Raw genomic sequence first — 67,066 nt, 5'->3', positions numbered from 1 at the left:
ACATGTGTTCTCATTTCTCTGGCGTGTATGGCCAGGAGTGGAATTTCTGGGTCATATGGTAACTCTCAGTTTAGCATTTTGAGAAACTGTGTCCAACTGTCTTCCAAAGCGGATGTACCTTTTTGCATTTCCTCCAGCAACATGTGATGGTTAGTTTCCCCATATTCTCACCAACACTTGCTATTAGCTGACTTTCTTTTTTAAAATTTTTTACTTGGGAGAGAGAGAGAGAGAGAGAGAGAGAGAGAGCGAGCGAGAGCATGTGTGAGCGGGGGAGAGGAGCAGAGGGAGAGAGAGAGAATCCCAAGCAGGCTCCATGGTCCCACGGCCATGAAATCATGACCTGAGCTGGAACCAAGAGTTGGATGCTTAACCAACCGAGCAATCCAGGCGCCCCATTATCTGACTTTTTGATTCCAGCCATCCTAGTGGGTATGAAGTGGTTTCTCTCTGTGGTTTTGATTTGCATGTCCCAAAAGACCAATGACGCTGAACATTTTTTCATTTGCTTATCGATCATTTGTGTATCTTCTTTGAAGAAGTGTCTATTCAAGTTCTTTACCCATTTTTAATCTGGTTGGTTTTTTTTGTTTTGTTTTTTGTTTTTTTGTTTTTTTGGTTGTTGAGGACTTTGGCTTTTATTTTGAGAGAGATGCGGAGCCGCTGGAAAGTTCTAAGCACAGAAGTGGCAGTATCACTTGTGCTGCTGTGTAGAGAAAAAGTACACAGTTTCACAGGCAAAACAGACACTAGTTAAGATACTGAGATAATCCAGGTGTGAGATAATAGTGACTGGCCCTGGCATAGTAACAGGAAGTCATGACACAGGGCCGGTTCCAGACACATTTTGAAGGGAGGGCCAACAAGATTTGCTAATGGGTCCGATGTGCCCAGTAAGGCAATGCCTCTCACGCAGGAGACGTGGGGTTACCCTTTACTGAGAAGGTGGATTAGTATCCTGTGGCTGCCACAAACTGGGTGACTTAAAATAACAGAAATGTATTGTCTTGTAGATTAGAAGCCAGCACTCCCTCTGAAACCTGCGGGGCGGGATCCTCCCCGGCCTCTTCCGGCTTCCAGTGACTGTGAGTCTTGGCGTTCCTTGGGCTTACAGCTCCATCTATCCAGTTTCTGCCTCTGTCTACATGGCCTTCTCATGGCCTGGTTCCAAACTTCCCTCTTCCCATTTTGACACCAGTCATTGGATAAGGACCCACCCCAGTGACCTCACCCTCCCTTGATCATCTGGAAAGAGCCCATTGCCACAAGGCCCAATTCACAGCTACTGGGGTTAGGATGTCACCGTATCTTTTGGGTGACCCAATTCAACCCATGAGAGATGGGGGAGGCAACGGAGGAGAAGTTTGGGGACGAAGGCCAGGAGCTGAGTATCAGGCGTCTTGAGTTTGAGACGCCTATTAGACGTTGTAGGGGGATACTGAGGGGAAGCTAGATACAGGAGCCATCAAAGCATTAGTTTCAAGAAGTTAAAAATATGACTCCACAGCTCTAAAGTGAGAATGCGTCAAAGATTTATTTAAATCATTAATGAGGAACCCAGCGCGATGATAAGGCTAGTTTCAAATACTGAAGACGGAAGGAAGTATTGATAGAGGCTGAAGACAAGCTTGCTTGAGTAAACCTGCTGATTTAGATTAAAAACCGGTTAATACTCTGTAGGGCCGTAAAACTGCAACCTCTTCTAGTTGTAATCATTTTCACCAGACAAATAATTTCTATCACTTACTACTGAGCAAAATTTACTTGCGTTGTTCTCAGACAAGGATCATTTTACCTAGCTGTGTGTTTTCTACAAGGTAAAGTCTACCCTCAATGAGTTGTAAAAAAAAAAAAAAAAATCATCATCGATAGTAAATAGTAAGTTAAACAGGTGCACATTCTAGAGAATAAAAACAAATTTCCCTTGGCAGTTCTGCCACACGACATTCAGCCTCCCACCAAGGGACCCACCACCGTCCTTCTTACCCATTCTTAAGTTTTGGAAAAGTTTTATTAGTCCCTACTTGTGATGATAAATTCTCTACGAGGGTTATTCTTGACCACACAAAGCTGGTCTTCCTGTGTATGGCCTTGATTCACCTACACAGGTGCTGTAAGATGTGGTAATTAACGTGTATGAGCCTCCTTTTTGGGCTGGCACATCTAAGTCATATGGTGCTACCCAAAGATCAAGGCCAGAAAATCAACTTCTGTTTGGAGATGTCATCATTAGGAATGTGAGGTTGAGCCTCTATTATGCCTGAGATTTTTCTCTCATTTGCCCTTCTATTCCTAGGTTAGGAAATGGAACCAAACTAATCTCCCTCTGATTTGCCTGCAATACCTGTGCAAATAGGGAAGTTCGTACCTTTTCAAAGACCACGGTGTCTGTCATAGCTCCCATTTTCCTTACCACTTGTACGACTAAGACATGGTACACCATAGGACAGGCACCTGAGCAGTGCGGGGCAGAGGATTCTGTGGGCATTGGCCCAACACAGATGCTACAACCTTGTGCCTAAGGTGGGTGGGTCATACTGAATGTATTCTCCAATGAGACACCCGCATAAAGCCTTGGTGGCAGTTTGTTTAACTATATCTTGGTAAAAAGGAGTGATTTCTATTGAAACGATGCAAATAACTAAATTTTATTAAAAGAGTCAGTAGGAACTATTTTTCCTGAGTTCTGAAGTGAGACGTTCTGAGTATGTTGTGTTTGTTTACGGAAGCACAATCTACTAGAGAGATAGATCAAGCACAGAGAAAAAGGGTATTATCTGACTTCTGCCAGAAAACAGAACATGACAAAATAACACCAATGCCCTCTCCTTGCTTTTGTGGGGCTCAGGCTTTCAGCTGTAGATCTTTCGGAGGTGCATCTAACAGAGGCGGGGTGGGGGGTGGTGGTTGGTGTGTCTTGGGCCAACTTTCCGGCTGGTACAGCCTCGACACACAGTGGAGACAGCTATGAAGTGAATGCATAGGTTTTTCATTGTTGAAAGAGTTCGATAGAGAGGATGGAATGAAATCTGTTGGATTGGAAGTGGAGCTACCAGTGTGAACGCTAAGGTTTGTTAATAGGTATCAAAAAAGATACGGGGTTTGTGGGTACATACTTACCCACATATTTCCTAGCTCACTCTGTTAATTGTAAATGGAATCACACTCTATATTATAGTCCTGAGTTACTCCCACTCGGCATCGTGTCTGAGATTCAGCCACATGGCTCCAAGTGGTACAGTTCATTCATTGAAGCCATCGTGTGCTATTCCATTATATGGACGTACATCACTTTGTCTTATTGTCCAGGGACATTTAAGGTATTTTCCCTCCCAGTATTTTTGCTACTAAAAACAATACTGTTTTGAACTTTGATGCACATCTCCCTATGAACAAGTGCAGGTTTCTTTGGCATACTTTCAGGCACGGAAGTACCTAGGAATATAGCAGCTTAACCCTCGAGCTGGGAATTGGTGTGCACATGTGCACATGTATTCCTTCCTCTTAAAATAGGACTTTGACACTTCTATCCACAGGAAGCAGAGGTGTCTCATCTCTTGAATCCGGACAGGCTTGGCCAGAAGTGATGCTATGTGACTTCTGGGGCTATCACTCTAGTAGAGTGATAACAGGTCCTTACTAGTTCTCTTAGAATTCTTGCTCTTGGAACTTGGCCACCATCCGGCTCAGCCCATAGCCTGAACCAGCCTACTGGCCATGCGTGCACCATCTTGGACATGGGCCCTCCAGTCCCCAGTAGGGATACCCTAGTACCCTAGGAGATCTGTGTGTAAAGGGAACGACTATTGTTTTGAGCTATGAAGTTTTGCAGGTGCTTTATTATGCAGCAATAGATAACTGATACACATGTCCAACTTTACTGGGTAATGCTTTATTTTTCACTAAGGTAATGGTACCACCTGACATTCCAGCCAGCAGGGTATGCATATTTCAGTTGATCTACCTTCCTGCCGTCACTGGGTTTAGTTTAACATTTGTGCTCATTTGGTGGTTTTAGTTTGCATTTTTGAAATTACTGGTGAGGTTATTGGCCCTTCCACGTTCTTCTCTGCAAGGACCCTGATTATGGGTTTTCCCCGTCATTCGATTGGCTTGTCTTTTTCTTTAAAAAAAAAAAAATTAATTTTTTTAAATTTTATTTCAAGTAGGCTCCTCACCCAACGGGGGGCTTGAACTCACAACCCTGAGATCAAGAGTCATACACTCCACTGACTGGGCTAGCCAGGCACCCCTGGCTTGTTTTTCTCTAATGGATTTGAAAGTATTCTTCATATATTCTGGACACTGAATAATTTGCAAGGTATATACGTTGCAAATATCTTCTAGTTTTTGTTTTTGTCCATTCTCTTACGGTCTTTTGAGGAACAAGAGTTGTATGATACATACTTTCTATCCTTTTATTTTCGATCTGTGTGACTTTCTCAGATATATTTTTCTGTAAATAGTATTTAACGATATATGCCATTTCGAGAGTCTCTATCTTTTAATACATGAATTTAATGTAGTCATGCTTGTGATTACATGAATGCTTGAATTTCTTCTTGTCATCTCATATTATCTTCCTTTCTAATCATGCATTTATCTTCTCTTTTCTGATTTCTGTTGATACTGTCAGTCTTCATTTCAATTCCCCACCAACTCTGAAGTCTTCTAACAATACAAGAACTTTAGCGTGCTTTTTCCTTCCTGCTCTGACCTCCCCTTGCCATATGTCATGTTGGGCTCATCTGGGATTTTCTCTCCAGCTGTTATACGATTTTCTTTCAACCATTCCAACTGGTTTCTTTGCTGGCATCCATGTCTTACTCTTGGATACGCTTTTTGTTTTGCTAGAATCTATCTTCCAGCATTTTTTTTTTAAATTTTTTTTTCAACGTTTATTTATTTTTGGGACAGAGAGAGACAGAGCATGAACGGGGGAGGGGCAGAGAGAGAGGGAGACACAGAATCGGAAACAGGCTCCAGGCTCCGAGCCATCAGCCCAGAGCCCGACGCGGAGCTCGAACTCACGGACCGCGAGATCGTGACCTGGCTGAAGTCGGACGCTTAACCGACTGCGCCACCCAGGCGCCCCCAGCATTTTTTTTTTTTAATAGACTTTGTGTATGGTGAACTTGGATGTTTAGACTGTGAAGACACCTTTATTTTGCGGTCTCACAAATGAGTTTCACTACTAGGAGTTCTAGGTTCAATTCTCTTACAATTTTGACAGTTGTGCTCCCTTGCCAGTTGACAATCAGATTCAGTCTGATTAAAGAAGATCCTTCTTCTCTGCAGGTTTTTGAGCTACTCTCTTTACCCTTTGAACTCCAGAATATCACTCTGACATGCCTCTGTGGGTGTTTTTTCTCCACGTGTCCTGGGCATTACTTGTCATTTGAGAAGTTTCCTGTGACCATTCTCCGTGTCCTGTTCTGTGAGGTTCTCGTCGTCTTCTTCGTGAGCCTCTTACTTTTGCTCCGTGTTGTAAGATACTCCAGCCTGTCCGTTTGCATCTGGGTCACCCCAGGTTGAGGACAGGGGATGCAGGCCCAGCTCGCTTGTCCTCCACTACTGGATGCCCCGGTGAGTTTGGATTGCGGTAAGCAGACATCTGTAGAGCCGAGGAGGTGTTCGTGGTGCCTGGGCGCACATGTGGTTGCGGCCCCCCTGGCAGGCCAGCCCCTTCTCCACCCAAGGGTGTGTCTGGAGGGGGCACCGGCTTCAAGGGGGGAACCTTGGCTGCAACCCTAAGCGACTCTCCAAGCCGTGGCCTCTCAACCTACAGGCTGGGTGCAGTGAAGCTCGAGCAGCAGTCAGCAAGAGGACACGTGGGTGGTCCAGCCCGCCCACCCTTGGTAAGGCCTCTGATGGACCCTGCCCTGTCTGCCCATGTGAGGAGAAGACCGTATCAGCTCACAAGGACCCAGCCTCTGCCCTGGGGGGGGGGGGTGTCCCTCTCTTCCTGGAGGGCCTCCCCTGCAGCCACAAGCTGGGGGGCCCCTGCCAGGTCCTTTCCCCCAGCGCCCCAGCCCTCCTTCATGGTCACTGTGCTGACCGCCTAGGCTTCTCCCTGGACACCTCAGGCTCACCTCTGCCCAGACAGTGCCCCTCAGTCACCTCCACCTCAAAAATCCTCTCCCTCCCAGCCCAGGGTCCCCGCGCCCCTCTGTCCGCTCACCCCTCAGGCCCCAGCCCAGGGTCCCTTAGGCCCCCATCCAGGGTCCCCGCGCCCCTCAGGCCCCAGTTCAGAGTCCCCTCAGGCTGCAGCCCAGGGTCCCCGTGCCCCTCCGTCCGGTTGCCCCTCAGGCCCCAGCCGAGGGTCCCCGTGCCCCTCGGTCCGGTCACCAGCCCAGGGTCTCCTCAGGCCCCCAGCCCAGGGTCCCCGCACCCCTCAGGCCCCAGCTCAGGGTCCCCTCAGGCCCCAGCCCAGGGTCCCCATGCCCCTCTGTCCAGTCACCCCTCAGGCCCCAGCCCAGGGTCCCCGTGCCCCTCAGGCCCCAGCCTAGGGTCCCCATGCCCCTCTGTCCGGTCACCCCTCAGGCCCCAGCCCAGGGTCCTCTCAGGCCCCAGCCCAGGGTCCCCGCGCCCCTCTGTCTGGTCACCCCTCAGGCCCCAGTTCAGGGTCCCCTCAGGCCCCAGCCGAAGGTCCCCGCGCCCCTCTGTCCGCTCACTCCTCAGGCCCCAGCCCAGGGTCCCCTCAGGCCCCAGCCGAGGGTCCCCGTGCCCCTCGGTCTGGTCACCCCTCAGGCCCCAGCCCAGGGTCCCCGCGCCCCTCAGGCCCCAGCCTAGGGTCCCCTCAGGCCCCAGCCGAGGGTCCCCGTGCCCCTCCGTCCAGTCACCCCTCAGACCCCAGCCCAGAGTCCCCTCAGGCCCCAGCCCAGGGTCCCCGCGCCCCTCCGTCTGGTCGCCCCTCAGGCCCCAGCCCAGGGTCCCCATGCCCCTCTGTCCGCTCACCCCTCAGGCCCCAGGCCAGGGTCCCCGCGCCCCTCAGGCCCCAGCTCAGGGTCCTCTCAGGGCCCAGCCCAGGGTCCCCGCGCCCCTCCGGCCCCAGCCCAGGGTCCCCATGCCCCTCTGTCCGGTCACCCCTCAGGCCCCAGCCCAGGGTCCCTTAGGCCCCCATCCAGGGTCCCCGCGCCCCTCAGGCCCCAGTTCAGGGTGCCCTCAGGCCCCAGCCCAGGGTCCCCATGCCCCTCTGTCCGGTCACCCCTCAGGCCCCAGCTCAGGGTCCTCTCAGGCCGCAGCCCAGGGTCCCCGTGCCCCTCCGTCCGGTCGCCCCTCAGGGCCCAGCCCAGGGTCCCCGCGCCCCTCCGTCCGGTCGCCCCTCAGGCCCCAGCCCAGGGTCCCCATGCCCCTCTGTCCGGTCACCCCTCAGGCCCCAGCCCAGGGTCCCCATGCCCCTCTGTCCGGTCACCCCTCAGGCCCCAGCTCAGGGTCCTCTCAGGCCCCAGCCCAGGGTCCCCGCGCCCCTCCGTCCGCTCACTCCTCAGGCCCCAGCCCAGGGTCCCCTCAGGCCCCAGCCCAGGGTCCCCGCGCCCCTCCGTCCGCTCACTCCTCAGGCCCCAGCCCAGGGTCCCCTCAGGCCCCAGCCCAGGGTCCCCGTGCCCCTCCGTCCGGTCGCCCCTCAGGGCCCAGCCCAGGGTCCCCGCGCCCCTCAGGCCCCAGTTCAGGGTCCCCTCAGGCCCCAGCCCAGGGTCCCCGCGCCCCTCCGTCCGCTCATTCCTCAGGCCCCAGCCCAGGGTCCCCTCAGGCCCCCAGCCCAGGGTCCCCGCGCCCCCTCCGCCCGGCCGCCCCTCCCTCCCCGGCCGGCGCCCCTCAGCCCGCCCCTCCCCCGGCGGCGCGCGTCATGGCGGCGGCGGGCGGGGCGCGTCTCGCACGCAGCGCGCCGGGCGGAGCGCTCGCCGCATTGTTTGCTTCGCTGGGGAGCGAGCGAGCGAGCCGGCCCGGGCGTCCGACCCTCCCCGCGCCCGCGCCCCGCGCCCCGCCGCCGCCGCCGCCGCCGCCGCCGCCACCTCCGCCGTCGCCGCCGGCCGAGCCCCCCCTCCCCGCGCCGGGCCTCCCCGCCGGGCCCCGCACCGCCCGCCGCCGCCGCCGCCCGCCCGCGAGACCCCGAGAGCCCGCGAGCCCGCGGCCGCCGAGCCGAGCCGGGCCGGGCGCCGCCGACAGGAGCCCGCGCCCAGAGCGGCGGCGGGCCGGGCCTGCGCGGCCGTTGGCGGAGGAGCCGCGGGCGCCATTAGCGCCGCCTTGGCCGCGCCGGCCCCCCGCGCCCGCCGCCGGGCTCCCGCGGCCGCGGCCCCGAAGGTGAGTGGGCGGGGGCCGGGGCCGCCGCCGCCGCCTCGCCCGCCGGCCTCTCGGGTGCCTGTGCCGACGCCATGTTTGGCGGCCGCGGCGGGCGGCGCATTGTCCGCGGGCGGGCGGGCGGGCGGGTGGGCGGCCTGAGGGCGGCCTGGAGGCCGGGCCGGGCGGGGTGGGGGGGAGGAGGGAGCCGAGGTGGCGAGGAGGCCGGGGCGGGGAGATCGGGGAGGCCGGGGTGTCGGGGACGCTGGGCGGGGAGGCCCGAGAGTCCGGGTGTTGAGGTCGGGCTGCTGAGGAGGCCGGGGTGCCGGGGAGGCCGGGCGGTTGGGGCCGGGGTGCCGGGGCCCCGGCGTCCGGGAGGCCGCCCTGTGCCGGCCGCCGCGATGGCGGGCGGCAGATCGGGACCCGGCGGCCGGCCCCGCGTGTGGGCCGTGGGTCGGGCGCGGCGGCCCCTCTGCCCCAGAGTCGGCGTTTTAACGCGGCCGGGAGTCATTGTGCCCGAGCGGGTCGCATTATGTAACAGATACAGTCGGTTTGTTTTGCCAAGACAGGAAACTCCCTGTAACAGGGCCGGACTTTAAACGTTTCCCAGCAGAGACGCCGGGGAAGCCGCGCGGGTCTGGCCGTTGGGAGGTGGGGGGCCCCGGACCCGGCTGCAGGGACAGTCCGTCGTCCCATCGTCCCGCTGACTGTGGGGAACTGAGCCCTGCTCGGCTCCCTTGGACCCTCGTAGGAGAAGTGAGCTCACCGAGGTGTGATTCGGAGAAGACACAGCCCCTGTTAGGGCACACTTGAGTTTTGACACAACTGCGTCCGCCCAGGAAACTGCCACGCCCATCCCGAGCGTTTTCGTCACCCCGAAGTTTCACCCCTGCCTGGGTGGGCTTGGGGAATTAGGGTGGTATATGCCCTTACCTGCTCCGCCAGGCGCTGCCCCGAGCGCCTCGTGGGAAGTCGGGCAGTGTTCACACCAGCGGGAGCCGGCTATGATCCTGTTCCTGCTTTAGCGGGAGCAGGGCCGGGACAGTTGAAGTGACTTGTTCCCAGCCAGGCAGGAAATGAACTGATTTGAAGACGTTTGCTGCTCCTTAGCGTGCAGGCCTCCTCTCTGGTGGCCCACGCGGTTTTTCTGGGTGTATTTCACTGAATTACGGCTGGAAAGGCTTCTTCTCCTCGCTGACCACCTCCTGGTGGGACTGCTTGTCCCTCTGCAGAAGCGCCAAGTGCGCTTGGAGCCACATGGCAGTGACAGAGGGTGTCGGGAAGCCAGGAGCCGTGAGCAGTCGGTCACTCTGTGCCACTGCCTGCCCTCCTTCCCCGTCACGGTTCCATCTTCAGACGCTGGAGCTGCCGTGACCGTTGTTAGGTGAAGTTCGTGTGCAGAGTGGTTGAGGGGCCCATCAGGAGAGCGTGGGTTGTGGAGGCTGGTTACACTTAGAGCTACCTGGTACTTTGGCGGCGAGGAGAAAATTACGAGTTTGCTTTTAATCCGGTGAGTAGCCGGTTGTCACTTGGACCCCATGACCCCATCTCAGTAATGACGTGCAAAGTCGTCCGTCCCCGGGGGCATTAGGGTCCCCTCCGTGTAGGCTGTGGTGCTGACACCCCGGGGGCTGCACCCAGCCCCCTTCCGAGGGCACTGCTGGTGCAGGACTGGCTGGTCGGTGACTTTGTGGCCCATTTCTGGGGGGCCCGGGGTTGAGTGGGCGCCTGGAGACCCCTGCCATGCAGGTGAGTTGGGTTTTGGCTGGCTAGAGTGTTTTCCGGGCTTGTCCTTGCAGGGAATTCTTGTTACATTTCAACGTAAAACGTGGGTTTGTATTTGACAAAGATCAGAAGGGTCTGTCTTAAAAAGCGCATTTAGGGTTTGCTGGGATTGCCTTTTGGGGCTTACCAAGCGCTCCTTGAGGACTTTTCCGGAAGATCAGCTAGGCTGCCTTGAGGCAGTCAGGTCCTGGGGGCGCCCCCTTGCCTGCTTTCCCAGTCTTGGCGTGTGTAGCAGTGGGCCTGGGGCTCCACTGTGGAATGTTCATTTGTAAGCCAGTCGCTTAAAGTCCTTTTGCTTCCTGTCAGTACAGCGTAGTAGTTTGGAGGGAGGAGTCCTCGGTCCTCGGTCCTCGGTCCTCGGCATCATTTCCCAAGGTGACAGTTGGCTTGGCGGGTGGTGGTCCAGACCCCGGAGTCTTCACATGAGGGAGACTGAAAATAGACTCGGTTACTGAGTCGGAGGGTGGAGCTCTGAGAAGAGCAAGTTCTCCTAGAGCTCCGTGGCCAAGGTTTCAGGCACCTGAGCCCCTGCTGGCCACCCCGGGGTGGGGGTTCCCCGGGCAGCGTGTGGTTCTCAGGGGCGGCCCTCAGTGTGGCACGAGGGCAGAGATGCCCCCTGTGGTATATGGCACGTCTCGTCTGGGTGTGCCGGAGGACGAGGAGGGCACGGCCCGGTGCCACGGCCCGGTGCCACCGTCGGGGCGGCAGCTGAGGAGTGGCCTTGTGGGGGCGGGGCAGGCTGGCTGGGCTGCGGGGGTTTCTGTGGTGGTCACTCTGGAAGCTGGGCGGGGGCCTCCCCGGGTGAGGACGGCCCCCCAGACCAGTACGGGGCTCCTCTCTCTGGTCCCGGTGTGCTCGAGTCGCCCTGTATCTCCACGTGGGTGTGGAGGGCGCGTCGTGGAGAGGACGGACGGCTGTGCTCTGTGCTCTCACCGCCTAGGCTCCCGGCACCCAGCAGGGGTGTTGCACTGGGCTGCAGGGGAAGACCCTGCGAAGGGGAGTGTTGGTCAGGGGTGAAGGAGCCGCCGAGCACGCTTGCCTTGCTGTCCTGACTTTGGCGCCTGCCGGGGTCCAGCCCTGTGTGTGGGCTTCTCTGGGCTCAGGGCTGGGGCTCCCTGCTCGTGAGGGATGTCGCAGTCATCGTGGTGACCTGTCAGCTGGGTCCAGGAAGGTGCTCGGCGAGCTGTGGGAATCACAGGGCGGCCCAGAGGCTCTTGTCCCTCTCAGAGGCCCCTCCTCACTCCTTGTCCTCTCCTCTGGTCCGGGAGGGACCTGGTGGGGAAGGTTGTTGGACACGATCGCGAGTCCCGGGGACGAGTGATCTGGGACTCCGCAGAGAGGTGTTAGCTGGGAGTTTCGTTTTGATTTAGCTTGGGTTGGTCCGTTAGCTGTGCCCCCGGCGCGTCTGGTGGTTTTCTCGTCCTGTGTCTTCTGCACGGAGCTAACTTGGCCTTTCCCTCTGTTTTAGGGAGTCAGTACCAAATGAGGAGGAAAGGACGATGTCATCGCGGCGCTGCAGCGAGACACCCTTCCTCCCCGTGCAGTACTAAGCACTCCCCCACGCGAGAGACCCTGACCTACGCGCAGGCCCAGAGGATGGTTGAGATAGAGATCGAGGGGCGCCTCCATCGGATCAGTATTTTTGATCCCCTGGAGATCATACTGGAAGATGACCTCACGGCTCAAGAGATGAGCGAATGCAACAGCAATAAAGAAAATAGCGAGAGGCCGCCGGTGTGCTTAAGAACTAAGCGCCACAAAAACAACCGAGTCAAAAAGAAAAACGAAGCCCTCCCCAGTGCCCACGGCACGCTGGCTTCGGCCAGCGCGCTTCCGGAGCCCAAGGTGCGGATCGTGGAGTACAGCCCGCCGTCCGCCCCCAGGAGGCCCCCGGTGTACTACAAGTTCATCGAGAAGTCGGCCGAGGAGCTGGACAACGAGGTGGAGTACGACATGGACGAGGAGGATTACGCCTGGCTGGAGATCGTCAACGAGAAGCGCAAGGGCGACTGCGTGTCGGCCGTGTCGCAGAGCGTGTTCGAGTTCTTGATGGACCGCTTCGAGAAGGAGTCCTACTGCGAGAACCAGAAGCAGGGGGAGCAGCAGTCCCTGATCGACGAGGACGCCGTGTGCTGCATCTGCATGGACGGCGAGTGCCAGAACAGCAACGTGATCCTCTTCTGCGACATGTGCAACCTGGCCGTGCACCAGGAGTGCTACGGGGTGCCCTACATCCCCGAGGGCCAGTGGCTCTGCCGACACTGCCTGCAGTCCCGGGCCCGGCCCGCCGACTGCGTGCTCTGCCCGAACAAGGGAGGTGCCTTCAAAAAGACGGACGACGACCGCTGGGGCCACGTGGTGTGCGCCCTGTGGATCCCGGAGGTCGGCTTCGCCAACACGGTGTTCATCGAGCCCATCGACGGCGTGAGGAACATCCCCCCGGCCCGGTGGAAACTGACGTGCTACCTCTGCAAGCAGAAGGGCGTGGGCGCCTGCATCCAGTGCCACAAGGCAAACTGCTACACGGCCTTCCACGTGACGTGCGCCCAGAGGGCCGGCCTCTACATGAAGATGGAGCCCGTGAAAGAACTCGCGGGCGGCGCCACGACCTTCTCTGTCAGGAAGACCGCTTACTGTGACGCCCACACGCCCCCGGGCTGTACGCGGAGGCCCCTGAACATTTACGGGGAGGTGGAAATGAAAAACGGTGTCTGTCGAAAAGAGAGCTCCGTCAAAACGGTCAGGTCCACGTCCAAGGTCAGGAAGAAAGCAAAAAAGGCGAAGAAGACGCTGAGTGAGCCCTGTGCGGTCCTGCCGCCCGTGTGCGCCCCGTATATCCCCCCTCAGAGGTAAGTGCGTGCCAGCGTGGGATAGAGGAGGAGCCCGGAGGGGGGGCCGGGGCGCGGCGCGGCTGTGTCAGAGGATCTCGCGCCTTCTGCTTACGTGGCTCTCCGCTGGTCCCTGCCACGCGGAGCTCGGGGGGCCCAGGGCCACGCTGACTGCAGTAATTAGGGTCGGGGGGCCCCGAGGACTGCGGGTGCGGTCCCCACCTTTGACGCGATAAGATGCCGGTCCTCGCTCCGCTTCCCCACTGAGTTTGAGAACCTTGCGGCGCTTTATTTGGCTTTGTTATTATTATTATATATTTTTTAACCTTTGTTTTTATTTTTGAGAGGGACACAGAGCACGAGCAGGGGAGGGGCAGACAGAGAGGGAGACACAGAATCCAAAGCAGGCTCCGGGCTCTGAGCCATCAGCGCAGAGCCCGACGTGGGGCTCGAACTCAGGAACCGCGAGATCGTGACCTGAGCCGAAGTTGGACGCTTCACCGACCGAGCCACCCAGGCACCCTTTATCATTATTTTTTTAATGTTTACTTATTTTGAGAGAGAGAGACCGAGGGAATGAGAGAGAATGAGAATCCTAAGCAGACCCCACACTGTCTGAGCAGAGCCTGACACGGGGCTCGGTCTCACCGCCCATGAGTTCGTGACCTGAGCCGAAACGAAGACTCAGGATGCTCAGCCAGCGGAGCCACCCAAAGCCGCCTAGAACCTTGTAGCGTTTAAAATGAATCCGTCGTAAAGTGAAGGAGGGTAAGACAGACAGGCGCGGAGATCGGAGTGGGGCTGACGGGAGCTTCACGGAGGGAGGCGCTGGTCTCCTTCCTGTTGTGACAGCCTTTCTGGGTTTCCTGACCGTCTCCTTCGCGGTGTGGATGTTGCCCGGTCCGTGTAGGGCTCTCCAACAGAGCAGTCTGCAGTGGTTGAGGATCGCAGCGGTGGGGGGGGGGGGGGGGGGGGGGGTCTGCGGTAGTTGGGGGTTCGTGGTAGTGGGGTCAGGCCCTTGGCCTTGCTCTTACACGTGTCACAGAGGCCAGTCCCCACCCAGCTGTGCCCACTTTTGTCCCTGCCCTTGTTTCCTCCTTGCTCCTCCTGCTGCCGACTCGCTCTTACTTCGTTCGGAATGTGAGGTAAGTGGTTTGGTCTTATGCCAGAGCCTGAGGGTGGGACAGCAGACCCCTCGCTCAGACACTCCTTGAGCTTTGAGGCTGCAGCACGCTTGATAATAGGGCACGAGGGCTTTAAAACCCTTCGGTGAAGGAAGCGAAGCGTTGAGGTGATGAGGTCCGCCCCTGAGAGCAGCTCGTGGGGTACCTGTTGTTGCTGGACTGCGAATCGTTGGTGAGTCGCGTGGGAATCGAACCTGCGCATCTCACAAATTGAGCGTATGACAGACTCGCGGGTGTTTCAGTTGTTGAGAAGTAGAACGTTCGGCATATCGAAGGATAGCTTTTTGTGTCGTGCTTCTGTGTATCTGCGGTGGGAACACCAGCACGTTGCGATTGGACATCGTAATGTGGTTTTAACGGGTCCTGAGTTTCGTCGAGCTCACCGGTTCGGTTGTAAGGTGCAGTGGGACCTTACGTTGGAGTGCCGTTCGATCCCAAGACTCTGGGCACTTACTTTGTATTAAGAGTTAGAGGTGCGTTTTTTTTTTTCCCCCCCAAGTGAAGTTTTATAGAGCAGCACATACTTCTCGTAGAATCCGTAGATTCAGACAGAAGTGACCAAAACTGCTCGTCCTTCTTATCCGGAGGAAACCGTTGTTGAAACCAAGGTGTATCTTTGCAGATCAGTCAGCTGGACTTTTAAATTTTTTTTTTTTCAACGTTTTTATTTATTTTTGGGACAGAGAGAGACAGAGCATGAACGGGGGAGGGGCAGAGAGAGAAGGAGACACAGAATCGGAAACAGGCTCCAGGCTCCGAGCCGTCAGCCCAGAGCCCGACGCGGGGCTCGAACCCACGGACCGCGAGATCGTGACCTGGCTGAAGTCGGACGCTTAACCGACTGCGCCACCCAGGCGCCCCTCAGCTGGACTTTTAAAAAACCATTTCACTTGCGTTTCTACCTGTGGGGCAGAGAGTGTGAGATTTGCATCCAGAGCTTCCGTGGAAGAGCCCCGGGTCTTAGCGTTTGCTGTAATGCAGGTAAATGAAAGGGAAGCCACGCGACCTAACAAATTGAGAATCTAGAAGTGTCTGGTCTCCCTTGGCTGTGCCCAGCGCCTTGTGGTTGCCCGCTCCTGATGAGCGGTGCTGCAGAGGGGCTGGCCTGTGGGGCTGCTGGGCCACTTGCAGGAGAAAGCATTTCCAGTTGGAAAATGTGGGTGCTCGCAGGTCCCGGGTGACCAGCCCGACGGACAAAACGCCGGCTTTGGATCTGAATCTTTGAAAGCGGGTGATGTAGTTAATAAGCCACGTACTGAAAGTGTAGTCTGGCCCCTGTTTGTTTCTTTCTTTTCTTAATTTAGGAATAAAATTGGTTTCGGTTTGGAGTAGAGCTAAAAGATGTGGCTGGGGAGAGATTCGTGGCCTTGCCGTGTGGATCGCCCAGACCTGCTGGGCGACCTTGATGTTTTGGGCCACAGCACCATCCTTGGAAGGTCTTCTGGTCACCCTTAGCCGGTTGGTAAGCTGTTGTTGGACCACCCTGTGGGTGGTCAGGGCAGGTGCTGGGGTGGCCCAGGCTCGCCAGCCGCTACGCTGATCCTGCCGTGGCCCACGGTGTGGCTGGTCTGGTGGCCCCCGTTCCTGGGGGCGTGCGGGAAATCCCACTCCCCTCCCTTTTTGCCTTCCCTTCCAAGAACGATCAACGTCTTGGCTGTGCTGTTCTAGCTCTTGAGTAGCCGCTTTTCCGATTAGATCCTTCTCTGGTTCCTCCTCCGTTCCTCGCTGCTTCGTGGGGGAGGGAGGGACCGGTTGAGGCTTGTGAGGCGAGGGTGCAGGTGGGGGGGCGGTCAGGGACTCACTGAGTTGCCCCAAAGCTCCAGAGCTGGTAATTCTCTCTTGTTGCCCTTTGGTGGGAGTCGCTCTTTATGTGTGGAGGAGAGAGGCCTCTAATGAGCAGAGGCTGATGGGCTGTGTTGGTCCGGACGTTAGCCTGGTCCTCTCGGCCACTTGGGTCGTTTACGTGTGCATTGCTCGGGGCACGTGCGCACGTAGTGAGTTACCTGAGTCAACGAGAAGGGTGGAGGGAGGATCGGGTCCACAGCCCAATTTCCTGGGTGGAGGGAGGATCGGGTCCACAGCCCAATTTCCTGGAGGGTGCTGCGCCCTCAGACACCGACCGGGTGAGGACGGAAATGGGAGAGTGAATGCTTAGTAGGCATTCGACTGAGGAATTTTATGTTTGCTGAATAGAACTGTGGAAAGTCCGGACTTGAGTTTTGTATGTTTTTTTTTTCTCCCCACGTTTCTGGCCCTTAGCGTGACTGTAATTTAGAAAAGTTCTGTTGGGCTGTGGGTTGGGGAAGTGAGGGAGGGGGTGGCTCGGCCCTTCCGGGCAGGTGGAGGCCCTGCTCTGGCCACCCCACAGCTGCACGGGCCCCTGGGTTTGCCTCCTGGACGTGGTGCCGGAGGCGGGTCACGGTGCCCCTGCCGGCATCGGGGGCGTCGGGGTCCTCGGGGGAAGGGCCTGTATGGGTCTAAAGCAGCAGCTGCTCTGGAAAGAAGCACCGAAAACCAGACCGGAAAGCGAAGCGTTTGGTTTGTGAATCGAACGCTGCGTGGAAAAGCAGGGCGGTCGTCTTTGCCCGCCGCCGCTCGGAAGCTGGCACGCTGAGAAAGCGCCGCGGTGGTGGGCTTCCCACGCGCTCTTCGAATATTCTCGTTCCCACCCGCCGTGACTTCACGACGTGGACTTCCCCGCTTTCCTTGGATGTGAATTCGGATGGAGGCGCTGGGCGTCTCATCCCGTGAGCACGTCCGCCCCGGGGTGCGGCTTCCCCCCCGGCTCCGGGTGCCGCGGCCCGCGGAGGGTGCTCTTCCCGGGAGGCAGGATCGCGGCTGCGGTGCAGACTGGTTCTGACCACGTTGCCGGGGCGGCTGGGAAGAGTTCTGGTGAGGACTCGGTGTTTCGCGGCGTGTGGGCAGGTGTTCCAGCACCTTGTGCTCGCGAGAGCAGCGCTGCGGGCCGCGGTCCACGGTCACCCGAGCGTCTGGATACCTCGGCCTGTGCCCTGGGCGGCCCCTGCCTCTCTGGCCCTCGTCCTGGGTGCCTTGCTCGGTGGTGGTCTCTGCAGGGAGCTGCTGTGCTCTGCGTGTGCGTCCTCTCTGTCTCTCTGGGCCTGGGTCTCTCCCGCAGCGTCCCGGGCCTGCAGAGCGGGCGCCCGGTCCGTGGGAAGAACCAGCCGGAGTAGCGACTTTGGTCCTTTCCGTTCACATGCCTTGTGTTTGCTCACTTTGGGCAGAAACAGGATTGAAACTTATTAGAAGTTTTCTTTAATACTAGCCGTGGACGAATGCCACCCAGTGTCACCACTGCCCCAGCCTGGGCGTTACCTAGGCTGATAAAGTGCAAAATGTGAATGGTGCGCACGCCGAGTCCGGACCCGTTCACCGCAGCAGGTGGACGGATGGTGTCAGGACTGCTGATGGGGCCTCACAATGGCGAGCTCTCCACAGGCACACGTGGAGACCGGATCGTGTTGGGGGTCATCATTTCAGTTTTTTATTTGGAAATAGCTCTAAATTTATAAAATGTTACAAAAATAAGAAGGAGAGAGACACTCAAATCCCAGGGTTCACCCTGTACACAGAGGTGGCCCGCGTTTCCGCACGTGTGTGCCGGGACAGGGCTGGCCTCCGGGCGAGCACATGGTGAGGCTCGCTGTAGCCTCCCTGCCCTCCATTCAGGCCCCGTCCCGGTCAGGCTGGCCGGCTGTGATCTGGATGCTTCCGGAGCTACTCGAAGGTTCTGAGACTGGCCATTTTTGGAGAAGACAGCCCTTCTGCCTTCGCAGAGCCAGTGAGCATTGTTCTGGGTTTGTCTGGTGTCCATGGAGGTGCCGTGTGCCCCCCCCTCCCCCCGGAGGTAGTGACATCCCCTGCTTCTCAGTGACCAAGGTGTTGCTGGAGCCTCCACGGGACAATTTCTGCTTTTGTGTTCTCCCGGCTCGCGGCCTGAGGTCTGGGAGGCCCTTGGAAGTGGCGCCAGCTGCCCGGTACCTCTTCACACTGGCCCAGGGTCCCGCCTGTCGGTCCTGTTCCCCAGGAGGCCCGGAGACGACCACCTCAGCCCTCCAGTTTCTCATCAGTGGGCTCCTTCCCCTCTCCTGACCGTGTGATTTCAGAGGTCTGTCCAGCAGGACCTGGATGGGCGGGAGGGGAGCATCTGGTGGGTGGCCCAGCTGGCTGTCACTGGCAGCCTGACCTTGGGGAACTCGGCTCTTGGTTAGTTAGCTGCAGACGGCCACCTCACCGTGACCTTGGGTGACACGTGCGCCCCAGCCATTTCTGGGCTTTGCGAAGGGGTCCTGAGAAGGGTCTTGACCTGTGTCGAACCGTGCAGGAGCTTCTCCTGGGAGCCACATGGTGCAGAACCACTTCCCTCCCAAGGCAACTTCTGGCCTTCTCAGGTCACAGGGGTTGGATTTCACTGTTGCCACCTTGACCTCCATTTGACCTCTGAGCTGTTGCGAAAGTGAGTTGTGTCCCTTGTAAGGACTCAAGACCGTGTTCTTTGGGAGGGTGGGATCTAAAATCGCACTCTTCAGGGATGGCCCCAGGGCGTCACGAGCACCGCCTTGCAGTGACTGCCACGTGGAGGGAAAGTAGCTTTTTAGTTGCATTTTTTTTGTTTCCCACAGTTTTTATATAAAAAGTTTTAAAACCAAATGAGGGGGCGCCTGGGTGGCTCAGTCGGTTAAGCGTCTGACTTCGGCTTAGGTCATGATCCGGCGGTTCATGAGTTCGAGCCCCACGTCAGTCTCTGTGCTGACGGCTCAGAGCCTGGATTCCGTGTCTCCCTCCCTCTCTGCCCCTCCCCTGCTCATGCTCTGTCTCTCTTCTCTCTCTCTCAGAAATAAACATTAAAAATAATTAAAAGAAAAGTGGAGGCTAACACGCGTGCTTATCAAATATAGCATTGAAAAAAAAAAAAAGAAATGACGTTAAAGGAACACTTCCAAGTCCCTTTGGGCCCTTCCACTTCCACCCCTCACGGCAGCCACTTACTGTGAATCGGGGTGACTTCCTCCGGTCCGTATTCTGGTCTTTGTGTGCTTGTGCATATGTGGCCTGCTACTGGTTTGCATGCTGACTTTGAACACAGTGCTGTCGTGCATCTCATATTTTGGTGTCACCCTGGCTCTGGAGGTGGGTGGGTGGCATCACGGACGACCACGCTGCTGGTGTGGGAGTTCTCTTGGCTGGCTTCAGAGCCAGGCGTTTTTGGGGACTGGTGCGAGCTGGTGTGTCCCTCTCGGCTGCAGCCTGCGGGGACAGCGGGGGCTGTGCGCGTGCGTGTGGCCGTGGAGGCCTGCGTGGCGAGGCGGCTACGCAGTGCTCATCGCGGATCTCCACTTCTCTTTCCCTTGGCTTCTCATTCTTATTTAGGTCTGTAAAAAGTTTTTTTAAAAAAACGTTTACTGATTTTTGAGGGAGAGAGTGTGAGCAGGGGAGGGGCAGAGAGAGAGGGGACAGGGGATCCAAGACAGGCTCTGAGTTGTCAGCACAGAGCCTGGTGTGGGTCTCGAACCTTGAACCCTGAGATCATGACCTGAGCCAGAGTCGGATGCTAAACCGACTGAGCCATCCAGGTGCCCTTGTCTGTAAAAAGTCTTTTCAAATTTGGAAATCTACAGAGCAGGGAGAGCCTGCCCCCAACAGTCACTGTACTCGCGGCCACCCTTGCCTGTCTCTTCCTTCCCATCGTTTGGAGACAGACCCCGGTCATCTCGTTTCATCCATTAACACGTCCGTGTAGAGAACAGGTAAGAATTCTTAAGAACACGACCGTGACGTGCTGGTGTCTTGATGAACTGAATTTTGTTACTTTTACCATCTCGTCCTGGGTCTGGTCTGAGGACTCCCTCCCCACCCCTGGACGTCCTCCAGCAGGGAACCCTCCGTAGCCCTCCTGCAGCCTAATGTTGGGGGCGATGGGGTCTGGTTTTGGGTCTTCCCCCAAGTACAAGTCCTTCCCGGCTGGTCACCGGGGCCATTTCTGACGGCTTCCAGCGCTCACGTCCCGTCCTTGGACCTCTGGCCGTCCTGCCTGACAAGGACACCATATCCCTGCTGAACCCTGATCTGCGTAGGGCCGGCCCACTCGTTATTCAGTACCCTCCCCACATGCGGGTCCAGGCCTAACTTCTCGGGATGGCCACGTCCCTGCTGAAGCCTGGACTCCATGCCACTGGTCTCCCATAGACACGAGCAGGCCTGCCTCGCTGCCTCACCAGGGCTGCTTTAATGTCTTGGGGGAGTTCATGGTGTTCTCATAAAAAATGTAGTGTGGTTTTTTTTTAAGTTTATTTTTTGAGAGAGACAGAGAGAGTGGGAGAGAGAGAATCCCAAGCAGGTTCCTTGCTGCCGGCACAGAGCCCAATGTGGGGCTCAAATCCGTGAACTGTGAGATCATGACCTGGGCCGAAAAAGAGTCCGACTGAGCCCCCAAGTGCCCCAGTAGTGTGTTTTTTCCAATTAGCTGTGTTTTTGCTGTTTGTATAGGTCCAGGTTTTTGTTTTTTTTGTTTTTGTTTTTGTTTTTTTAACTCTTTTGGATTAGTGTAATATGTTGTGGTTTATTAGATTATTTTTGTGGACAGCGTCTGAGAAGATGATGGTGTGAGCAGGCTTTGCCACCCGTTGGTTTTTCCGGTCTTTATCTGACTTCGGTGCAGACCAGGTCCGCCAGCCCGGAGTTGGTTTGATGGGGTTGGAGCGGACATGCTTGCCTCGGTCCTGGCACTTTACAAGGGTTTGACTTTTATTTTCCATCGGTGTGTATTTGCTTTATTTTATGGTTTGTGCCATCATATCTTGTTTAAATAACCCTTCATTTTCCTGGAGACCTCAGGGTTTTCTTCTAAAAGCTTCCACACGGCTTCCCTGTCCACATCCCTCCTGTCTCCTCTGGCCCCAGCGCTGACCAGTCTCCTGATTTGTTGGCTGTATCTTGGCTGGGCTTGGCCTCCCTGCAGGGAGTCAGCGCCCAGGGCGGCCAGTTCCCCGACGTGTCCCTGCACGTCCGTCGAGGCCTGGGCCACCTGTTGGATCTGTGTCTCTCAGTCCACGTCTTCAGTCACTTGCGGGTGCGTTTCTTACGAGGTGTGTGTGTGGCTTGATTCGTCAGCGTGGAGAGCTGAGTTTTCTCTCGCCGTTGAGTAATTTCTCCTTTCCCGAGAGGTCCGTGAGCTCTTCCAGCCCCGGGCCAGTTTCCTCCGGTGGGCGGGCGGCTCTGCTCCCTCGGCCACCTGCGGCTCCAGGGCAGGCTCTTCAGACGCGAGTGTGGCTCTTGGTCACCTGTGGTTCCTTTGTGCACGTTTTGGAGGCATCTTGTCAGGTTTCCTGACGGAGCCCCTCTGGATTTGGGAATTCCATGGAGGGTGCAGACCGGTTTGGAGGCGATCTGTGTATCTCTTATGCCTCGTCCTTCTCTTGCCAGCACTGCTGATCGTCGAGCGTCTCCGCGGAAGTCTTCCTCGATGCCGCTCAGTGACGTTTTATACTTTTCTTCCCTCGGGAAGGCTTGTACTTCCGGTCCTTCGTTTGCCTCTCGTGCCCGCTGTTCTCGCGGGAGCCGGTAGGGTGGGCTTCTTGGTCTTGGTTCCCATCTTGGGAAGCATCTCCCTGCGAGCCTGTCGCTCCGGGTCTGGGGAGGAGCCTCTCCTAGCCCTGCCGGCGGGCCCCTCGCCCCTCGCCCCTCGCCCCTGCCCCTCACTGTGAGTCTTGGGTCGTGGGTGGTGGTTGACCTGCTGCTTTTCCGCACGTGTTGAGATCGTCACGTTCTGCCCTCGAGTCTGTCGCTGTGTGAGTCCTGATAGAACTTGTAATCTCAAGAGCACACTTGGCTTCCTGGGACAGACCCCCTTGCTCGTGGTGGGCAGTGTCATTTTATACCCGAACGGACCCGGTTTGCTGCGTCGTTTCTGTTTCGTGAGTGTGTTCGCCCGTGAGCCAGGCCTCCGCCTTGCCCTGCGTCCCTGTGCCGGGACGTCCGCATCCCTCGCCCGGCTGTCGGCAGGGGCTGCGTTTGCCTGGTCCTCCAGTGGCCGAGCTCTTCTGAAAAACTGTCTGCTTTCCTTTTCTTTTGGGGGCGGGAGGAAAACGTGAAACTGTCAATTCCGTTCCTAAAATCAGTACTGTGATCGTGCTGAGGTCGTCTGCGTGCTTCCACTCTGTTTTGGGGAGCCGTGTTTTCCTGCGGGTGCTTTTCCCACATCCGTTGCCACGATTGGCACTTTAACCGGGTCCCGGCTCGCCTGCCCTGTGCGCCCTCATGCCGTGCCCAGGCCCTCCTGTGCTGGCCGGGCCGCCGGGCACATCCCCCAGCCGGATGCTTCGCGCCTTATGAGTCAGCCTTTCTCCTTTCTGAGGCGTATCACCCACCAAAATAGTTCTGAAAAGCATTGTAGTGCCGTCCACGTTTTTGAGTTGAAATCCAGCGTTTTCACCCTAAGAGCGAATAGCAGAAACGTGTCACCTGGAATATTCAACGTAGGCACTGGTTACGAGGCTCATCGTTTCTGAAAGTGAGTTGAGTGGAACCTGGGTCGTCGGGCCTTGTGCGTCGGTGTCTTCCCGCCAAGGGTGACTGCTGTCCTGTGGTTGTCGCTGGGCCTCGAGGGTGGAGGTTTCTTCCTGATCGGGTGGCGTCGCGTCTGCCGGCATGCGCTTCAGCGGGATTCTTCCGTGAGCGGTACGTGCTGGGCGCAGCTCTGAGGAAATGGGCCGAGGTGACTGGGTGTTTCGTGGACAGATGTCCTTCCTGCTCCGATGAGACACGCTCTCCCTTAATTCTGTTCCTGCTTCCCGCTACCGTGGACGGGAGTCCGCTTCCTGGTCACATACGTAAGTAGATGGTGTAAGAGCAGTTTTATCGTAGCGAGGTGCTCACTTTATTTATTTAAAACAAATTTTTTTTAATTACATTTATTTATTTTTGAGAGACAGAGAGAGGCAGAGCACAAGCAAGGGTGGGGCAGAGAGGGGGGGGACACAGAATCCGAAGCACGCTCCAGGCTCCGAGCCGTCAGCACAGAGCCCGACGTGGGGCTTGAACTCCGGGACCGCGAGATCACGATCTGAGCTGAAGTCGATGCTCAACTGAATGAGCCACCCAGGCACCCCCAAGGTGCTCACTTTAAGCTGACGTTTAGTCATCTGCCCTTCGTTGGGTCCTCCCTCAGTTTTTCCAGAAGCCTGGTTATCTTTCATCTGGAGGCACATTGTGTATGAGACCCGTTCAGAAAGGCTTGAGAAGATCAAACTTTTGATCCTTTTGATGCACCCTTGCCAAATACTGTATTTCTTAAAACAATATTCAGAGTAAAAAACAAAACAAGAAAGAAACATTAAACAAGTGCATAATTACAGGGTAGACACCCTTGTTACCACCGTGTGCTGGAGAAGACAGACCAGCCCCCAGCCCTTCCCGCAACCCCTTCCTGTCCCCAGGTCTACTCTGTCTTCCCCCGTGTGGTACTCAACTTCTTACCCTCTTGCTGAGCCCCAGGCTGTGCTGTGCTTTCAAATCCCATGAGTCCTTTCTGTCTCTCCTCTCCTAAAGGCCCCTTTGGTCTCTTTCCCTTTGGAGTTCCACTGTTGAGGGAGGGGGGCCCCGCCCCTTGCAGGCTTGCGGGGGGAGCGTTTCTCGTGTGGTTTAGCGCGTCCCTCCGCCCTCCACTTGCTGCGCGCCGGTCGCCGGGCCGGGGGCTCGCCGGGTGCAGGGCTGAGGGGGGTCTGCTCAGGGCTGGCCCCGCTGCGTCCTGGGAGGCACGTGCTGGGTGCCTGTGCCGCGGCCTCGGTGCCCCACGCCTGCCCCGCTTCTTTGGGACTCGGAGCTCGTGAAGCAGAACCCGCTTAGATTGCGGTTCTTCCGCAAGTACCCTGGGACGCCTCGTGATAGGTTTTCATCAAAGCCTTGTTGCTCAGGTCTGTGAGCTGATCGTGGCTCAGAAATCCTGAGTCTGGTGGCTTGTTTCGTGAGGTTCAGAATCTTTGTAAGCTGTTGTTAAACAGCATTTCTTTCTGTTAAGAAATACTCTTATTTGCGTTGCCTCGTTTGACCGTTGAAATAACGGAGCGTGTGCTTGTGTCAGAACACCTGTCTGCGTATGTACAGATCCTCTGAACTGTGTCCGTACGATCCGTGCACCTCACTGCATCGGATCATGCCTCAGCTAAGGAGGGTAAAACAGACAAAGACCCCGCCAAAGACAGCACCCACGGGGTGCCCGGGACTGCACAACCCCACCTGCGGACTAGGAGCGCTGCGGGTAGGGCCTTGAGCAGAATCCAGGTGCCCCCCAGAGGCTTCTGCTGGCACCCTCGGCAACGTCCGAGATGCTCTGGGCTGCTGCCGACAGGTGTCCTCCCCCCGGCCTCCTGCTGAGGCTGTGAGACCCAGCGTCCTTGAATGTGCAGACCCGTGGCCCCGTGGTCACGGTCAGGCCGTGGACAGACCCGAGCTTGGGTTCTGCATCTGCTCCCAGAAAGCTCTCGGTGTCTTCCTCTGGGGTTTGACAAGGCCGCTCCGGCAAAGCCCCTGGCCTGTGTCCGACACAGGGTCCCACACAGGGACCCGATACCGGTCCCCTAAGCCGGTTCCTTGGTATCGGGTCCCTGTGTGGGACAGACACTGGAGCCGCGCTTTGCAGTCGACACGGTACTCGTTCTCCGCATGGCGTGTGGGTCTTACTGACGCCAGGAGGAGGGCAGCCGTGCAGGAGGCGTGCCCTTGGCCACCTCGGCACAGACAGAGGCCGACCGACAGCGTGATTTGGAACGGTCTTGGAAAGGAGCTGGAACTTGTTTTTTTTTAATTTTAAAGTTTATTTATTTTGAGAGAGAGAGTGGGGGAGGGGCAGAGAGGAGAGAGAGAATCCCAAGCAGGCTGCATGCTGTCGGCACAGAGCCCGACGTGGGGCTTGAACCCACAGACTGTGAGATCATGACCTGAGCTGAAACCAAGAGCGGGACCCTTAACCGACTGAGCCCCCCGGGTACCCCGTAGAGCCATTGTTTTTAAGGGAAAGGCCATTGTGGGTCTGGACACAGCAGAGCTGGGGGTGTTCGGACTTTTTGTCGTTGGTTATTTTGTAAAACTTAGATTGGCATTCTCTAAAAAATGCAGCCTTAAAATTTCTCGTTTTCGTCCTGACATTTTGATGTTCGGTGTTCAATGAGGAACATCTTGTTTCGTTTGTGTTTTCATTAAGTGTTTAGTTTATGACCAAATTGATATTCTCTTTCGGTGTCCTTGTGAGTCAAATTGATGAATCATTGCTTTGATTCAGCAGGAAGGATAACAGGGCCGTGGAAACGCTTTGGCTGGCCTTTGAGGGGTTTTGAAGTGAGCACTCCCTCCACGCAAGTGTTTTCACACACCCTTTGCATTTTATGGCCCCTGCAAGGGTCCTGTCTCCCGACAGTCCTGCAGATGCCACCGTCAGCCCTGGCCCCCAGCTGTCCCCTCTCTTTCCCTCTTGAGGTGACTGGAGGGGACACCCGTGCCCCCCTCACCCCCACCCTTCGCAACAGTTTTAATCGGTCGCCGGATGCGGTCGGCACGTGTGGCCTACATAGTGCGTAAGGACCCGAGAGGTTTGCTCAGCGTATTTCCGTGTCTGGTCTGGTAGGCCCTCGGGTGAGTTAGCAGCGGGTGGAGGCTGCGGGCGGCTGCAGGTCGGGCTGTGCCCAGCAGACTGGGGACAGCATGAGATGGCAGTGTGCGTGGCTGAGAGTGGCCGCGAAGGTGTGGACGGCGGTCTGTGAAGAGCGACCCCGTCGTTTCTAGTTTCTACGATGAAACGTTCGTGCACTCCTTTGAAGCTAAACTCTGAGTTTTTCCATGTTTTAGATTAAATAGGATTGCGAATCAGGTGGCCATTCAGCGGAAGAAGCAGTTTGTGGAGAGAGCCCACAGCTACTGGCTGCTCAAAAGGCTGTCGAGGAACGGCGCCCCCCTGCTGCGGCGACTCCAGTCCAGCCTGCAGTCCCAGAGGAGCACGCAGCAGGTACGTGGTCCTCTGCCCTCAGCGTCGCCTGCCCTCCTGACGCGCTGAGCGGTCCCTGCGACCCCCGGGAGCAGCGCCTGCTGGAGGCTGCGTGTGTTGCCAGCCCGTCAGGCCCCAGGCCCCAGACTCCTCGTCCGCGAGCCCCGGTCCGGGCCGCTTCTAGAAGTGCAGGAGGACCCGTGCGCGCCCTGGGCCGTCTGAGCTGCGGGTTGTGCGAACGACTCTCCTCTGTCTCTGTCACCTCATGTTTCTGGACACGTTGGGGACGCCCAGGGAAGTCATTACCGTGCTGGCCACGTCGGGTGGGAGCCACAGGAGGTGAGGCCTGGGCCCCTCGGACGCATGCCTGTGCGCTGGGCTGGGAGTTTGGGTTTGGATATGTGCAAGGAGTGGTTTGTTTTCAGGGCTTTGCTCTGAAGGCCGTTTCGCGGTGACCGCAGTGGGCGGGGAAGGAGAGGAAAGCTGGGTGAGTGAGAAGAAACGGGGTTTGCTTTTTTTTCTTAAGCTTCTTAATTTATTTTTTGGAGTGAGACAGTGCGAGCAGGGGAGGGACAGAGAGAGGGAGAGAGAAAGAATCCCAAGCAGACTCCGTGCTGTCAGCGTAGAGCGCGTTAGGAAACCGTGAGATCTCAGGAAACCGTGAGATCATGACCTGAACTGAAACCAAGAGTCGGACTGGGCCACCCGGGCGCTCCAGGAGTTGCTTTTTAAAAGCAAAATGAATCAGGCCGTTGAATTTTAGTAAGTTTGGTTTGTAGAACCATCTGATAGTGTAAAGCAGTTCTGAAAGAATGAATTTAGAAAGTAAGAAATTGGCTCTGTGAGATGCCACAAAAATAAATTGAATACAAAAATGGCTTTTCGGCGCATCGCCCAAAATTTTGGGTTGGCGCACTTGACGTTGAGGGGAGCGGGCAGCTCTGTAGGGGGGAAGAGCTGTGTCCGCGATTGGCCTCGGGCTGCGAAGCGCAGAGGACGCAGCAGAGAGCGGGCCCCCCTCGTTGCCTGTCTGTCCCTCTGGGCACGTGCGGGGACTGTCCTTCCAACACATTCACGTCAGATGGCTGCGGCTGCCATGCTGCCGTCACCTCGGAGGCTGTCTGCACGCTCTCTCTCTGTCTCTCTCGATCCTGGGTTGCCAGGTGGCTGAGTGTGTCGGAGGGGACACGGATGCGGTTGGACACCGGATCCGCAGGGGTCCCGGTCGGTGGGGTTCTCCGGGCTGGAGTCAGCCCCTCTGCCGTGCTCTGGGCTGGGGCCGCAGCTTCCCGGAGGCTGCTGGGCTGTAGCAGGTGCGAACCCGTCCCTCCCAGTGCGGTAGAGCCGCGGCCTGGAGAGCGTGCGGCCGTGGAGAGCGCGGACAACTCGTTCGCCCTCTCCCCTCCGGGGAGAGGCCCTCCCGTCTCTGCCGTTCCTCCTTCTGGTCACGGCTGGAGACCCGGGCGAGCGTGTCCCTCTCCACCTCCCTGCCCCTGGCCTGGGGGATGGGGCCAGCCCTAGGGAGCCCGTCATCTGGACTTTTTCTGATCCTATGGTGACACAAAAAGGTGAAACACGAACATGTTTAAGTGCTCGGTTAAAAAAACTGATGGATCTTAACATCTTTTTTATACTTTTGAAAACCACAGCTAAATCGAAGATTCTGGGCCTCTGTGGGGTTGCTCTTGACCCTCTTCCAATGGGGGAAGGAAGGGTGTGCTTCTTGGGCCCGATGCCCTCCTGAGGGTGTGGTGGTCCGGGCCAGTGCCTGGTGCCTGCAGTGCCGTCCGAGTCACGTCCATGGACGGTCCCGCGTGGCTGGGGCAGAGGTGCTGGGTCGAGCATTCCAGTACACTGAAGGGGGCCCACTTAATCTGAAGTCTTGGCTACGCTGGGCGCATGTGCACGTGAGGCCCGGCTGTGCGAATGTCCCGAGGTGCACTGGGGTCGCGGACTGCTGTGGATACATCCCTTGTGTCTTAAGCGTGCTGCCCACCCTGGGGACCGTGTGCATCCCACACACGCTTGGGTCCGGGGGTCAGAATCCCCGGTTAACCTTACGTCACACCGGGGGTCTTTGTTAGTGACGGCGGCTTCGATCACATGCTGTGTGTCCCTCCTCCCTTTGGGAATGGAGTTGGTGTTCCCCTTCGGGGCTTTGTGCCCATGGGACGGGTGAGCCAGTGGAAGCGACCGGCCTGGGGATACCACGTATGAAATCAGTGTGTAGGGACAGGAAGATGAGATGTGGGAGTGTTCGCGTCCTTGGCACGAGGAACCGCGTAGATTTGAGTCTGTATGACTCCAGCGTTGACCCCCTGGAGCGCACCTGGCTTGGCCTGCGGGGTGGATTCCTGCGGGGGCGGGTTAGTGGCACGGTTGTCGGAAGCCCCCCCGTGTGGCTTGCACAGGCACCCCCGTTTGCCTCCCTCTGCTCCCAGACGGTGCTTTCCTGCGTCACCCTGTAGGGGCTGACTTCTCTGCAGGGTCCGGAACAGTAACGTCCCGCGCGGAACGTGTGGGGCTTGGTGTGATGTTCACGTGGTTTTGAAAATTCAGAAATACTTGATGTTAGGGTTTAACTTTGTATTTCCGGATGCCTGCTCTGAGCTGGGCTGTGGAGGAGGTCAGGGGCAGCCCTTCCCTCCCGTGGCTGACCTGGTGGGGGACAGATGGGCGGACGGGACGAGCTGGTTTGAGGGTGAGGTCGCTCACGTCCGGGCAGACGAGGGGCGTCAGGTTGGCCTCCCGGTGCTGCTGTGCAGGGCAGTCTTCGAGGATCCGGCCGGGCTCTTCTGGGCTGGCCTTGAGCGCAGGGTCCCTGTGGGCACCTTCCCGGGGACCTTCATGGCGACCCCCTCCAGAGCCTGTTCTCACCGTCCTGAGATCCTGGTTTGGGTGAGGGTCAGTGGGCAGGGGGAGGGCGAGGCTCCTGTCTTGTTCTCAGGCCCTGGAGCCAGCAGTGCCTCCAGCTGTCACAGGTGCGTCTCTGGTTCCTCTCTGCCGGCTTTAGGACAGCACAGTCCCCCTCCTGTGCCGGGGGCACCGCTTCTCACCACCCACCCTGCTGCTGCAGGCGTGAGGCTCAGCACTGAGACCTGGGTTCCTCTGTGCACCCTGCCTTAGGGGCAGGGAGCCCTGCCTCTTTGGGGTCTTACGTCCTTGGTAGCACCCTGGGACTCGGGTAGATGTGCTGGGGCCCTCACCCCTTGGGGCTGGCCTGGCCTGCCCCCCCCCCCCCCCCCCAGGCGTCCTCCCATTTGTCAGGTGGAAGGTGGCTAACGTGATCTTCTAGCATTCTCTTTCCTGGTAGCGTTTCGGTACCAGAAACCACTTGGCCTTTCTCCTGCTTTCTGGAGTCTTCCGGGATAGGTTTTTATGTAGGAAACAAAGATTGCTGAAGAGCAGAGTCCAGAAACTCAGGCCCTTTTATGTAGGTGAAGCCGTGCGCATTGGGGTCAGGTCCTGTGCTGCAGGCCGTCGTGTGAGGAGAGTGGCCCTCCGTGGCGGCCCTGTCGTCCCCCGTGCGGGGCATGAGTGCAGCAGGGACACGGCAGGTGGCACCCACCAGCTCTCTCCTGCTGCGTAGGGTCGCCAGGCTGAACACCCTTTCGGTTGATGTTTTCAGACTGTGCATTCAGACTAATGGACAAGGTGATTTTCAGATGCTTTTGGGAGGATTTGGTTTTCTAAATCTACTTTTTAATTTACTGACCAGCTGTTTATACAGCTGCTGTTAATGTTAACTTAATGCCTGAGATTTTTACAATTTTTTTTTTCTTAAAGTAGGCTCCAGGCCCGACGTAGGGCTTGGTGGAACCCACATCCTCAAGAAGAGACTCTGTTTCTACCAACCGAGTTAGCTAAGTGCCCTGTTCCATGCCTGACGCCTTTATTTAAAGTTTCTTTATAATCTCTACACCCAACGTGGGGCTTGAACCCACGACCCCGAGATCAAGAGTCGCACGCTCTTCTGACTGAGCCAGCCATGCACCTCCGCCTGAGACTCCAATAACGTTAAAAGAGGTTCTGTGATTCGCATCTGGCGGATGGATGGTGAGGCAGCCTCCCCCTAGGGCCAGAGAGCGCCTGGAGGGGAGGCTCCGGCCCAGCCTTCTTGTCCCCTTGCTAGCGGGGAGAGTCTTCGTAGCCTGGTTGGTCGTCGTCTGCCCACAGGCCCTGTGGTTGGGGCATCGTGTCACAGCCCCGTGCTTGTGGCCTCAGAGGCAGGTGCTCTGCGCTCGGACAAGGAGGGAGGGGCATCCAGGGGATGGAGCCCTGCCTGGTGGGTGTGCTGCTTTAGCTCTGTCTGGGTGGGGGGGACTCCGGGGGCAGAGTGGTCCAGAGAGAGCGAGAAGGGGGTTTGATGAGTGTGGAACACGCTCTGGAATCTGGTGGTGAGCACCCTGCCCGAGGCCGTGGGTGTGCATCCGTCTGCAGGAATGGTGAGGTGATGCCAGCCGAGGTGGGGACTTTCTCTCGGCCCAGGTCACACGTATGCGGTTGCAGTAGGCGCCCTGGGCTGCTGTGGCCTGGAGGCCCCAGGCAGCTGTTGGAAGCCCGCAAGGGGACAGATGGGAGTGTCTAAGTGGAGCTGAGGTTGGGGGGCAGGTGGAGGGGTGCCCTCGCCACGCCCCGACCACCTCTTCCTCCGCCGTCTGCGCCGGGCCTGCCCGAGAGCTGTGATCGGGCAGAGGGGTGCCTTCAGCTGAGGCGCAGACCGAGAGGGGTCTCAGCTCCTGGCACGTGGTGGTGCTAGCCGTGTGCCGCAGTGGAAGGTGGGGTCTGTAGGTGAGGACAGGAGGCCGCCGCAGGAGCAGACGGTGGCCCCTCGGCCTGGGCAGCCCTCGAGGGACAGGGAGGGAAGGGTGGGCTGCGTGGGAGCCTGGAGGAGGGCGCGGCGCCGGGCCAGGCAGTGAGGGACACTTGGATGGGAGCACGGGGGGCCTTGGTTGTAACTTTCTGGAGGTGGAGTGTCCCCCAGCCCCCCGTGCGGGGAAGTCCTCTCTGGCCGTCACGGGGACATCCTCGGCTGCCACGGGCCTGCTCACTGGTGGCCCTGTCTGGTGTCGTAGCCCGAGCGTTTCTTCCTGGCGCTGCGGTCGGAGGTGCGCCGGGCAGGGCTGCCGTCGGTGTGCTGTCCGCCGCCTTCCGCCTCTTTGCGTTTTGGAGGTGGCGTTTCTGTGTTTGAAGACGCCGGAGTAGGCAGGGTCGTCTGAGGTCGGTGGCACGTGTGCCCCTCCAAGGAAGCACCGAGTGGCGACCACGGGCCGCCGGTTTCAGAGCCGTTGGGCGTGGGTGCGTGACGCGGGCGTTGGGCAGGGCGCCCCCCCACTCCCCTGCAGCAGTCTCGGCCGCGGGCTTTGCTCCCCGGGCTGCCCCGGCCACTCCCGATTTCCCATGACCCCTGCTCCGGTGCCGGGGTCGGGATGCCTGTGTCCGCGCGTGCGCGGGGCCGGCAAACGCCCCTTTGGCACGCGGAGACCCCGTGGCGCTCCGCGGGGCGAGTCCGCGCTGGGTGGGCGCCCCGGCCGGCTCGCGGGGCCGGCGCGGTCCGTGGCTCCCCCTGGGAGGGTCTGAGGCCGACTTCCAATTAATTTCCTCAGAGAGAAAATGACGAGGAGATTCAAGCTGCCAAAGAGAAGCTGAAGTACTGGCAGCGGCTGCGGCACGACCTGGAGCGCGCGCGGCTGCTGATCGAGCTCCTGCGCAAGCGGGAGAAGCTCAAGCGGGAGCAGGTGAGGCCCGGCGCCCCTCGGAGGGTCCCCCCGGGCAGCGTGAGGGCTTCCGGGCGGCGGGACGAGGGGGGACGACGTCGGCCCCCAGCCTGGAGGGGGCCGGGGGCGGGGGCGCCGCGTGGGGTGCGCCTGGGGAGAGGCCGCGGTGGGGGGTGGGGGCGCGGCCTTCCCGGGCGGGCGGTGCGGGGAGCGCGACCGCGTGACCCAGGGCCGTGTTCGCAGGTGAAGGTGGAGCAGATGGCCCTGGAGCTGCGGCTGACGCCGCTCACGGTGCTGCTGCGCTCCGTGCTGGACCAGCTGCAGGAGAAGGACCCGGCTCGGATATTCGCCCAGCCGGTGAGCCTGAAGGAGGTGGGTGTTCACGCGCTGGCGTCGCGGTCGCCCCGCGGCTTCTCCGGTACCCGTTCCCTGGGTAGCGCGTAAGCCTGCTCAGCTGCTAGGCGTCGGTTCCTCCTGGACGCGCTCTTTAAGTTCTGTCTCGTTAAGGTAGTGAAAACGAGAGGTGAGAGTTGCCTCTCAGCGAGCAGCCGAGCAGCAGTCGGTTGGCGGCTGTCCGCCCAGATGAGCGCACCGGTTGCCGTGTGTTGGGTTTAAGGAGCTTGAGTGAGCGGGGGGCCCCTGGCGGGACGTGGGGTGTATATGTGGCGCGTGTCGGCGCCGCCCCCGGGGGTGCGAGAGTCCTCAGGGCCGTGCGCGTGTGCGTGCGGGTGTCTCGTGTGTTATGTGGCGGGTGTGTTGCTTATGTAGGATGAATAAGCGTCCTTCTTTGTTTGTAAACGATTATTTTTCCTCCCTGAAATTAGGTGCCAGATTATTTGGATCACATTAAACATCCCATGGACTTTGCCACAATGAGGAAACGGTTAGAAGCTCAAGGGTATAGACACCTCACTGAGTTTGAGGAGGATTTTAATCTCATTGTAGATAACTGCATGAAGTACAATGCCAAGGACACGGTGTTTTATAGAGCCGCCGTGAGGCTGCGCGATCAGGGCGGTGTTGTTCTGAGGCAGGCCAGGCGCCAGGCCGACAGCATCGGCTTCGAGGAGGCCTCGGGGATGCACCTGCCTGAGCGGCCTGCTGCGGCCCCTCGGCGGCCTTTCTCCTGGGAAGACGGTAAGCACCAGCCCCGGGCGCGGGCGCAGGCGGGAGAGTGTCCTTCCCCGCAGGCTGTGTCCGCGAGGCCCGGCGGGGCTAGCGCGCGGGCCGCACGCGTACTGCACGTTTGCTAGTAGCCTTGTGAGGAGGGGAAGGAATTGACCTCCTAGACGTGTTTTTAACCCAGCGCTCCTGAAGCACCGTGCTTTTGGCACACCGTCCACGTGAAAATTGCCGAGCATATTTTTCACGGGCGTTTACTTTTTCTTTACCACGTGCTGTGTATTTTGCACGCCTGGCACGTTTCTGTTCCGAGCGGGCACGTTTCAGGAGCCTAGAGGGAACCGTGTGGGCAGTGGGGACAGCCGAGGTCTGCCTGCTACAGGCCGAGAAGCGGGTCAGCTGGGGTTTGCACCCTGGGCGGGCCCCGGTCTGCTTCCGAGGATGCCTGTGGCTGAGGAAAGGCCTCAGGAGTGGCCGTGTGCCGAGCCCGCTGCACTCCGGCCGTGCGGGCTTCCGAGCGCGGCGTGTGCCCCGGGTGCGGCACGGTGGTCTGTCTGTTCACTTGTTCCCGTCCTTGGGGACGGGGGCTGGTCCCTGTGCCTTCCCTGGCCACCACGCTGCAGCCGCTAGGCCACCTCCCTGGAATAAGAAGGGGCTCGCGGGCTGCCGCGGATCGGGTCTTTGAGGAGACGGGCGAGTGGGTGATTGGTGTTTCCTCAGCATAAGTCTGACAGTCAGGTTTTCGCTGGGGGTAAGTTCACGGCTGAGAAGTCCTAACGTGCCTCCTCGGCGTTCGTGCGGGGAGATGGCCGAGCTGGCAGGATGCACGGCACATCCAGCCTGCTTGGGCAGCGGCCGATTTCACGCCGTGCCGACGCCCACAGGCCAGGCCGTTACCTTTAGGGCTTCAGAGGACGTGATTTTTGGTTATGTGAATGGTCTTGAGGCTCTGTCATTTGTGAAGTGGTGCTGGACACAGCAGGGCCGCAAGCCGGCCTGTTGCGCTTCAGGCTTCCTTACCTATTTATTTCACGGTACCGGTGTCTCGTTACTTCGTGAAAAGCACAGATGTTTTAGCAAACGCTTGTTTGTGGAGGAAGGTGCCGCTTGCTCCTGGTGGTTGTGCCGTGGCTTCTGTCTCCCTCTTGCTCCCTGTTTTATCTTAGATCTAAAGAGTGGTTTCTTTCTTGGCCACCTTTCACTGATCTAAGGTAATTTTGTGCTTCATAAGTTTTGTCGTTTTGTTGAAACCAAGAACCCTAGGGATTTTTGTAGTAAACGTGCCCGAAATGGAAAACTACCAGCGTATGGCGTGGCCCAGTTTTAGTAGAGCCACACGGCGGTCTGGGTCCAGAGGTGAGCTCAGACGGGAGCTGTGGTGGCCAAACAGCGTCTGCACGGGTGGCCCCGGGCTTGTGGTCAGCAGAGCCCGCCTCCCTCTGGGGCGGCCCTGGTGGGGCTCTTCCACCGGTCTTCACCAGAGAGCGTGGTTCGGGCGCGCGCCGGGAGAGGCGCTAGCCCTCCTTCCGCGCACTGTGTCCCTGTGTGCCTGGCCAGCCAGCCACAGGCGTACGAGCTTTCCTCCAGGGGAGTCCGGACAGCCACGGGGTGAAAGCTGGTCTCCCTGTGGCAGTGCCCGTCGCGGGTTTGGAGTGAGCGTGGAGGGGCTTGTGGGGCTCCCGCGGGCGGGGCCTGTGCTGGCGAGGTGGTCTCGGGGGGCACCGGTAGCCGGTGACTGACGGGGTGTCCTTCGACTTCAGTGGACAGGTTGCTGAACCCAGCCAACAGGGCCCACATGGTCCTAGAGGAGCAGCTAAGGGAGCTGCTGGACAAGCTGGACCTCACGTGCGCCATGAAGTCCAGCGGGTCTCGGAGCAAGCGGGCCAAGCTCCTGAAAAAGGAGATCGCGGTCCTTCGGAACAAGCTGAGCCAGCAGCACAGCCAGCCCCCGCCCGCGGAATCAGGTATTGGAAGCTTTGAAGAGGAAAGTGCTCAGCTGGGGCAGGAGACGGGGGAGGAAGGTAAGCACACGCTCAGTGTCCGTCCCTCCCTGCCCGGGGTCCCCACCGGGCTGGTTTCCTGTCACAGTCGGTGCCACCGTGCTGCATCTCGGCCTTTAGGTGGTCACAAAGTTGAAGACCCAGAATAAGCCCTCTTTTTCCAACTTGTTGCTGAAAAACTATTTAAAAACAGTGGTTTAGGCCTCTCACGCCTCCCAGAATGGTTGTAGGGTAGACGTGGCTTCTGTGACAAGAGTGATGGCTGTTTTTGTGGGTCGTAGCAGCTCCCGAGAGGGCCGTGATGCCACTGTCACGTGAATCCTCCCCTCTGACGTCCAAAGGGTGGAAGGTGACGCACACGCCGTCGCCAGGGAGCGGGGAGCTGACCTGGAGCTGCCTGGTGGGCCTCCGACGTGTCACACACACAGCGGAGACAGCTGGCGACCTTAACTGGGGCGTACGTCCGGGAGAGGAGCTGGACACTGGGGACGGGTCCGTGGATAGGAAGTAGTTGGGAAGAAGCGCATCCCCCCGGTGCTAACGTGAACCTCCGCGCAGGTGGCTGTAGGTGGCGGGCCTTGTGCTCGGGACACGCGCTGTCAGTGGTTTGAGCACCTGGAACCTGGTGGAACCTGGTAGAAGCAGCTCCTCGCTGTTCTGCGCTCTCCTGATCTTAGAGTCCGCCCCGTTCGGTGTCCCGGAAGGGAAGGCGCAGTGAGACTCTCACACCGCGCTGCTGGCGGTTCGGCTCAGAGTCCGAGCTTTCTCTCGGCGTGTCCAAACTCGGACCGCAAGAGCGGCGGGACAGGCGCACGAAGTTGTTCTAGTTGGCTCGTTGGAAAAGCGCTTACGCGGGCCGTGGGCGTCTGTCGGCGGGGGCGGCCCCGCGTGCAGCCAGTCCCAGGAGGGGGCCGTTGGTGATGACCTTCTGTCCCCCTGAACCTGACACGGTCCCCCTGAACCTGACACGGTCTCCCTGTGGCGCTGCCCCGCGGGGCGGCTCCAGCCCTCGAGCTCCTCTTTCTCCTGGAAGTGGCTGCTTGTGCGCACAGCTGAGACTCGTGCAGCTTCCCCTCACACCAGGCCTGGTTTGTTTCCGCTCACAGGGCCTTGGCCTGGGCCCCCCGAGTGACAGATGCAGGCTCTCGGTCTTCCCTTGTGGGGGACGAGAGGAGGGGCCGCGTTCTTCGCCGGGGAAGGAAGGACAGGTCTGAGCACTTGCTCGCAGGGGCTTTGCTCCCCGCCCCCCCACCCCTTTGGCACCCACATTGCCCTTGGGGGTCAGGGCAGCCCCAGTCATTAGGCCTGGAGTGGGGTGTGTGTCTTCCTCCCTTCTGTCCAGCCCCCTCCCGCTGCCCGAGCAGGCGCTCTGGCTGAGCTGCTCTTTTGCTCTTCGTGGAAAAACCACTCTTTGCACGTTACTTGCCCTGAAAAGAGTGAGTTGGGGGAAAGCTTGTCGACTGGTCGTTCACGGTCATCGGGAGGGCTGGTCTGGACACGGTGTCTTCCCCAGTCGTCCGGCCGTCTCGGTGCACGGCTCAGGGTCCCCACCGGGTGGGCGCCGCCCACTGCAGCCCACGTTTGCTGCTCTGTGGTGCCGGGGTCATTCTGAAGGAAGACGGCGGTGAGGTCTAACAAAAGACGGCCTGGAATCCGTGTGGAGCATCAGGTCTCTTGTTAAAAGTTCGTAAACACGCAGAAAGGGTGTCTCCCTCGTGGCTGGGGGGACGGGTGCTGGGGAGGACGAGGCCGCCTTCAGGGAGGCCCTGAGGAAGCAGCAGGGCCTCTGGATGGGGGTGGGGGGGGTCCTCCCGCGGAAGTTGGAGAAGACGGGCAGGGCAGACACCGTGAGCGGGGGTAGAGGGCAGCTCGCCATCCTTCCCGTGAGGCCAGAAACAAGCGTCTTCCGAGAGACCAGGTGCGGGACGTCGGTGGCATCCACACACCTCAGGACGCGGTCTCCGTCGTAACTGGGCGGGGGGCGTCACCCTGCCGGTAGCCCTTTCTTCCCCCCCCCCCCCCCCCCCCCCCGTTTTGGGGCCAGGGCCCCGGCCTCGGCTCTCCGTGCCGATGGCGCAGCTGGGTGGGCCCCGTCACCGCCGCAGGCCCCGTCAAGGCGCCGGTGGGCTCATGAGCTGCTCGGGGCGCTTGGCCCGCTTCTACCCGGAGTCTGGTTCCAGGTGACTGGCTGGGTGCAGAGCAGTGAAGACAGCGGCTTTGGGAGGACGAGCTGTGGGCTGGCAGGGCTCAGGGCGCTGTCACCGAGCCGCCGACTGGGGCTCTCGTGTCCCGTCACTGGGATCTAGGCCATACTTTGAGCTCTGTCCTCACGGGTCAAGGCCGTGCCTTTCTCTCTTCCTGAAGGCGCAGCCGGGGTTCCGCTCGGCCGCGGGGTTGCGCTTTGCCGGGCCCTGCTTTCCCTACACGAGTGACACCGGAGCGTGCGAGGGCCCCGTCACGTTTACGAGAGGTCTCCCTTGGTCTGCGGTGTTGTGTCTTTCGCTTTCTCCCTCTGGGATCGCGAGCGGAGGAAGCCCGAGGCAGGGGTGCTGGTCAGACGGCGCGCGGTTGTGGGTCGGAAGCGGCCGATGCTTCACACCGGAGTCTTCCCGAGCTTCCCGTAGCTTCGATGCAGACGCGTTTGGTCGGTGTTGCCGGGGAACAGCTGGTCTTGCAGACGTAACTGCGTTTTTGCTGATTTTTCCGGAGCAGTTAGTTTCAAGTAGGCGTCCTGAACGGGGAGCCGTTGTGTTGTGAATGAGTGGTTGCTTAGGTTTACAAACGGAGAGGTGGATAGAGTTCATTCTGGAAGGTAATTGAGCTTTTCTCAGATGCAGTAAGAGGATACAATTCTTAGCAGCCCGTGAGCTTTCACGAGAACGTTCGTATTTGTTATTTTTTCAAAAGTTTGTTTATTCATTTTGAGAGAGAGCACGAGAGAGAGAGAATCTCAGCACAGAGCCTGACACAGGGCTCCAATTCACAAACCGGGACCTCATGGCCTGAACTGAAATCAAGAGTCGGACGCTTACCTGACTGAGCACCCCCCCAGGTGCCCCACGTTCGTATTTGTTACGAACTCCAGTATGGTTTCTGCTCAGGGTCCTGACTGGGATGCCGCCTCTGAAGGGCCGGGCAGCGCAGGGTGTTGGCTGATGGGGTGCCGTGGGGTTCACCAGGCACCGGTGCTGCCTTCTGTCTCACCGTACAGATGAGGAAAGTGAGGCTCAGGGGCTCAGCGACCCGCCTGGGTCTCGCAGCTGGAGGTGGCGGTGTTTGTACCTGGTCATCTGAGTAGCGCTTGACCCCGGCCCCCTCTGCCTGCCCCATTCATACCCCAGAGATGCTTCCAGTGAGCTGCCCAGGCTGACCGCAGAGCAGGGACGATGGACAAGCAGAGTGGTCATGGCTGTGCCCCAGGCTGCCTTTGGGTAGAAGGAGGGGTAGGGAGGCCCTTCTGATGAGGCCTCGACCTTTGCTCCTGGCGAGGGACGCAAGGGCAGGAGAACGCCGAGTATGGGCCTAGCATGAGAGGCTGGAGAAGGTGTGGGTGACCTCGGCGGTCCAGGGCCCCTGTGTGCCTGGCAGGGACGTGGGCACTTGGGGCGGTGCTCCCCAGGCAGGAGCAGGCAGGCCGGGGGCCTGAGCCAGGATGGGAGTCCCAACTGGTAGCGTGGAGATGGCTCGTGAAGAGGGGCCCGGAGAGCCTGGCGAGGGATGACGCTCCCTCGGCCTCTAGCGGTCACCGCCTGGTGTCGCCGAGGCCGTCGGCCGCAGGGAGGGGGCAGGCGCTCTGGTGCAGGGTCAGGACGGGGCCTGGTGTGCGGGCCCCAGGAGGGGCTGGAGGCGGGGACGGGAGGTGGCGGGTGAGCCGAGGCAGTGCGTGGGGAAGGGGTGGCCGAGGCTCCTCGCGAGAGTGCCCCCCCTGGCCCCCGGTTGTGGGAGCAGCTTTCCGGGAGCAGCTCTTTGTGCCCTGCGGGTCCCGTTTGCTCAGCGCCCCCTGCGGGTGGGGGGTTTGTAAATACTGTTTGCCTAAACCTGTTGGTGACTTTGAAGTGATGAGCAGGAAGGCTCTCACTCTGCGCCAGCGTGCCTCGCGGTTTGCTGGGCAGCGGTGCGGCCACGGACCCTTTATACGGCTTTCTGCTGAGGACATGCTCCCGTGGTGTTTGGGTCACCTGTGACGTGCCCGGCAAGCTTCGAGTGGCCCCGCAGGGCTGAGGCACCTGTCACATTGTTAGGGGAAGATTCTCAAAACGTTTGCTCTGAGACGGAAGCGGAACCTTAGTAGCTTCCCGTTTTCAGGATGACTGGATTGGATGTACTGACTTGTATTTTTTCAAGTGGCCTTGGGGCAGTTTGCAGGTTCAATGAAATAAAAACTATATCTAGTGATAATATATCCACTTAGGTCGTATGAATTGTTATTCTTGGCTGTAGGTCACGTGTCTTGTAGCCCCAGGCAGCGGCTGGTCCTAGAGGCTGTGCCCTTGCTGGCCAGCCTGCCTCGCCGCCGCCGGAGGGCCTCCTCTCCGGGCCCTGGTGGCCAGCAGACCGACCTCCCAGGGCCAGGTGACGAAGTCGTGTTCCCTGGGCTTTTCAGGCTTCTTGTTTTTATGTCAGTAGCGTCAAGAAGCCTTTTAAATGAGGCTAAAATAGTCACCTTCCAAAGACTTTTTAAAGTCAGTTCTAGAAACACTGCCTAGAGTAGAACATTGCAGAACGTGGCATAGAGGGTGAAGGATCTGGAGAGCTGAGGGGGGTTTTCCTGCTTCCCTGAGCCGTTCACAGCCACTCGCCACTCATCAGATGGGTTTATCATCGACTTAGGACACCCTGGTCAGAAATCACACGGACACGCTCGTGTCCTCCTGTTTGCTGACCGCGTGACCCAGGTCAGGACTGTGTGGGAAGGCCGCGTTAGACTCCCTAGTTGAGTGAACTGTTTTTCTTCCTCAAGGTAAGTGAATCGTTGGTCGCAGAAATTGTCATGAACTCGAATGATGTGTTACTGTCGACATATGTGAAGGAGTCGTTCGCAGTTGTTTTCAGAGAGGAACTTTCTACACCTGCGCACCCGGACCCGGGGCGCCAGGCCACCTCAGTCTTTGGTGTTAGGGAAGCGCACACAGTGTGACCCGACGGGCCCTTCACTGCTTGCAGACAGTATGTGTGATGCTTTGTTTCCTAATTGAATTAGTGTTTTGGTGGACTTCACATTTGTAGTAAGTTTTATAATAGATTTTATAATTATCAGTTTTCAAAAATCACTTTATTTATAATTTTTTCAGGAGATAAATCTCCCCCTAAACTTGAACCATCAGATGCATTACCTCTTCCTTCAAACTCGGAGACTAATTCAGAACCACCAACCCTCAAACCAGTAGAACTGAACCCAGAGCAGAGTAAACTATTCAAAAGAGTCACATTTGATAATGAATCACATAGCACTTGCACTCAGAGCGCACTGGTAATCGGACACCCTCCAGAGCCCACCCTCGCCAGTAGTGGCGATGCGCCGGCGGCGGCGGCCTCCGCGGTGGCGGAGCCATCAAGCGATGTAAACAGACGCACTTCTGTTCTCTTCTGCAAATCGAAAAGTGTAAGCCCCCCAAAGTCTGCCAAGAACACTGAAACCCAGCCAACTTCTCCTCAGCTAGGGACCAAAACCTTTTTGTCTGTAGTCCTTCCGAGGTTGGAGACTCTTCTGCAGCCAAGAAAAAGGTCGCGGAGCACCTGCGGCGACTCCGAGGTGGAGGAGGGGTCCCCGGGAAAGCGCCTGGACACAGGTAAATGCCACGGAGCGCCACGGCGCCGCCTTCTCTCCCCCAGGGTGTCGCGGAGCGGCTGGGTCCTCGTTCTCAGCCGACCGTCCAGGGGCCTCTTTATCCCCAGACGAGAAGCCAGACGCCGCAGCGTCCTCCAGGGTGGCGCCGTCACGGGATGGCCGGCCCGGCGTGGTCGCGTTGCACGCCCCGTGCACCCCGGGAACCCGATGGTGCGTGCGCGGCGGCGTCTGGCTTATGGAGCCCGCCCGGAGGGACGTGCGCGGGGGGTGCCGGTGGCGCGCGCCCGGGGCTGCGAGGGGCCTGCCCGTGGGCTCCAGGTGCCCCTTTGGGCGGTTGCTCAAAGCACGTGGTGACGTTTCTCACTGTTCTGTGGCTCTGTGGGCGCGTGTAGGGAGAGGACCGCTGTCTGCGGAAATGACGCGAGGTCGCGTCACTGCTGAGCTTTTGTAACTTAAATCTGTCGAATTCACCGGGAGGTTCCCACTCACGTGCTGCGGTAGTGGCTCTTTCGGGGTCTCCCCTGTGCTGGGTTTGAGGGAGGCGGCCTTTGTTCTGGCACAGCCTCCGTGTCCCCTCCAGATGAAAGCCGAGGAGGCCCCGCCAGTTCCGCTACACCGCTGTCACCCTTGCGTCGTGCGGGGACGCTGGCTGTGCCTCTGACGCCTCTTCCCGGAGGTGGGACTGGACGTGCCTGTCCTCTGGGCTCTCGCCGCGGACCGAGGCCTGGGGTGCGTGCTGGTCCACCCGTCGCATCGAGACGCGGGAGCGCCTTTGGCCGCCCTAGCGTCAGCGTGGTTTCCGGTGCGGGCGAGGGGTCGCGCTTCCTACTCCGTGGTGCACGGTTGAGTTCTTTTTGTTGCCCAAGTGATGGTTTATAAATTCTATCTTGATTGCATCTTTAACTAATTTTATAGAAATTCTGTGTTCACGTGCTTGTATTTTTGGATGGGTGGATACCAAGCCGGTCCTTTGAAAATAATTTGTCAAAGCCTGTTTTGTTTCTGAGCAACGTGCGGCCGCGCGGGGGTTTCGTGGACGGCGGACGGAGCTCGTCTCCCGCGTGCGGTGCGGTGCGGTGCCCTGCGGTGCGGGGGGGGCACTGGGGTCCGGTCGTGGCGCGAGGAGGCGAGCCGGGAGCGCGCCGGGCCCGGGGCTGAGCTGCCGGATCGGGCGCGCCGTCGGGGGAGTGGTCCGCGGGGGCCCCGCGGCCGCCCTCGTGTGCCGGGGCGGGTCCCGCTGCGGCCGCGCGGCCGGGGGCTTCGCGGGCACCGGCGCGGAGCGCCCCTCCTTCCGCCGGCCGGCCTCTGAGCGGGGCCCCGCAGGTTTCTGGCGCTGCCGCGGCTCCCGCAGGAGCGTCCGCGAGCCGGCCGCGGTCCGGAGCCTGACTGACACGGGGGTGTTTGCTTTCTTGTTCCAGACTGGCAGTAGATACGGGATGAGCCCTGTCGCCCTCCCGTGCGGCCCGGGAGTCTTAGTAGCACTAGGACCTGCTCCGCACGCGGGCCTGACGCTGCGCATCCGGCTCCCATTTCTGGCTCCACCTCACCTCCGCCTCCGCGCTCTCTGCGCGCCCCGGATCGCTCGCTCCGAGCGGCGCTCTCCGCCATCTGAGGACTCGAACTGTTCTGAACCTTGTGATTTTTCCAAAGATTCGTCCGTGCGCTCTGCCTTGTAGGGGTCCTTCTGGCGTCCCACAGCACGCCGCAAGATTTCCGAGTTAGAGTGAACACAGACCCCTTCGTTTGGAGACACTCGGCCCCCCGGGGGCTCCCTGCTCTCGAGCCGCGGGCGGCACCGCGGGCCGGGCTTAGAGCCCCCGACTCCGCTCGTCCGGTGCCACCTCGCCTGGGGCCTGCGCTCCGTCCCCTGCTTCCTTCTTCCCTGACGCTTCTGTGATTCCCAGAACGGGCTTCCGGGCCGGCACTTCCCTGCTTCTGGTCTCTGCTCCTGAGACTCCTGCTGCGTGCACGTGGTGTGTGCGTGCGTGGCAGAGACAGAGAGAGGGACAGAGTCAAGGAGAGAGAGACACTGAGGGACAAGGAGAGAGACAGAGACAAGAAGAGACGGACGAGGAGACAGGGAGAGACACAGAGACAAAAGACAGTCAAAGAAACACAGAGACAGAGGGAGAGAGACAGAGACAAGGAGAGACAGACAGTCCAGGAGAGAGACACAGAGACAGAGACGCAGAGAGACCGAGAGGGAGTCGCGTTCCTCCTCGGCTGCTCAGGGCGGCGCCCCCGGTCAGACTAAATGGCTTTTTCGCTGTTTTCCAGGTTCTCACTCTCACTACTAACACGCTGGGTAGCTCACTCTTTGGATCCTAATTACTTTCTCTTGTTCACCTCGGACGGAGTTCTGCTAAGCGGTCATTTTGGAACGCAGAAAGATCGCTGCGCCCTTGTGTGTCACTTAACTCTTGTGGAGGAGCTGGAAGCATCCGTTCAGCCTTTTTCCAAACAAAAGCCCAAACACCAACACGTGGAGGAGATGTGCCCCACCCTGCCCACCCCCTCCTGTAAGTCCGAGCCGGACGCCCCGGGAGGAGCCGCCCGGTGCCCCTCCTGGAGCTGGCTGCAGCTGGCAGGGACGCCTCCCTGCCCGTCCCGGCCCCGTGGGTAGGTGTGAACGATGCCAAGGGCGGCCGCGGAGCAGGGTACCTCGCCTGCGGCACCTGCCGATGACTTACACGGACAGAGATTCTGACCCCGCCTTCGGCAGGCACAGTACCGGCCCAAAAGGACCGGGGGTCTCGGGCCGGGCACGGGCGCAGGAAGGGACCCGGCGCGAGGCACGCGGCCCAGCTGGAGGATGCGTGAAGCCTCCTTCGCTCGTTAGCACCTTTCTTTTCTGGGTTTCTACCTGGCCTCCCCCCTCCCCTCGCTCTCTCTTTCCCTTCCTGCCGGCTGGTCGGCCCTCAGGGAGAATTGAGCGAGCCGGGCAGCTCGGTCTCTGGTCACCGTGCCCACTGCTGCTGCAGCGAGCGGGAGTCCTGCCCGTGGGGCCTGGAGGTGTCCTGTGGGAGCTTCCCCTGCCACGGCTGCGTCTTCGAGGAGTTGGTCTGGGCAAAAGCAGGGTGGTTGGCATCTTATCTGCCGTGTTTTCGCGGAAAGGTTGACAGATGCACAGGAATGCAGTTCTGTCGCCAGTAGTGAAAATAAAGGTGTAGAAATAGGTTAACCGATGGCCCCAGCGCTTGAGGAGGCCCAGTGCGGTCACCGCGCCCACCCGGCCTCTGAGGCCGGTCCCGCGTCGCATCCCCGACCGTCCTGTTGGGGGAGCCAGGTGGAGCCTGGGCGGTGGCGGGGAGATCACCGGTGTCTACGCTGCGTGGCCCGTAGTGGACAGCAGCGAGCGCGGCCCACCCTGCTCGCTCGGCCTCTCACCGGGTGCCAGCCGGAAGGTTCCTTACGGAGCAGCGAGGCTGTGGCAGGTGTGGGTCTCGGCCGCCTCTCGCCGGGGGCGCCGCCAGCGGCTTCTTGCCACCTGGCTGCCGTGAGCCTTTCACGGCAGAGCTCGCGGCCTCAGGAAGCTTTCTGTAGGGCTTTGCTTCTGGCACTGCTGGTCGGCTGTCTCAGGAGGCCCCTGGGCCCCCCTCCCCACGCGGCCCGGCCCGGGTGTCCCCTGGGAAGGCCTCGACTGGGTGGGGAGCGGCTGGGCCAGGGCCCCGCTGGCTCGGGGTGTGGTGCCTGTGGGGCAGAGAGGGAGGGTCAGCGTGTCCTTTGCCTCCTAAGAGGTCCTCCTGAGGCCCGGGCGCTACGGGGGCACCGGCCGCCTCCAGATGGCCCCCTGCCTTTCAGTCTGGTCTCTGTAGCGTGCCAGTTTGACTTACGCCATTGAAAAAATGACTCCTTGTTGAAATAGTTCTGTTAAAAGCAGGTTTTAGGCTGGGGCTCAGGCGCCGTATGGATGCCTGCTGTCTGCAAATGATCCGTGGGCCCGTCTCTGTGCTGACCCCCGGAACCTGATGTCATTGCAAGTCCTTGCAGGGTCTCCAGGGCGGGGCCGGTGGGCTCCCTGGGCCGCAGCCGGCAGGAGGAGTCTTCACAGGGAGCCTGTCGGCCTGTCGAGGCCAGTGAGGGGGCAGGGAGGCATCGGGGCGCCCCGGCCACCGTGAGGCCTGCTGCTTTGGGCCTGTCCGTGGTGCCTGCCATTCAGTGGGTGTTCGGTGACGTTTCCTGGGCACCGGGAAGAACCGCGTGTAGTAACTAGTCACCGTGGATGTGCGTGTCCTCCTAAATCCTGAGGGAGGTCGAGGGAGACGTGGTCGTTCTCTGGTTTCTCAGACCGAGCACTGAGCCGCGTTTTCATCTCTCCCCCTTAGCGGCTCGTGGGGAGAGTGGCTTCAGCTGGTCCTCGCCAGGCATGCCGTGCAGGTGCCAGGTTCTGTGGTTTGGTTCCGTGGGTGCCGGGCGTCCTTGGCCGTGGCTGCCGCTGCTCGGGCTCCCGGCCTTAGTCGGACCTTTGCCAGGTGCGCTCCGGGTGCCGCCTGCTCGTCCTCTCGCTTTTCCGAGCGATCACGGCAGGACAGGAAGAGGCCCCCTGCAGGACTCTTCCTGGTGCACCTGTTCTCCTCCGGGCCCCGCTCCCCCCCCACCCCCCCACCCCCCACCCCCCACCCCCCCGCCAGCTCTGCTCGGAAAGGCTCAGCTTTGCCGGCCTAAGCGAAGCTGCCCCTAGAAGGCTGAGGGGGTTTAGACGCAGAGTGAGGCCATCGAGAATCACTAGGCCTCAGCTCCAAGTTGATGCTGCGAGAGGCGTGGCCTTGTGGCTGTGCCTTCTGGTTGCCACAGGGTGTGTCCGCACCGGCCAGTCGGGTGACGTCCTGGGGCTTCCCCTGAGGGCGCAGGCTGCGTCCTCATAGCCTCACGGGTTCTGGGTGCTGGACACGCGCCTTCCGGACTGCTGCCCCTTCTCTCGGACCTGGATCCTGCACCCCGTGCTCCCTCCTCCTGTCGGTGTGTCTGGCTTGGGCGGGCTGTCTCTGACTCGCCTGCCTCCGAGTTGGGGTCTCTCTGCTCTTGGGGACCTGCCGCCTTCTGCGTCTCCTGAGACCTCTTGGCCTTGGGGGACCCTGGGGGTCGCTCTACCTCTTTCTGGTCCCCCGGCCCGCTGGCGAGTGTGGCTGGAACCGGCTCTCGGCCCTGGGCCCTCTGCTCAAACTGCTGTATTTTACGGGCCCACGAATGTCCAAATTCCACAAGTGAGTGTAGCACCCCCAGCCGACCCCAGTTTCTGCTAGAAAAATGGGAATTAGATTTAAAAGCGAAAAACAGTAAGTTTTCTTTAAAGCGGGTGCTGTTGAGTCTGACAAGTGGAGCGAGACGTCTGATGAATTTACTTCAGGAAGACGTGGCTTCAGTCTGTGAGCAGCCGCGCTCAGCCACGGCTCGCGTTTTTATTTCTTACCAGCGTCAGAGTTTGTTCGTTGCCCTCGTTTGACGTGTGTTTTTGTCACTGAGAAAACACAGAGAAGCACGTAAGGCAGATGAGAAAATCCCGTAATCTGGCCTCAACTTCTGAAGAACTGGAACGGGATTCTTTTTGGGGGAAGAAACGTGCACGACTGTCTGGTTGTGGGACCCGGAGGGGGCGGCCCGGCTCCCCGTCACCACCCCGTCCCATCCCGGCGCGTGGACAGACGCGTGGACGCGTGGACAGACGCGTGGGTCACGTTTGAGAGCTCTTTTGGAGGGGCTTTTTTGGAGGAAGTGGTTGGACTCTGAGACGTGCCTTGAGTTTCAGACACTTCCCGGATCGTGAGTCGACGGGTTCTGTTCGCTCCCGTGGGCTGTGGGAAGGAAGCCCGCACGTGTGGCCTCGGCCCCGGGTCGCGCCCCCCACCGCATGCTGGTAGCTGCGGTGCTTTGGGACGAGGGCGGCCCCGGCGAAAGAGAGCGCGATTTCTGCTCTGGAGGGTCTCGGGTGTTTGAGGTTCCTGTGTTCCTGGCGATGCGCCCGCGAATGAACCCGCTCTTGGTGGTGGCGTCACCGCCCCGGGAGGGGCCGGTCCCCCCGCGGCGGGGGCTGGTCAGGCGAGTCTGCGGGTCTGGGGAGGAGTCACCGCACGCTCTTGGCTTTGTGGGGCCTGTCGGACGTTTTGTTTCCTGGCAAGAGCACCACCCTCAGACCGGGGTGCTCTGAGCGCCGAGCGAGATGTGTCGCGAAGCACTCGTGTGTCTCCCGTGTCGTCGGCGCCGCGGGGCTGGGGGGTCAGGGAAGAACCGCCGTGGGCCCGCAGACGGGGAGAGCTGTGGCGCGTCGTGGGCCCCGGGGTGCTGAGCTCAGGGGCCCGCGTGCCTGTGTTGCAGGTCTCACCAATGGCTTTGGGGGCGCACGGAGTGAGCAGGAGCTGGGGGGCGCCCCGGGGAGGAGAGCTGCGCCCCGACGACGCTGCGCCTCGGAGTCCAGCATCTCGTCCAGCAGCAGCCCTCTCTGTGACTCCAGGTGGGCACGGCTTGGGGGGCCCGCTCCCACCCGCCCCGTCCCTGGGGGACTGCCCTGTGCCTCTTCACCAGAAATGGGAAGCGTAACCACAGAGGAAATTAATAGCTTTTCAGTCTGTGGTTACGTTTATTCTGTCTTTTCCTCCCGAAGTCTTCCCTTATCAGAAGGGTAGCAAGCGCGGCCCTGCCCGTCTGCCCCGTGGACACCTCTTTGTAACCGGGGCCCCGTGTGGGTCGCCGTGGGGCCCTCGGCCCGGCTTCTGCAGGGCCCGGCTCTGGGGCCACCGCCGGAGGGAGGGGAAGGGGCAAAGCTTTGTGACCCTGCTCCACTCTTCTTCCCAAAGCTTTAGCGCACCCAAGTGCGGCCGGGGCAAGCCCGCTCTGGTGCGCAGACACACGCTGGAGGACCGCAGCGAGCTGATCTCCTGCATCGAGAATGGGAACTACGCCAAGGCGGCCAGGATCGCCGCAGGTGAGCCCGCCTGCCCTCCGTGTCCGCGTCTCCGCGAGGTGGCCGTGGTGTGGGCCGTTCTGCCAGGAGGGCTCCAGCTCCCCACTCCCTGGGCCTCCATCCTGGGGTGTCTGTGCGAGTCTCCCCTTCTCCCATCTCCAACGGGGACAGCGGTCACAGGGGGACAGTGAAAGTTTTACCCTGCGGTTTGTCATTTTTTGTGTGGAATGCTCCATTCCTCTGTGCAGGCCACCCGCACCCGACGTGAGGCTCGTCTGTCATTTGCAGCCGGATGTGGGACGTGGTGGTGGGGGGGAGTGGCTCCCCCAATTCCAGCACCTAGAGGAGCACCAAGGACGGGCTGGTGCTGGCTTGTCAGTGGTGGGGGGGGGGGGGGGGAGCTCTCACTGCAGGAGGCAGCCCCGGGCCGTGGTTGGGCCGGCTGGTCCCTCACGGCGCCCGTTCTCTCTGCCCAGAGGTCGGTCAGAAGAGCATGTGGATTTCCTCCGACGCCGCGGCCTCTGTTCTCGAGCCTCTGAAAGTCGTGTGGGCCAAGTGCAGCGGCTACCCCTCGTATCCGGCCCTGGTGAGCCTCGGGGTTGCGGGGCGTGGGGTTTGGGCGTGGGGGTCCGTGGGGCCGCCCTCTGGGGAGCCAGGGCACCGAGCGGTGTGGCCTTTGCCCCAGGTCCGGGGCTGTCCCGCTGCCCTCGTGGGACGGGTGTCCCGTGAGCGCCCGCCGAGAGCCGCCCGCACAGGGCGTTGGTGTTGGGAGAGCTGCTTCAGAACCCACCTCAAGTCGGAGCCTGGGGAGAGAGCTCCGGGGGCACGGTGGGGGGCTCTCAAACGTGACCCACACGTGTCCTCCCTTGGCAGATCATCGACCCCAAGATGCCGCGCGTGCCTGGCCACCACAACGGGGTCACCATCCCGGCCCCACCGCTGGACGTGCTGAAGGTCGGCGAGCACATGCAGACCAAGGCTGACGAGAGGCTGTTCCTCGTTCTCTTTTTTGACAACAAGAGAAGCTGGTGAGTGCGGGTGCCGGGTACCGAGCTGGCTCAGAGGCCGTGGGGCGCGTGTGGTGTGCGTGGGCCGAGGGCATCCGTGTGGAGGCCACGGGGGGCCCGTCCCCCTCTGCCTGTGAGCCTCTCACGGAGCCGCGTGTGAATAGCCGGGCCCGTGGGGTTCTGCCGCCGGCCCGGCCCGGTCTCTTCGTCTCTTGTGTGTGTGGGTCCCCACGCTGCTCTGGGGTGTGGGCTCCGACCCCAGCGCCCTGCCTGGAGGCCCTCCCTGCTTCAGACCCTGATGGTCCTGGGTTCCGGTGCTGCCCCCCGAGCGCTCACGAGGTGCGCGTGGCCCGTGTCCCCGTTTCTTGGTCTGAAAGCTTGCTGTGCTGATGAGGGGCCCCCGGTGACCCCGGCGTAGGCTCTCTGCCCCCAGGACCGCGGCCCCTGCTGTGCCCGAAGCAGGGCTACCCGGTGTGGGTGGCCGTGGGGGCCCGGCTGCGGGGCGCGGGCCGGGCCCTCCCAGCGCCCCGGGCACCCCCGGCGCTGGCGAGTACGGCTGGGTCGGGTGTGTGCGGCCACGCGCGGCCACCAGCGCTCCGCGCCCCGTGTCTCTCTGCCCCGTGCCGCACTCCCGATCAGACCCCGTGGAGGCCTGTGCCTACCTTGTCTGGTCCGAGGCCCGTCGGCTGCCCCGCGGCCGAGCCCCCTGCCCACCCTCACTCTGTGCATGCACCTGCAGCGTGTGCGTGCGTCAGCGTTCCTGCGCGTGACCCTCGGTGGCCACTCAGGGAAGGCGTGGAAGGCTGCTGGGTGGCGCCTGTCTCCCGCCAGCCTCCAGGATCCAGTGGCCCTGTGGGGAGTGTTGTGGATGAGAGGTGGGGACGACTTGATGGGGACGACTTGATTTTCACGCCTTCCCCGAGTCCCCCGGACTCTCCCGGGGTTGGCAGGAGGGTTGGGCCGTGCCCCTGTCCTGCGGCCCGTGAGGGCTGGCCGATGGGGCCACGCCCTGGGGGGGGGGGGCGCGGGTTCCAGGGCGCGAGCCTCTCTTCCCTCCCTTGGCCGCTGAGCGCCTGACGTCGTCTGCTCTTCCCCACTGGGGGCTCGGAGCTGCCAGGGCATCGTGTCAAGTGCGTCCGAGTAGCTGTGCGGACGGCTCCGACCACTCCGGCTTTTCTCTTTTCAAAAGGCAATGGCTCCCCAAGTCCAAAATGGTCCCCCTCGGCATGGACGAGACCATAGACAAACTGAAAATGATGGAGGGGAGAAACTCCAGCATCAGGAAGGCTGTGAGGGTCGCCTTCGACCGCGCGATGAGCCACCTGAGCCGTGTGCACGGGGAGCCCACCAGCGACCTCAGCGACATCGACTGACCTGCCCGCCTTCCCGTGGCCTTGTCCATAGTGTGGATAAGCTGTATATGCGTGTATATTGTTCCAGACTTAACTTATTCTGATCTCTAGGCCTGGTTCTTTAATTCTCCCTCCCCGGGGAGGGCAGGTTTTATTTCCAAGTTCTCTGTGAAACCGTCCCCGTCTGGGCGCTCTGTGAATGGCGTGGGCGCGTCTGCTGAGCTCCTCCCGTGCCCGGCACGGGTCACGCCGGAGGCTGCACCTGCGTCACTTTCTTTGATCTGTAGCTTTTTTTTAAAGACTTTTGAATGTTTAATAATTTTGTAAATCATACTCTTTACACGGAGTACCACTATTTAATAAGACGGGATGTAAATTTACAATGACAAATGTGTATTTTAAGAAAGAAAATGACATTATTTTGAATGGTACTTTGTGGAAAGAGGTGGAGAATAGATTTATGCTGTGTACATCACTTGCAAATCACCAAAAACACTCCGCCCCCCCCTGTGGGGGCTGGGGCAGGCGCTTACCCCCCCCCCCCGCCCCTCCCCCGTGTCGCCGTCCTCACCGTCCTCGTCCGCCTCCTCCGCCCGTCTGCCCCAGCTTTCCACGGGAGTGCCTCCAGCGGGTTATTTATTGTAGAAAGTGTATTCATTTGCTTTATAATGAAAAATAAATTTGCAAAAGTATATTGATATGCATTTTTATACAGGCACATACAGATTCGACTTGCTTTGGGAGCAGGATGTGTTGGTTGTTGTGTAAATGACTCTGGCTGTGTGTTCTTTGATTTTGTAACTTGTAATCTTTTGTTTACAATGAGGGGCTTTCTGTAACTTGTTTTAATTTAGAACACTTTGGTAGCAATAGAAACTTTGGATACATTTTTGTATGGTACATGTGATGTATATAGAATTAGTACTTTATTTTTATTTTTAAGAGGTAAAGCATTATGTTAGGGGAAAAGGTAGGGTGGGTTTCCAAAAATGCGGTTTTTATATTAAAAAATAAAGTCAAGATTTGGACGGTGTGGCCATTTCATTCCTCCATCGCTAGGATGCCGGGGTGGGCTTGCAGCCCGGAGGCCAGGTGAGGGTCAGGGTCCCAGCAGCCTGTCCCCGGCCACCTCATTGAGGCACGTGACATGCCTTCATCTTAAAATTGTCATGGATGGCATTATTTATTATTTTATCTAATCATATTTTTATTTTAAACTGGTAGTTTAAAATTTTTAAATGTCTTCCCCCCACCCCGCCCCCCCTTCAGTCTCCATTGTTTGTAACATCTCCATAGAAACTTGAAAAAATAAAATGTCTTCCTTTGATCGTCTTGTCCTGTGTCTGACAGACGCTTTCTACCAGCAGCGGCTCCCCCGGGACCACCGGCCCTTGTGGAGAGCCTGTGGCGGGAGGGGGGGGGTGTCGCTGTGGACAAGGCCCAGGCTGCGGTCAGGGAAGGGCCGGGTCTGCCGTCGAGTTGGGAGCTGGGGTTTGCCCCCAGAACTCCCACCTGAGCCCGGAGCAGCGGCTCTGCGAGGTTGCTGGTGATGGTGGCTGGTGGCCTGGAGTGACTGCTCTGTACTACCTCCCCCCCCCCCCCCCCCCCCCCCCCCCCCCCCAGCCCGCTGGTCCCGGTTCTGGTCCTTGTTCCAGTCCCGATCTTGGTCCTGGTTCTGGTCCCGGTTCCGGTTCTGGTCCTGATTCCAGTCCTGGTTCCGGTCCCGGTTCTGGTCCTGGTTCCGGTCCTGTTCCTGGTCCCAGTCATGCTGAAGGTCCCTGAGTCTGAGCAGAGGGAGCTTTTTGTTAGTGGCATCACCTAGAGGGGCTCTTGCCTCCTGGGGCCTGGCCGGTCACCTGGGGCAGGCTGCAGGGGTGTCAGGGAGGAGGGCAGATGGTTCCCCCGTGAGGCCGTGCCCCAGACACCCCCACCCCCACCCCCACCCCCACCCCCACCCCGGGTGCTGCTCTGAAGGTTTCATTAGAAACCAGCCTGGCCCCCGGGGCCCTTCCCTGGGCCACGCTCAGGGCAGGGGTCAGGGACGGGGCTGAGGGAGGTGAAGAGGCTCCTCCTGCCTGCCCCCTGCTGGAGCTGGCACCTGCCATCTCCTTGGGGCTCCGCCGGGCCACCTCCTGGGAGCGGCCCGCTCTGCACCCACCGGAAAAGGGACCATCTGCCCTGCTTGCCCAGGACTTGGGCATCAGCACCACATCCTGGGAGCCTCCTCAGTCCCAGGTCACTCGGGTGGTTGGTCCCTCCACACCTGGGACCCCCAGCAGGCAGCACTCCCCTGCCTGGGCTCTTTTGACCTTTTGGGGCGTCTCCTTGGAAGCCTCCTGGAGGGCCCTTAGCGGGGTGTGGCTGTGCCTTGGCCCAAACCTGGGGCTGGGTAGGGCTGGCGGTGACCAGCTGCCCAGGGCAGAGGGCACCGTTTGGGACCTCTGGGACCCCACTGCCTGCTTGGGTGAAGCACCAAGGGGCCCTGGGCTCTTGTGGCTTCTTTTTTTTTTCCTCTTTTCCTTTCTTGAGCTGTTTTACAACACACGTACGATGTGTCTGTTCCTTCTCCCCCTCCTGGAGTTTATAAAAATGGGATCGTGGTGTCCGCTCTTCAGCTGCTCATTACCTTGTTACTATTTCAAACATGAATCCCAAAGTGAAATGATAGAAACGCAGAAGCAGGTGCAGTGAGACCGTGCTCACCCGTGTGCGGGTGTCAGGCTCCTTGGTCCCTCTGCAGGCGTCCCCGGGGGTGGGGGGCAGTGGCACTTTCCACGGGTTCTTGCTCTTTTCCACGAGGGGGTGTGTGTGTGTGTGTGTGTGTGTGTGTGTGTGTGTTATCTCTGACCCACTTTTCAAGCTGATTTGAGGCATTTCTTGGATTTCTGTCTCTTGCAGGGTGAGTAAGGCAAGGACACCCGTGTCGGGGTCTCCTTTGACTCAGGGTCAAGGGGGTTGGTGTCCAGGCATCCAAGCCCCTGTCGGGCCCTCTCCCTGGCCCCAGGGTCCCGGGTCCGCCCTGCACCCTTGGCCGGTGGAGACAGGCCCCGCCTGGGCAGGGGCGGTTGGGGGTGGGTTGCTGGGAGCTGCTGCTGGGGGCCTGGCCAGAACTGGAGGACCTCTGGGTGAGCGGGCAGGAGAGTCCCCCGGGGCGACTTGGTGTGTTGGTGTGCAAGGGCCCAGCAGACGCGTTGGGAGCCCTGGAAGGCAGGGGCCTGGGCAGCCCGGGGTGGGTAAATGCAGGCACCAACCTCCCCTGGGAGCCCTGCTGGCCTGCTCTCCTGTTAACCCGGTGCAGGGTCCTGCGGTCTCAGCGGACGCTGGCTGGACACGGGGGCATCTGGAGTCACGCCTGGACCCACTCAGCTTCTCCTCGCCGGGTGGTGAGGCTCTGCTCCGAGCGCGAAGCAGCAGAACCACGGCCCAGCCCCTCGTGTCGCGGTGGTGTGGGCGATGCTCACCGTGTGGCTTAGGGCTCCCGCGTCCCCTCTGCCCTGGTCAGGCCCCTTCCCCAGCTCCCCATGGCAGACGGGGATCCCTGTGTCTCCTCTCCCCCTGGTCGTGCCCTCTCTGGGAACCCCCCACCCCCCGGTCCGTCCTTTCTGGGGTCTCCTCCTCGGTGGGAGCAGGCTCTCCTTCCCACAACACCACAGCAATGCTTGTGGCCCAGATCCCAACTGATCCTCCCCGCCCCGCCCCCCTCATTCTCTAGTGAAGTCTTTTGGAATAATGCCTAGATCCCCCTAGGCTGCCCTGTAGCAGGTGAGGCCGAGGAAGTGTCACCGTCACCTCAGAGAAATGCCCTCTGCAGGAGGAGGAGTACTCCTCCCTACTGGTTTCTCTTTTCTACTGGCTGGAATGTGGATGTGGTGGATGGCGCTGGAGCCGCTGTTTTGGGCCATGGAGAATGGCAGAGCCTGGGTCTTCGGGAGGCACGCAGAGCTTTCCTACCGGTCCTGAGACTTTTTTTTTCTTTTTGTGATAGAAACGTACATGTATACCCCTTTAAGGCCGCAATTATTTTTCTTTACAGCAGGTAAACTTCAAATGGGTCAAAATGAAATCATTAAAATTCCAGAAGAAAATCATGAAGTGTCTATAACCGTGGAGGGGGTACAATCTTCTAAAATATGACCGCACCTCCAGAAACTATAAAAGAAAATAGTAATATATTTAGCAAGGTAAAATCAAAAAATTTGTGCATGCGTGGCCCTCCAAAAATCTTTTACAATGTCAAAAGACAATTGGAAAGAGTGTTTGCAATTCAAACCACTGGAAAAGGGCTTTCCTTAATGTATAGAAGTTTACAAATCATGTTCAAAGGATAGAAAAAAAAAGGGCAACTGTGGACTCATTCCACAGAAAAGTATTTAACATGGCCCCAAACATCCAAGAAAATGCTCAACCTTGGTCTCCTGGGGCCCCCTCAGCCCTCTGGGCTGTACCGTCCCCAGGTCCTAAGGACTCTGCTTCTGAAGATGCTCCCACTCGGCCCTTTGGGTACATCTACTGCCCCCCGTCGCGGTCCCACCCCTGGCCCCTGCCCCCACACAGCCGCACACCCCGTGCCCCGCTCAGACACAAGCCAGGGGCCCCCGGCCGCCCACAGGCTTCCCGCTGCCTCCAAGGGTGGTCCCTTCAGCGTCTTTGCCCCGGACACCCCCTCCCGCCTGGCCCCACTGCCCACCCCCCTGCTCCGGGGCATCGGGGCGGTGCAGGTTAGGAGCCGCAGAGGGGAGCCGGGCTTGGGAAGCGGGCAGGAGGCCATCGACAGACTGCTGACCAGCCCCGCCACGGCCTGCCCGCCCGGCGAGGCCGCTGGGCAGGGCGCCTGGAAGAGGCTCGTGCGGGCCCTGGCAGCGGGCTGGGCCGTCTGGGGGCCCTGGGGCTCAGAGGGCTGGGGCACGAGCCAGAACGGTGGCGGGCGCCGGCGATGGGGACTCAGCCCCTCGCTGCCCGAGCCCGGTGCCAGAGGCCGCCCGCCTCCGCCTGCTTTCGGACGAGGCCGGCCTGAGCTGTGGGGGAGGGGCTGGGGGCGGTGGCCAGGGCGGGAGCCCGCCACACGGGTCCTTTCATTTCCTCTAAGGCCTTAACCGTTGCGGCCCTGGTGTTATCACCCCCGTGTTCCAAGTGAGAAACGGGGGGCCGGCGGGGTGAGGTTACGTGCTCCGGGGTGTGGGGGGACCTCGGTGTCCAGTGAGCTCACTGTGGGAGTGACGTCACGTCACTTGGCCGTATTCTCTTTGTAGGAAGCGAGCCTCCAGGCCCCGCCCCGCGGGGACCGAGCCCGAGCCCGAGCCCGAGGGCTCCCACGGCCGCGGGCGTGCTGACCCCTGCCTTCTAAGCCGAGCTCAGCGCGGCCCCCGAGAGCCCTCGGGCCCGTGTGGGTCGCTCCCCACATCCTCCCAGTGACATTTTCCAGACGTAGAGAAGCACGGGTTCGTTTCTCAGGTCGGTGTTGGGTTTAGAAGCCCCCAAGCTCTTTGTTCTGACAGTTAATTGGTCCCGTTGGTTTTCCGTGTAAACCTGCCACTTCCTGTGTGTAATGACGGGTCCGTCTTTTCTTCCAAATCTGTACTTCTTTTACTTTTTTCTTGTCCTATCGCTTTGGCCGGTCTTCCGCTGCCACGTCCCCCCACGTCTTGACCTCTCGGTGGCCAACGCCCGTAGGTCGTGCCCCCCGAGGGTCGGTCAGTGTGCCCTCGTCCTGAGCGGGCCTCCCCTGTCGGGGACCTCCCGTTGTGTGTGCGACAAGTGAGCTCACGGTCGGGAGGGGCCGGCAGGGGAAGACGGGCCGGGACTGGCCGCAGCGAGCCGTGTGGACGGGCGGGACGAGGGCTTGGGGCGGGGAGGGACACTGGTCACCCGGGAGGGAGCCCATGTCTGGCTTGGGGGCACCAGGGACACCAGTCACTGTTCCCCAGACCTGCCGGCCAGGTCCCAGGCTGTGCCTGTCCTTCTCCTGGGGGGGCTGAGCGACACTGTCCCTGCTGGCCACCGGTCCCAGCTCCCTCCTGACCCTGCCCACCCTCCATGCCTGTCTGTCCTGGGCTTTGTGTAAGGCCCACATCCTGGGTGGGCTCCCGCCCGGGTGGCTCTGTCTCTGTCTTCTCCCTTTGACCTCCACTTCTGGCTCCTTCTCAAGTCTCCTGTATCCCGAGACTCCCTTGCTCACTCCTTTCACGCATCCATGCGGGTCCACAGGTGTTTCCTGTGACCTACTGTGTGCCAGGCTCTGCGTCAGGACAGCAGATGGGGACAAAGGGTGAGCGTCCTCTGTCCCCCTCCCAGAGAAGAGCTGAGCAACTAAGGAGTTGCCGGCGTGCAGGGCAGGCTGCCTGGAGGAGGCGTCTTACAGCACGTGCAGGCCGGGGCTGCTCCTGGGCGGACGGCCTGAGGCAAGTGGACCGGCCTGAGGAGGACAGAGGGAGGCTGGGTGGCAGGAGCCCCTCGGAGAAGGCCGTCAGGCCCCCAGATAGGCGGGTGGGGCACCAGGCCGGCCACAGCAGTGGACACCGTCCTGCCCCCACAGGGTCCCGAGGCAGAGGGGCTCGGACAACGCAGCGGAGGAACCACAGGAGGGCGGGAGGAACCAGCCAGGTGGGGCTGTGAGGGTAGGCATCTTGAAATTCTTAATAACTTTTGAGCCAGGGATCTTTTCATTTTGCACCTGCAGGTCACGTGGCCAGTCTTGGGGCGAAGGCAGGCAGGTGCAGAGACCCCAGGCGGGACTGTGTTCGGAGCACTCAGCGAGGGGGCCGTGGGGCAGGCGGAGAGGGAGAGGGGCTGGTGGGGTGAGGCCGGGAAGTCACCTGCCGGGGCCTGAGCAGGGTGACACCATCTGAGCTCCGTGGGGGCCTCGTGGCCACGAAGAGATGGCTCCGGAGGGCAGGGGCTCGGGGGCGCCTGGGGGCTGCCGGGCCGCGGGTGTGTGACGGGTGTGTGGAAGGGTGGGAGTCGCGGAGGACGGCGAGGTTCTGCGAGCCGCCCTGCCGCCTGGGGGCCGCGTGCTGCTGGCGGGCGGCGGGGTAGGGGGTCCTCGGGTTGACTTGGAGAGGGGGCGGGCCGGGAGGCGGAGCAGGGGGCGGGGTTAGAGGCGGTGATGGGCCCTCCCCCACTCTCCTGCGCAAGCACATGGCTCGCCCAGCCTGGAGACAGGTCTGTGCCCGGCTGGTGCAAGGGCAGGCCCGGCGGGGCCCCCCTTCTCGACTCCAGGCGGTGTGAGAAATCGGGGCGCACCGGAAGTCCTCCTGATAGATTCCCACAATCAACTGAAAACAAAACGCACGATCTTTTCTTCTGATGAGGAAAGGCAGGTTTAACTGGAGCTGGTCAGCAGTGGGGCCAGAGCCAACGCAGAGACGTGGGTGGAGGATACGCTTGAAGGCGTTTGAAAACGATCGTAATTCCCCAAACGATGTGCATCGTGACGCCTTCGTGTTGCGAACGTGGAGCGACGCTGACGCCTTGGCCGCCGGAGCCCGGCACCCCCACACGGCGCACTTCTCCATCTCGTGGTCGCTATGCCTTCGTTAAGTCATGTCGGGGGTGGCGTTTGCTGTCATGCTTACAGCGACTGTCCCAGGACGTGGTTCTGGGAGCTGGGAGGTGGGGCCGCGGGTGGCTGGGGATGGGGGGGCCAGGCGCCGCTGCCTCGTGGGACCCCCACCAACCCTGCTGACCCCACGTGCGTCATTCCACTCTCGGGGATGGCCCGGACCCGTTATCTCTCCCACTTCCTTCCCGTAAGGTCTCAGAAGCCAGCCCAGCCGCAGTCCGCGATGGCTCTTGGTGCTGTGAGTGTCGAGTAGCGTCGAGGTGCCCCGTGGCATTGGCCAGGCTGTCCTCGACTCCACTGAGGTTTCTCAAAGGCCATTGGAGCCCTGGACCTAGACACCAGCTGCATGAGTGGTGGTGCTCACTGTCCTTTGCTGTGAAACCAAACAGCCACAGAAGCAGCAGCTCGGGCAACGCTCGCTTACCGTCTCGGGGTGTCTGCGGTTGGGCGGCCGGGCACACAGGCTGGGTCCCCCGCACAGGACTCGCGCGGCTGCCATCTTGTTGGGAGCTTGGCTGGGGAGGACGGGCTCCGTGCTCACTCAAGATGCTGGCCCCATTCAGTTCCTCTCTGTTGTAGGACGGTGGCTCTGGTTTCTTGCCAGCTGTTGGCCAGAGACTGCTCCGTGGTCCCAGCATGTGGTGCTCCCAGTGAGGCTGCCTCCCTCAGCCGAGGAGAGAGCAACCCAGGAAGATGGGGTTGCAGTCCAACATAATGTGACCACGTGCACAAATCCGTGTACCCCCATCACTCTTACCATATTTTCTTGGTTAGAAGCAAGTCACGGGTCCCACCCACACTCAAGGGGAGGGAGCCACACAAAGGCATTGACACCAGGATGTGAGGATCTGGTGCTTGTCTGCCAGGCTCCTTCAGGCGGGGCTTACCACCCAGTGGTTTGAGCCCCCTGCACAGCTCCATATGCCTCCTGGGGATGGAAAGGCCATGGCACCCCTTGCTAGGTTTGCCAAACTGGCCTGAACCTCACCTCGCTCCCTGCCCAGCTCCTTCTCCCTGCCCTGCCTCACTTTCTGGGCCTGGTGTCTCTCCCTATAATGCCTTCCCCTCCTTGACTGCCCTACCTGTCAGCAAATGTGGACATGTATGCGCCTAACAACAGAGGGTCAAAATATATAAAGCAAACCCTGACAACACTGCGAGGAGAAATGGACCAGTCTGCTGTTAGAGTTGGAGATGGCCACGACCTCTACCAGAAGTGGACGGAACCAGCGAGCAGAAAGTTGTAAGGGTATGGTGGAACTCAACAACACCGTCAGTCAACTGGATATAGTTGACATCTGTAGACAACTTCATCCAACAACAACAGAATACACATATGTCTCAAGGTCACATGGAACATTCACCAAGATTGACCAACATTCTTAACACCTTAACAAAAGCCTAGAAATCACACAAAGCTTGTTCTTAGACCACAATGAAATTAAACTAGAAATCAGTAAGAGAAAGATAGCTGGAAAGTCCCCAAATAGTTGGGGAATAAACAACACATAGGTCAAGGAAAAGTCTCAAGAGAAATTTAACAATTTAAATGACAATGGAAATACAAGTCACCAGAATTGGCAGGATACAGCAAAAGCAGGATTTAGAGGGGCTTTTCTAGAAGAAAGCACATGTTAGATAAGAAAGAAGATCTAAAATCAATAATTAAGCTTTCACCTCAGGAACCTAGAAAAAGGAGAGCAAATTAAATCCAAAGTAAGTCGAAGAAAACAAACAATAAAAAACAGAGCAGAGGGGCTCCTGGCTGGCTCAGTCGGTGGAGCATGTGACTCTTGATCTCAGGGTTGTGAGTTTGAGCCCTGTGTTGGGTGTAGAGACTACTTAAAAATAAAATCTTAAAAAAAAAAGAAACAGAGAAGTTAATTAAATTAGAAATAGAAAAATAAAGAGAAGATTAGTGAAACTCAAAGTTGGTTCTCGGAAAAGATTAATAGAATTGATAAGCCTTTAGGCAGGCCAACTAAGAAAAAGAGAGAGAGAATACACAAGTTACTAATATCAGAAAGATGGTTCGTCACTACAGATCCCATAGACATTAAAAGGATAATAAAGAAATGTTAATGAAGAACTCTATGCCACAAGTTCGAGAGCTTTGATGAAATAAACTAATCCCTTGAAGGATGGGATCTACGAAAAAGCACACAGGAGAGATAGACGATCTGAATAGGCTTATATCTACTAAAGAAATTAAATCAATAACCTATAAGTTTCCAAAACAGAGAGCACCAGCTCCAGATGACTTCACTGGTGGATTCTAGCAAACATTTAAGGAAGAAACTTTATCAGTTTTCTACAATCTGTTCCAGAAAATAGAAGCAGAGACAACACTTTATAACACGTTCTATGAGGTCACATTACCCTACTACCAAGACAAAGTCATTACAAGAAAAGAAAACTCAGACCGATATTTCTTACCAACATAGATGCAAAATGATTAACAAAATATGAGCAAATCAAACCCAACTCATAGGCAGGCGAGGCTAGATCAACATTCGATAATCAATAAATGTACGGCATCACATCGTCAGGCTAGAGAAGAAAGACCACGCGATCATACTTGTAGGTGCAGAAAAAATATTTGACAGAATCCAACACCCACTTATGACAACAGCTCTCAGCAAAACAGGAATAGGAGCGATCCTCCCCAACTCGGACAAAAAACCCACAGGGAGCGTCATCCCTGATGCTGAGAGACTAGACGCTTTCCCACTTGTGTTTGAAGGCTCAGGGCAGAGTCACCACCTCCAGGAAGGCTCTGGACACCCTCTCCCTCTCCCTCGAGTGAGGGGCCTCTCGTCTAGGGTCCACAGCGACTTGTCATCTGTATGTCCGCTGCTGCTCTAGGCTGTGAGCTCTTTGATGGTGGGCTCGCCGTCCCTGAGCCTGGCGGGGGACTCTGTGCAGCAAATGGGTGCTGAAGGAGGGGTGACGCCACCCCAGAGGAATGAGGTCAGTTCCGCAGGGCAGTCCAGGCAAAGAGTTTTTGGAAGGAGGAGCCAAATCTGGGTGAGGGGCAAGGTTTAGACGTTTACTGACCGGTGTCAGAACGCAGCGTAAAAGGGATTTATACAGCACGTTGCCTTTTGAGTGTGGCTTCTCTCCCTCAGCCCGACGCCTCGGAGACGCATCCACTTTCCTGTTTGCCTCGGAAGTTCATTCTGCTGGATTCCACCGTACGGACACCTGGGATTATTTTCTCAGTAGCTTTGGGTTGTTTCCGGCACTTGCCACGTGCACGTACAGATCACGTGGAGGGTGTGTGTGTTCATTTCTCTTGGGTCAACACCCAGGAACTGGCGGCTGATATGGCAAGCGTATGTTCGACTTCATGAAAAAGCGCCAATCTGTTTTCCAAACTGGCTGCCTCATTTTACGTTCCTGCCAAGGATGGGAGAGACTTCTAGCAGCTTCGCTTCCTTGCCAGCACTTGGTATTTCCAATTTTTTAGAGAAATAATGGTGGAGAGTTTCCCCAATTTGATGAAAACTACAAAACCACACATTTAAAAATCTCAATAAACTCCAAGCACATGAAGAAAAGCACATGTCAAGGTGCACTGCTTAAAACAAATGCTAAAGAGAAAAATCCCAGAGGCGGGCAGAGGGACGCAGGTAAAAACGACAGGCGATTTGTCTTCAGAAACCACGCAAGCCAGAGGACAGTGGCGCCACATTATTAAAATGCGGCAAGACAGATGCCGCCAACCTAGGACTCTATCCTGTCAAAATATTTCTCAAAATTGCAGGCGAAATAAAGACTTTGTAGACATATGAGACCTGAAGAATTCGTCACTAGGACGCACAACGTGGCCACGAGGCCGTCTGCTCATTTTGCGGCTGCCGCGGCTCCGACCTGGGTCTCGGTGTCCGGCTGTGGGGGACACTGGCCCGTGGCTGCCCTCCTGAGGCATGGACGCCAATACACAGAGCCCGGACAACCAGAAAGACGACCTTTCTTGGGGGAGCCAGGGACCCCGAGACGGTCCGTTCCCTGACCCGCACCCCGACACTGGAAGGACCCACAGCACCGAACTTGGTCTCCTCCCGTTGGGGACACCAGGCTTGCTGGCTACCGGCTCTCAGTTGTGTCCCGTTACATCGCTGTCCGTCCTGCTCGTCTCGTGAGTATCCAGCCGTCGGCCCCCCGGAGTCCAGACAGTTGGCGGTTCGAACCTCGTTCCAGGCCCAGCCGCCCCCGTGCCCACCCGCACAGTTCAGTGCTAGCGCCTCCTGGGCTCAGGTGGAGACCCTCCCCACCCCCCCCACCCATCCCCACACCGGCTTCACCCCATTCCCACGCTGCCCCACCCCTCCCCACCCCTCCTCACCCCTCCCCACCCCTCCCCACTCCTCCCCACCCCTCCCCAACCCTCCCCACCCCTCCCCACCCCTCCTCACCCCTCCCCACCCCTCTTCACCCCTCCCACCCCTCCCCAACCCTCCCCACCCCTCCCCACCCCTTCCCACCCCTCCTCACCCCTCCCCACCCCTCACCATCCACCCCATCCCATATTCACCCCCTCCCCATCCCTTCCTACCCCTCCCCAACCCCTTCCAACCCCTCCCCATGCCTCCCCACCCACCTCCATCCCATATTCACCCCCTCCCCACCCCTCCCCATCCACCCCCATCCCATATTCAACCCCTCCCCATCCCTTCCTACCCCACCCCACCCCTCCTCACCCACCACCACCCCATATTCACCCCCTCCCCACCCCTCCTCACCCCCCCCACTCCTCCCCACCCCTCCCCACCCCTCCCCACCCCTCCCCACCCCTCACCATCCACCCCATCCCATATTCACCCCCTCCCCATCCCTTCCTACCCCTCCCCAACCCCTTCCAACCCCTCCCCATGCCTCCCCACCCACCCCCATCCCATATTCACCCCCTCCCCACCCCTCCCCATCCACCCCCATCCCATATTCAACCCCTCCCCATCCCTTCCTACCCCTCCCCACCCCTCCTCACCTCTCCCCACCCCTCCCCACCCCTCCTCACCCCAGCAGGAGCCCTTTCAGGCTCAGAGGCTGTAGTTTCATCTGAGGCTTTGGTCTTGATTCTTGTTCTCAGTGGGAAACGCACCCAGGTGAGCTTTGGAGCAAGCTAAGGGTGTTTGAATCCTGCCTGTTCCTCCGGGAGTCCTGCCAAGTCGGCCACAGGGTCTGTCTGCTTGTCCCCAGCACACGTGGGGCACACACAGCCTGGAGTGTGAGATGGGGCCACATCCGGCTTGGCTCCCGGGGGCATCGGCATTTTGGACCCTTTCCTCCTGCAGCCCCGATCACCATCTGACATCAGCGTCACCCTTCGGAAACAAATGCTGCCTGTCGGGTCAGGCCAAATGCCAAAATGTGCAACGTTCACTGTTTAGAAAGTCTAACAAGGGGGCGCCTGGGTGGCGCAGTCGGTTAAGCGTCCGACTTCAGCCAGGTCACGATCTCGCGGTCCGTGAGTTCGAGCCCCGCGTCGGGCTCTGGGCTGATGGCTCAGAGCCTGGAGCCTGTTTCCCATTCTGTGTCTCCCTCTCTCTCTCTGCCCCTCCCCCGTTCATGCTCTGTCTCTCTCTGTCCCAAAAATAAATAAACGTTGAAAAAAAAAAATTAAAAAAAAAAAAAAAAAAAAAAAAGAAAGTCTAATAAGACCCCAGCTCTCGGCTCCTCCCAGATCTTCACTTAACTTGCTTATCTTGATCTCCGAGGATGTGGTGAAATTTGCTCCTCTGCAAGTTCACACCTGTCAGGCCTCAACACTCAGCAGGTGCAGACTTAGCAGGTGGCCCTGGGACTACGGGGACACCCACCCTACAGCCCGCCCGCTGCTGTCTCCGAGAAAACACTTTGAAGAGATTCTAAAAACAGTGTGTCTGCCTCGATTATACCTCGAATCCTAATTAGTGGTCCACTTCCAGCTTTGTAGACAAATAGTTATTTCAGTCTCTCCCCGTGCGGTGATCACAGGTGAATGAGGATGCTCTACTTCTCCGCGTCTGTGGGAACGAAGTCGCCACCTTCAAATACCCTATTACTTTCCAGGTTATCCTGTTGGAGTGCGGGGGCTGCAGGGAGGCAGGAGGCACTGAGTGTGTGCTCGCTGGTCAGCAGGGGCTTGTGGGGGCGGGGGCCTCCTCGGATCCCTCAGGGCGCTGCGAGGGACATCGGGGGACTGTGGGGGGCGGTGCCCTCCAAAACGGAGAGGAGCCTCTGGCTCTCTGGGAAGTTTGCAGTCAGCTGGGGAGCATCAGGGGCTCCCTCCCTCGGGGACAACGGGATCCTGCTCTGTGTGTGGTCTTTGTGGCCTTCAGAAGCCACCACCCCCAAGACAGCTGTCCACTCCCAGATGTCCTCCCCCAGGCAGGCCCTGTGGCCCCAGCTGCAGCCAGGGCGCCAGGGCAGCCCCGGACTCCGCGAGGACGGGCTCTCCAAGGTCACCGGTGTTGCGTCGTTTTCTGCACCTGCGGACGTGTTATGTGCCCACTGGGTGCTGTGTGGACAGGACAGGGCCTCCCTGCGCAGGCCTCCCTGAGCCCTGAAAATGTCACCGTCACAAACGCGGTTGGGCTGCTTATCGTCAGATGTGTGCTTTGTGGGAAAGGTTGCGAAGTTGCTCAGGTCTGTTTAAAGTCTATTTAAAGAAGCTCCTTAATTGCTATGTGGACATGCACTGATTTTTGTTAATAAAAATACGTTTTGCTTAAAAGTACGAAAATATATCGAAGATGTTCAGAATCTTGAATTGATGTGAAGCAGCTGATCTAAACACGAACCAGAGAAGAGAAGAGAGTCAGGGTGAGTTCTGTGGGGAGGGACTGGGTTTTCCGGGGCTGGGGGGCAGCTCTCCGGCCCGGAGCAGGTGCCTGGGCTGGGCTCTGGGCAGACCCCCCACTGCTGGGGGCCCCCCTGCGTTGCTCACGTGGTGGCTCCGAGCGGGAATCACGTGATCCCCTCCTCACGCGTTGGGCCCTCAGGGGTCGGCCCGGCCTCTCGGGGGCCCACAGACTGCCCCCCCCCCCCCGTAGGCATTCAGGGCCGGCTTCGGGGGCAGAGGTGCCGCGGCTCCAAGACCCTCTCCTTCCGGCCCCTTTGCCCGACGCCCCCCAGGCTCCCCGGGGCTTTGTCTCGCACACCCTGTCCCGACGGCCTGCTCTCCCCGATTGGCTCAGTGCCCCCCAGGCTCAGGCGTCGTGGGAAGAGGCCCAGGGTGGGGTGGGCGGCCGGCTGGGGTCCCCCAGGCCCCCAGGGAGTGTCGCGAGCAGTGGGCGTTTACTGCGGCGTCTGAGAAGCTGGGTGTGGGTTCTTGGAGCCTGCCGCCCCCCCCCCCCGCCCCCGCCCTGGGGACGCCCCCACCTCCCCCGGGTCTGCAGGGTCTGCTGCGCCCCTGGCCCGGCAGCGGCTTCTGCACGGCCAGCAGGTGGCAGGAGTGCTCTTTGCCGGCCCTGCTCGGCTGCTTTGCCCAAACCTCCCACCAAGTGATTTCGCGAATCCCAAGTTCGGGGTGGGGAGTGTAAGATGTTTAGCAGGAAAAGGCTAAATGTAACTTGGGCAGAATTGAAACGTGGCCTTGGACTTTGAAATGATGCTGATTATTGACTGGGGAAGGACAGGGCAGCAAACCTGGGGGGTCTTGGACTCTGGCCCGGGGGTGCAGGTGGGGGTGTGGGGGCGCCCCCTGCTCTTCCTGCCTCTTTTGAGTCTCACGGGCCCCGTGGGCTTTTCACACCCACATTGGGGGTGTTCTGTGCTAGGCCCCCAGGGCGAGTAGGGTGCTGCAGACCCAGGGGACACCCCCCAGCCAGCGACAGGGCTTGACCCAGGTTGGGGGGCGCAGGGGGTGGGTCGGCCTGGTGAATCACGGTGTCAGGGAAACTCCTTCTGCGGAGGGTGTGAGGCTGGGAAGGTGAGGACCCCATCTCTGCAGAGCCTGGAGTGGGGGGCTTGAGGAGGGGTGATGCAGGGCTGGGGGCACTCGCGGCCTCTCTGCCCCGCACCCGTCCCCAGAGGGGGAGCTGACCGGACGGGATCCTTCTCATCGTCATTCACCCCAGGAAGCCCGCCCTTGGGGCCCACATCAGGGGAGGGCGTCACTATTTGGGTGGCTGATTCGTGTCCTTTGTTCCCCTCGACTGCGGCCTCCCGGGCGAGGCCGCGCGGTGAAGCCCCCTCTGCACCCCCGGCACAAGGCCTGGGACACAGAATGTGTGCAGTGAACACAGCTACGAGCATGGGGGGTCCCCGTGCCTCCCAGGTGCTGTGGACACGCCCACACGGTGGCCCCCCGAGAAGCTCTGTCCGGGGACCGTGGCTGAGGAGCGAGCCCGGGAGTCAGGAGCGATCCAGGAATTCCTGGTGGGGTCACGGGGGCCCCGGAGGCTGCAATCAGCCTACCTCGGTCCCCCCACCACCCCGGCCCGGGTTCCCCTCTCCACCCCTTCTGGTGTCCCCTCCACCTCTCTGGTCCGCCGCTCCGGTCCCCCCGCCACCCCCTCTGGTCCTCTCCTCCCCACACTGGTAACCCTCAGGCTCTCTGGTCCCCCCTCCACCCCCAGCCCCGTCCCTGCTCCGTCCCCATCCCATGCCGCACATCTGCCCCCCAGTTTGTCCTGCTTCCTCAGGATATACAGGAAGGTGACTCATTGCTGGTGGGGCTGTTTGCTAGAGAGGCTCCCGTTCTGCGCAGCTGCCCCACCTGGGGACCTCCCGCGCCGGACCCCGGGCCCCTTCGGCTGTCAGGATTCTGTGCGGCCGGGGTCTGGGAGGGGCTCGCTTCCCGGCAGGTTAATGGAGGAACCAGAGCCTGTGAATGAGGGACGGAGAAGGCGTCTTGGCCGCGCCGTGAGCTCACCGTGACCCTGTGTCCTCAACCCTCTGTGCCGCTCCCGGCACCACACACCCCTGCTCACGCGCCCGGAGACCAGGGGAAATTGCCCGAGCTCATCAGGGAGGCCTCCGACAGGAGTCCCTTGCCGAGGTGTGACTTTGGGTGTGTCCAGGGCCTGCTGGGAGTTAGGGGCCCCCCGGCTGCGTCCCGACTCTGCGGGGGGAGCACCCGGCAAAGGGCAGGACCTGACCTCTGACCTGGGAGCCCCCCGGGGGCCATGGCGGTCTCTGGCCCAGCTTTGCACGGGCCCCTCCAGGGTGAGGGCGGGCCCCCTGTCCCCTCCTCTCCACCGGACAGCGCTCCCCTCCGGGGCCTGAGCTGCCCTCCGGGCAGGGCGCGTGTGCCCTCTGCAGGCTCAGACCCCGGGCAGCCTCCTGCAGCCCGAGCCTGGTCGTAGTCACGGTGCACAGCAGGTAAGGTGAGCGTGTCCACGAGCGTGTCTACGCACACAAACCCGCCTCCTCTTGCCCCCGCCTTCCCTGTCCCCCCCCCCCCCCCCCGGGCTCCGTGGCTCAGCCGACCTTGCTTTGGGCTGTGTCGGGGGCTCTCTTCCTCCTGCGACCTGCCCCACCTGTCCAGCTGCTCAGGCCGGATACCCGGGGTCTTCTTGGCCGACCCCCACGCGTCTCCGCCTGCCCCGTCCAGACACAGCTCCTGCCTGT

The 67,066-nt window shown here is 59.6% G+C and overlaps 1 protein-coding gene and 1 long non-coding RNA gene across 7 annotated transcripts; one reads left to right on the top strand and one right to left on the bottom strand.

Annotated features, from left to right (window-relative positions):
• Positions 1-10,820: 10,820 nt before the first annotated feature.
• Positions 10,821-50,983, top strand: BRD1 (bromodomain containing 1). 6 transcript variants are annotated; one of them, XM_030320956.1, is made up of 12 exons: positions 10,827-12,911; positions 25,931-26,087; positions 31,673-31,804; positions 32,027-32,155; positions 32,608-32,920; positions 34,666-34,869; positions 40,197-40,694; positions 47,006-47,141; positions 47,485-47,612; positions 48,068-48,177; positions 48,465-48,619; positions 49,788-50,983. In XM_030320956.1, the coding sequence occupies exons 1-12, from the start codon at positions 11,545-11,547 to the stop codon at positions 49,969-49,971; spliced, it is 3,513 nt and encodes a 1,170-aa protein (XP_030176816.1). In that variant the 5' UTR covers positions 10,827-11,544; the 3' UTR covers positions 49,972-50,983. The 6 variants fall into 6 exon arrangements, 5 of the variants coding, with proteins under 5 accessions (XP_030176816.1, XP_030176819.1, XP_030176818.1 ...); XM_030320958.1 differs by having other exon boundaries at positions 10,828-12,911; positions 40,590-40,694; XM_030320955.1 differs by having other exon boundaries at positions 10,828-12,911; positions 34,666-34,926.
• Positions 50,984-59,789: 8,806 nt separating this feature from the next.
• On the bottom strand, positions 59,790-62,908 carry LOC115517887. The gene is made up of 2 exons (XR_003970110.1): positions 62,529-62,908; positions 59,790-60,907 (listed from the first exon to the last, which is right to left on the bottom strand). It is a non-coding gene; the product is annotated as an uncharacterized LOC115517887 (long non-coding RNA).
• Between the last annotated feature and the right edge of the window lie 4,158 nt (positions 62,909-67,066).

This window comes from Lynx canadensis, chromosome B4 (assembly GCF_007474595.2).
Source record: "Lynx canadensis isolate LIC74 chromosome B4, mLynCan4.pri.v2, whole genome shotgun sequence".
NCBI classification, from domain to species: Eukaryota; Metazoa; Chordata; class Mammalia; order Carnivora; family Felidae; genus Lynx; species Lynx canadensis.
This window is presented reverse-complemented; position numbering and strand designations above follow the sequence as displayed.

What these genes read in the sequence shown, in the direction of transcription:
- BRD1 (XM_030320955.1), top strand. Translation starts at nt 11,545, where the DNA reads ATGAGGAGGAAAGGACGATGTCATCGCGGCGCTGCAGCGAGACACCCT. An exon ending in CCCAGAGGAGCACGCAGCAG is followed by an intron (nt 26,088 to 31,672) that starts GTACGTGGTCCT and finishes TAATTTCCTCAG; the next exon opens with AGAGAAAATGACGAGGAGAT. An exon ending in GCAGGAGACGGGGGAGGAAG is followed by an intron (nt 34,927 to 40,196) that starts GTAAGCACACGC and finishes TAATTTTTTCAG; the next exon opens with GAGATAAATCTCCCCCTAAA.